The sequence below is a fragment of the Pinus tabuliformis genome, chromosome 8 (assembly GCF_031772625.1).
Source record: "Pinus tabuliformis cultivar Carrire ecotype Pingquan chromosome 8, CPIR1, whole genome shotgun sequence".
Classification (NCBI taxonomy): Eukaryota; Viridiplantae; Streptophyta; class Pinopsida; order Pinales; family Pinaceae; genus Pinus; species Pinus tabuliformis.
The window spans coordinates 601,248,210-601,320,298 of NC_142294.1; the positions used below are offsets into that span (position 1 = coordinate 601,248,210).

A 72,089-nucleotide genomic window follows, 5' to 3' on the forward strand; every position below is an offset into this window, starting at 1 on the left:
AGCGAGGGAGAGAGGAGAGAAGAAGGGAAGAGAAAGAGAAGGAGAGAGAGGGAGAGAAGGGGAAGAGAGAGGGGGGGAGAGGAAGAAGGAGGGAGAGAGATATAGATATATATGGAGAGAGTGTGTGTATTTTTTGGGGGTGAGATAAAGAGATAAAGAAGGAGAGATGGAGGGATATAGAGATATAGATGGAAGGGGGGAGAGGGAATAAGATAGAGTCAAAGAGAGGGAGTGAGGAAGGGAACGAGGGAGGGAGAGAAAGATATATAGAGAGAGGGCATGTGTGTTTGGGGGGTGAGATAGAGAGATAAAGAAAGAGAGATGGAGGGAGACATAGATATAGATGGTATGTGTGTGTGTGTGTGAGAGAGAGAGAGAGAGAGATGATGGAGAGAGGGAGGGGGAGAGAGAGATGGGGAAGATATAATGTTATTCATTGAAATAGATGGAATTATTTCAGTATAGATGTTGATTCCTAATCTTATTTGATAGATTACACTAGATGCATTGATTTTAGTGTAGTTGATTTCAAATCTTATTTTATTGCTTGCACTAGATTCATTGATTTTAGTATAGATGTTGGTTTATAACCCTATTTGATTGCTTGCACTAGATGCATTTATCTCAGTGTACATGTTGAATTCTAATTCTATTTGAATGCTTATGCTAGATGCATTTATTTCAATATAGATGTTGATTTTTTATTTGATGTAGCTAGATGTATGATGTACATTAATTTCAAAGTAATTAGACTAGTAGTGTGCATTGATTTCATTTTAAGTACAATTTGTTTTTTATCAATGACATGCATTGAGGGAAGAGGGAGAGGAGAGAGAGGGAGAGGAGGGGAAGAGAGGGGGGGGGAAGAAGAAAAGAGAGGCAGAGATAGATAGATAGATATGGAGAGAGTGTGTTTATATATGTGGAGTGAGATAGAAATACAAGGGATAGATGGAAGGAGATAGACATATAGATGGAGGGAGGAGAAAGGGAAGTAGAGAGAGAGACAAAGAGAGGAAGGGAGGAAGAGATAGATAGATATGGAGAGAGAGTATGTATATATTTGGGGGGTGAGATAGAGAGATAAAGAAGAAGATATGAAAGGAGATATAGATGGCGAGAGAGAGGGGGGGCATAAGGAGAGAGGGAAGGGGAGATACAATGTTATTCACTGGAATAGATGCATTAATTTCAGTGTAAATTTTGATTCCTAATCCTATTTGATTGATTACAGTGGATGTATTGATTTCAATGTAGTTGTTGATTTCCAATTTTATTTGAATTCTTGCAATAGATGCATTGATTTCAGGGTAGATGTTGATTTATAATCCTATTTGATTTCTTGCACTCAATGCATTGATTTTAATGTAGATGTTGATTTCAGATCTTATGTAGCTAGTTGCATGATGTACATTAATTTCAAAGTAATTAGATTAAATAGTGTGCATTGATTTCAATGTGAGTACAATTTGTTTTATTGATGACGTGCATTGATTTTTGTATTACAATAATTAATCATAAATAAAATAATTGAGTTTTCATATTAAATAAAATGTTCACTTACCTAAAATATTTTCTTCTTGAAATTGTAAACTATTTGTAATTGACTACATTCTTATTATTCCCATTTTCCATTATTCAACAATGTTAGTCACTTTGCATTCAAATGAGGTAATAGAAAAAAGCTACCATTAAAACTTATCTGAGGTTTAACACTCCATAGGCCATAATGATTGAATTTGGAGAAAGTTACTATTAATATTAGAAAGCAAGAGAGATAAGGTATGAAGTTTACTACAATAGATTGAATTAAATATTTGAATGGCCTACAATTTCAACAACCCTTTTTATATGACCCATACAAAAAGATGGAAAAACTAATAGGTTTGACAATAAGAACAATAGAAGAAAATAGTTTGAGGTTGATCACAATGAATACTATTTATGATTTACTACATTCTTGCTATTCACATTTTCTACCATCCAACATTGTTACATTGTAACTTCGCATTCAAAATTTCAATTTCATCATTCAAATTATTAACAATCTCTATAATCTCAACAAATTCAGGTAACTGGGAAAATTTAAAATTAAAATGACCATATTAATCTTAGACATATTTAGCATATTTAAAATGATCAAAATAATTAGATGTTCAACAAATTTTCCATGGCCGCACATGACTGAAACTATCCTACATCCATTTTAACATCAGATCTATCAAATCTCTTAAGGTGCAAACATGTCTTCATGTTTTGCGCTCAAAAAAGAGGTTTGCACCTTGAGATATTTGATCCTTCGCGATGCTTGATAGAACAAAGGTTAAAATGGATCTAGGCTAGTTTAGAAACAATAAACATATTAATGCTTATTAATAACAAAATGGTTAAATATATACTTTAAAAAAATATTTAAATAGTAAACCCAATTTTAAAATATACATTATCCTAATTAATTTTGACACATAAATTTATAGAGTGCGAAAGAATGTGAAAACACCCAACAAATAAATTTTGGAAAAAAGATATGAACAAAAAACGATATCTACCACCAATAAAGAAATTTTACAATGAAGAATGGGCATGGTCTACAGAGACTATAATTTCATAGGTACGGCGAAATTTTCAGTTGAAAAAAAAAAACTAAAAATATAGTTTTGTGAGTGTTTAAATCATTTTTTATGGTGGAAATAGATTCAACACCATCAAAAACCCCTAAGGCAACAAAAACACTGAAGCTTGACACTGGTAACCCGGATTTCCAAAAATTCATGTCCGATTTTTTCAAAATTGTACCGAATTTTTCATTATTTTTCGAACGAAATTGTAACCTTGTTAGAATACAACGAAGAAACGAACTAAGAAAAATATCCAAGTAGGTTATGAAACGTTGAAAAGATGTGCCTTTTGTCGTAGGCAGTACTAATAAAAAAAAAATATTTAGAAAGTAATCACTACCCCTATGCATTAGCGGAGTTATAGCTTTAGAAATATTGATAGCTAGGAAAGATGTCTTGGTATGTCATTTTCATTTTTAAATGAATCTTGAAAAGAGATTTTGATGAGACCTGAATATGGTTGGATGAATATGGAAAATAAGCATATAGTGAATATGTTCAAAAATGTAAGTAATTTTTAATAAATAATTTAATTGCAAAGAATGAGTATTTTTGTTTTTCTTAATATTTGTGGATAAATATATTTGATTAAAAGTTAGTAAAATAATATATTTAAGTTATTAAATTTATATAAATTAAGTATTTTAAATATATTTAGTATTTAAAAATATATTTTAAAAGAAAGGAAATATTACATAAATTTAATTACAATTTGAAATAAATAAATAAAATATAAATCCCAAGGGTTAGCTAAAGAACTTTAGAACCCGAGGTGAACTCTTTTTATATTGTTGCTACTTTTACTAATAATGATTATAATTTCTTCTATTTTCAACCCATAATTAGGGCCAGCGGTTTCATTCCATACTTTCATTCCAAGTGAAAAAAATATTAAAAAAAATACAATTAAATAGCACAGTGTCTTCTTTAGAAATGAAAAAGTTTGTAAGAACATGATGAACATTTTATGTTACATTTTTTTGTCCTTCACATGTGGCTTTATGTCCTTTCTTTTATATCACGTTTGTTTGTCGTTCAAATGTGGCTTTATGTCCTTTCTTTATTTGGATGGAAAAATAAGAGAATTATTTTTGGAATAGTCTAATTTTTTCAAAGTGGTTTTTATCCTCAACTCCTTCCTATCAAAATTTGAATCCAAAACTACAGTAAAACTCAATTCTATTCAAACTAACTAATCGATACAGCCTTATAGATCACTTCAAATACCTATACAATATTAAATATTTTTATTTTAATTATAAATTTTAAAAATATTAAAAAATCTAATAAAAGAGTAAACAAATAACTTCACTCTTATCTATCACATCTCAAAATATTCTCAAAACACAATGTAAAGTTAAATTCATAGCATATACAGTTAAGTTCAAAGCATTTCAAAATATTCTCAAAACACAATCTAAAGTTAAATTCTAATCTTATATAGTTAAGTTCAAAGCATGCAGAAGCGTATCAGATATCTATGATTCGAGTTGTGCAAACTCAGAGTACAGTCTGGCATCCAAAAAAAAAGAGTGTAACGCGAGAATCCACGACTCTTTGTTATAATTGGTTTTAAATTTGTTTGGAAAATTTTGATAAAAAATTGGTAGAATTTTTTGTAAATTAAGTTGCAGATGTCCAACTCTTCAAGATTTTAAGTGCACATTTTTTCTTAATAATGCTAAATCTATTTCCACCATTAAAAAAAAAAAAACTGTTAAGAAACCAGCTCACAAAAAGATAGAAAAGATAGATAAACGCCTTAGAAATAAGCCTCTTTGAGGGGGCAACCTCCTTTACATTACACAAATGAAAAATTATTTGGATGATACAAATGACAATACCTCCTTTCTATATGTAGGAGTCTAAGGGGTCATAATGTAATCAGATCCGACATAACAATAATAATGTAAGGGCACAACAATAACAATAGTGGGCTTCTATGGGGCATAATAATAACAATATGGGGACTACATGGGCACAACAATATAATAAGGGGGTTGCACTAATAACAATAAGGGGTTACACTAGTAGTATAGGGACCTAACATGCCCCTCTCCTTAAAAAAGTGTTGTCCTCAACACTTGAGTAGTTCTAGATGCTTACGTATAAAATTCACGTCCTCCCATCTGGAATCTTTAGTGGGTAAGTTCTTCCACTTGATGAGATACACTGATATTGATCGATTTCGTAGTTGTCGGGTTCTTGTTTCCGTGACCGCTTCAGCTTCCAATATGATTTTTCCTTCCTCGTCAAGTTCTGATAATATTGTTTGAATTGGGAGCTTGTCACTTATAAACTTCTTTAAGCATGAAACATGGAAAACTAGGGGCACTCAGAAGATGTAGGAAGCTCCAATTTGCATGACACTGATATTGATCAATTTCGTAGTTGTCGGGTTCTTGTTTACGTGACCGCTTCAGCTTCCAATATGATTTTTCCTTCCTCGTCAAGTTTCGACAATATTGTTTGAATTGGGAGCTTGTCACTTATAAACTTCTTTAAGCATGAAACATGGAAAACTAGGGGCACTCGGGAAGATGTAGGAAGCTCCAATTTGCATGCCATAGTACCAATATTTTGCAACGCCTTGTAAAGACCATAGTCCTTTGGTGATAATTTATTATCCTTCTTAGCTTGCTTGAGGGACCTTTGTTTGTATGGTTGTATTCATAAAAATACCCAAAACTTCTTTCGTTGTGATGTTGATTTTCCTGTTGTTTCATTCAATTCTTTGCGAAAGTGAGGTTATCCTTTAAGAGTTGGAGAACTTTTTGTTGTTGAATGTCTACCTTAACACCTTCATGAGATACAATATGACCCAAGTATTCCACCTCTTGTACTCCAAAGAAACATTTGGAGGTTTTTGCATATAATTGTTCATCCTCCAATAGTCTAAGCACTCTATCAACATGTTGAACATGATCCTTCCAAGACTTGTTGTAGATTAGTATATCATCAAAAAATACTAACACAAATTTTCTAAGGAAGGGTTTGAAAATGGAATTCATCAAACCTTGGAATGTAGGTGCATTGGTAAGGCCAAAAGGCATGACCAAAAATTCATAATGACCCTCATGAGTTCTAAATGTTGTTTTTGGAATGTCTTCAATATTCATTCTGACTTGATGATATCGTGCATGGAGGTCCAACTTGCTGAAGTAAATTTCTCCATGCAATTCATTAATGAGAGGAATGGGAAATTTACCTTTAATAGTGAGCTTGTTGAGCTCTCTATAATGCAGACACCTGCGCCATGATCCATCCTTCTTGTGCACCAATACTACTGGAGCAGAGAAAGAACTTTGACTAGGTTGAATTATACAAGCCTCTAACATTTCTGTAACCATACGTTCAATTTCACTCTTTTTTGCAAAGGAATATCTGTAAGGCCTGATGTTTGGAGGAACACTTCCTGGAAAATGAATAACATGATCATGATCACAAATAGGTGGAAGGCCTTTGGGAGTCTCAAACAACCTGGAATTATTGTACTAGACATTTTGGAGATCTGGAGAAATAGATGATTTCGACATGGGAACCTCTAGCGAACATAATTGTGCAATTACGCCTCTTTGTTCTTTCTTTAGAAGCTTTGTCATTCCGTTAGAGATGATTATCTTTCTCAGTTTCCCTGTGACACCCCTTAATTCAACTTCCTTTCCTTCTGAAGAAACTTTCATGAAAAGTTCTTAAAAATTAAAAGCTATTGTACCCAAGGATTGTAGCCATTGGACTTCTAGTACAACATCAGCACCACCCATTGGAATGGAAAGCATTGGGTTATTCAATACATATTCTCCCATGGATAGCTTGATATTATGGCACTTTCTAGAGAAATTTATGGTTCCTCCACTTGCAACCATCACTTGACACTCTGATGTTGGATATAGGAAACAATTCAATTCCTTGGCTATCTTACAATGAATAAAATTATGGGTACTGCTCGAATAAATCAACACTATTACTTTTTTCTTCTTGATATGTCCTTATATCTTGATAGTTTGAGGAGTGGTAATTCCGGCCAATGCATTACAAGATATTATTGGATTAATTTCTTGATGCTTGATGTGATCTTTTACTTCTTGAACCTTTTTCTTCTTGATATGTCCTTCTATCTTGAGAATTTGAGGAGTGGTAATTCTTTCTAATGCTTTACAAGTGATCTGAAAGTCACTCACGAGTGATCTCAATTAAATAAATAATGAATGAAGGTATTACAGACTCATGTGCTGGTGTGTGTCTATTTTATTTTAGGCAACGAATCAATCAGATTGAAAAATAAATAGACACTAGAAGATGGAAAACAGTAAGGGAAACACAGTAAGCAATTACAAGAACACAACACATTAATATTGAGTTCACCCTATTCTCTAGGGCTACGTCTCTGGTCCAGCTTTCAATGGTGGCCTTCTTTTATTGTGTCTTTAAAGAAAAGATTTACAATGAGGAGCTCAACTTGAGTCTCCTAAAATAGAGGATGCTTAGTAGGGTGGTTCTTGGATTCCCCAAGCCACTAGAGTGCGCAGACTCTTTCCTTACCAAGTCTTGACCTCTTTGATCTTTAATGGGATGAGTCCAATGGTGCTCAATTCCCGACAGATATCCTCACAGGGATGGCTTGAACCTCTCAAGCCTGGTTCTGTCTGCTCGATGCTGCCTTAGGTTAGTTTGGCTCTTTGTTTTCTGCTTCTTGCTTCACTTTCTCTTTCACCTTTTCTGTCACTATTTTTCTTCTTTGGTTCTTCCTTATCGTGCTCTCTTCTATTCTGTCTGTTTATGGCTTAAAGACAATTTGTCCTCGACTGTTTGCTTCATCTTCTGCCCTTTCGGATCGCGTGCTGTTGTTCACTTGGAGTTCCCTGCCTCTGCATCATCTCCAACGTCTCACAGGGAGGTGGCCACTTGTCTTCTCACGAACTGCGCCAACTCTTCCTCGACAGTTCGGTATTTCAGTTACACTATGGAATAATTCATCTGCCAACTCAGCGGTCAAATCGGACATCAGACTTTTATATGTCGTGACTTAATTCCCCTATCAAATCCGGTTCCTCTATCGAGCGCAATCTCCATCGTCAGATCTGGAGCCCCCAAATCCTATGGTGTTCTCTCATTTCGCGCAGTTGACTTGCTCGACCGTTAGCGTGCAATGAGAGGCATTTTTCTCTCTCATCGGTCGGACATGCATCGTGCGATGAATGGAATCGCTCGTTTTCTGCCAAATCTGCTTACCGCCCCAATATGCCTCCGATATTCTGCTAGTTTTTGGAGTGCGGGACCTGGCTTTCGCTTTAGCGCTTTCCCTACAGTTTCGCGGCTTCCCATGAGACCAAGCACTCAGAGCTTTTCCTTCTCGAGGGGTTTTTCCTAGTAAGTGCTAATCATTCATCAGAAATGGCCTCTGTTTCCCGATCCGGGCTTCCTAACTGCCAGTTTTTCCTCCTGTGTGGTCTCCATGGGCCTCGGTCAGCGTGCTTTGACCGAGGTCCTCGTCGCTCCTTGCTGGTTGCAATCTGCCATTGTCCAGAGGTCTTCCTGATAGCTCTTTGTTCATAAATTCGAACTCTGTCCTAATTTGATACAGTCATGGCACTTGATAATTTTTCATGGATCCAATTCGGATCACGGCCTTCCCACTGAAAAATATTTTGGACCACCGAAAGTTGGTTTTCAAGCATCGACTAAGTGAAGGTACAATTGTCTCACTTGTCCAATCTCTATCCACTTTGCACTGCTCGGTTTTGAACCCTTAAGCCCTACTCTGAGGTACTCAACATCTCCTCTGCACGTCGTCCTCACCTTCTTATCCATAACTGTGTCTTCCTACAATTCATTAAGATATTTAAGTAACAGGTCATCAATAGAAGGCAATTGACTCTGCTCTTCTGGATCCTCAATTAGTGAAGGTTCAAACAATCTCAAGCAATTTGCATTTACGACTAAGTAGATGTGCATGTAAGTTGGTAGATCATGGTGAAAAGCATTCTTACCAATCTTCTCAAGTATCTTGAAAGGTCCATACCTGATAGGCTTTAGATTTTTACCTTCACCTTGCATCCTGTCCTTGCTGATATACAGCCAGACCTGGTCACCAACTTGGAAACTAAGCTCCATCCAATGCTTTTCATGCCTTGCCTTGTATTTGGCTTGGCTCTTTTCCAGCTGTTACTGTACTGCCTGGTGGATCTCTTTGATTTGTTCAATGAACCTAGTTGCCCTGTCCACATCATTGTTTCCCTCAACTGTGGTGTCTTTACCAAAGACAAAATCCAAAGGAGACCTTGGTGTGAAACCAAAATAGGTCTCAAAAGGAGATCCCTGTGTAGAATAATGTTTTGCTCTGTTGTAAGCATGTTGCACATAACACAAATGTTCATCCCAAAGCTTAGGATGCTTACTGCAATATCCTCTGAGTAACTGGATCACTGTCCTGTTAACTACTTTTGTCTAGCCATCAGTTTTTGGATGAAAAGTTGTGCTTTTCTTCAGTTTGGTGTCCATCAATTCCCATAGACTTGACCAAAACTTCCCCACAAATTGGGTGTCTCGATCAGATACAATGGAAGTGGGTACCCCAAAATAAACCCATACATGTTCAAAGAATAGTTTTGTAGCTTGTTCAGTTGTAATCTGTTTATTACAAGGTATCTAAATACACATTTTGCTGAACCTATCCACAACAACATACAAATAATTGTGACCTTTCCTAGATTTAGGCAGTCCTCCAACAAAATCCATGGAAACACTTTCCCAAGGGTGAGAATGAACTGGTAATGGAGTGTACAAGCCTAGTTTTCTATTGTTGGGCTTGCTTTTAGCAAACATAGTACACCCTCTTACATATCTAGAAATTGTCTCGTTCATTTTTGGCCAATAACAAAATCTTTGCAGCTGTGCAACTGTTTTACTTACCCCAAAGTGACCTGATTTTAGAGAAGTGTGTAATTCTCGAATTATCTTTACTCTTTCAGTTTGTGGAATGCATAATTTCCCACAATGGTATGAGAGTCGGTCCTCTACATGATAATCCAATTCTTCTACTCGTTTGCGTTGACTTAAAGTTGCATATACATCTTTAAAGTCTATATCTTGAGCATATTGTTCAATGTAGCTCTCATGTAACACAGAATTATGCTTAAGTATAGTAGATGCATTTATAATGGGTCTAGATAACATATCTGCAACTTTATTGTGTATGCCCTTTTTATTTTTGATGACTGAATGAAACTATTGTAGAAAACCCATCCATCTATAGTGTCTTGATTGCTGCAACTTAGTTTAGGAGTGTAGATATTGAAGTGGTTGATGATCAGTATGTATTACTGTCTCTTTACCCATTAAGTAATGTTTCCACTTTTTCACACTCTGGACTAATGCATACAATTCTTTATCATATGTAGGATAGTTAACTACTGCATAATTAAATGTCTCATAATGATAACATATGGGTTTACCATGCTGTGTCAACACTGCTCCCATGGCATAGTCACTAGCATCCGTTTGGATCTCAAATGGTCTTTGAAGATCAGGCAATGCTAGTACAGGTGTTGTACTTATTTTTTCTTTCAAGGTGTCGAAGGCTTTCTGTTGTTTGCCTCCCCACTGAAACACCTTGTTCAATCTTGTTAAAGCATGTAAGGGAGCTGCAATTAAGGAAAAGTTAGAAATGAACTTCCTCCAATATTGTGCTGCTCCTAAGAAGCTTCTAACTTCTGTAGCAGATTTGGGTTTAGGCCAGTTTACAGTGACTTCCATCTTAGAGGGATCTATCTTCAATTCACCACCCCCTACTATATGACCCAAATAATTTAGAGATGTTTTTCCAAATTCACATTTTGAGAGTTTAACATAAAGTTTTTCTCTTTTCAAAACATCTAGTGTCTGCTTAACATGATTTAAGTGTTCTTCCCATGTTTTGCTAAATATCAGAATGTCATCCAGATACACAATAACAAAATCATCAAGAAAAGGTCTGAGTACATTATTCATTAATCTCATGAAAGTAGCAGGAGCATTAGTTAAGCCAAAAGGCATAACCAGCCACTCATACAATCCTTGCTTTTTTTTGAAAGCAGTCTTCCATGCATCTTGTTCTACAACTCTGACCTAATGGTATCCACTATGCAAGTCTAGCTTGGAGAAATAAATAGCTTCTTTCAATTGATCTAAAAGATCATCTATGTAAGGAAGGGGATAACTATTTTTTATTGTTATCTTATTCAGTGCTCGGTAGTCAATGCACATTCTCCACGAGCCATCTTTCTTTCTCACCAAAACGATCGGTGACCCACATGGTGATGTGCTAGGTCTAATGAACCCTTTCTCGAGCAACTCTTGCACCTACTTCTTGATTTCAACATTCTCTAAATCGGACAACATGTACATTCCAATGTTAGGCAATGGAGCATCCTGCTGCAAAATAATATCATGGACTATTTCCTTTTTGAGTGGCAGACCTTTAGGTTCTTGAAACAATATATCATACTCTGAAACAACCTTTTCTAAATCAGCTTGTTGTTTAGCATTACAACCCTCAAATACATTGGTTTTATCAGGTTTATTTTCCTTTACAACCATCAGTAAGAATTGTTTGCATGAATTTATAATTCGTTTCATCTGCCTTGAGTTTATGAGAGTATAATTATTCTTGAGCTTATGAGCTCTTACAAAGTATTTTATTCCATCTTTAACAAGTAGATACTTGTTCTTAGCTCTATAGAAAATAGCTTTTCTATCATACAAGTAAGGACTTCCTAAAACAATTCCACATATATCCAAAGGAATTATGTCTAACTCAACCTCATCTACAAATGTTGACCCAAAAGAAAACTTGAGTTTGCATTGTCTAGTCACTTGTAGTTGTGCTTTATCATTCAACCATCCTAATGGGTATGGTTTCTTGTGAGGTGTAGTTACTAATCCCAACTTCTTTACAATTGCTTCAGAAATCAATTTTACTTGTGAGCCACGATCAAACAAAGTATCAATCTTTTGATGTTTGGAAATAACTTGAATATGGAAAAGCTCATGTCTTTTTCTCTCATTTTCTTCATTAATAGTAGATTGTGCAGAATTACTAGTAGATGCTTCAGAATTCTTACCTATTATACCTATGGCTACAATGGTTGTTTCATCTCTTGAATCTAAGCCCAAATCTTTCTGAATAGCTGCAGCAATCTTCTTCTTCTTGCCCTCAAACTTCTTAGGTCTCAACTCTGGATGCAGAATCCAACGGTGCTCATCATCATGCCCATCCTTTTTATAGTGAGTGCATGAAGCCTTGCTTTTATGTGCAGTGTTAGCCTTCCTTGCTTTCCATTTCTTCTTTCTTTTCTCCTTATTCTTGCTTGCAGTGGGTTGGGAAGATCCCCCAACTTCTAGACTTCCATTCTTTCCTCTAGCTTCTAGATGAGTAGCTTGTACAGATACCTCATCTATACTAGTAGGATTAAACATGAGGATAGTGTGCCTCATGTAGCTGTGTAGACCACCAATGTACTTCAATAGAGTCTCAGGTGAGTCTAATGAGATTCCTAGAATCAATGCTCTCTTTCTAAATTCTTGAGTGTACCCTTGCACACTTTTCCCTTTCAACTGTCGAAGAGTTTGCCAACTCATCATGGCTTACTGCATATAGGCCAATGGATAGAACTACTTTTTGACTGCAGAAACAAATTCACTCCAGACAAAGATAGTCTTACCATGTCTTTTCATGTCAGCTTGGGTCCTGCCTTCCCACCAAACCAAGGCAGTGCCTCCAAGGTGTAGGCTTGCCAGTTGAATCTTGCTCTTGTCTGAATCGATATTCTGCACTCTGCAATAAACATCAATTTGTCTAATCCAACTGTCCAGCTTTTCTGCATTCAACTCTCCATCATATATAGGTAAATCAATTTTAACATCTATTTTGATCAAAGATGCTTTCTTTTTAGGGCTATTAGGAGGTGTGAGAAAGATTTCTTCTTTCCCTTTGCCTTTTGAGTGGTCATGGAAGTGAGACTTATCTTCTCCTTTGTCTTGTTTAGATCCTGATGAATCTTCATCCTTATGTTTTCTAAAGTCCCTATACATTTCTTCTACCATGGACTTTATGGCTAGGAAATTATCTATGAATTCAGGGTCTAGCCCCATAGAACCTTCTTCTAACATTGTCTTCCGAGGATAGACTCTCCCAGTTTTAGGATTAGTTTCGACCAACTCTCCTTCTCCTAATTTGAGCATTGATCTAGTTAGCATTCAACAGATAAACCAACACAAGCTTGTCTAACCTTAATAGCCTAGAGCTCTGATACCACTTGATCTTAAAATCACTCGTGAGTGATCTCAGTTAAATAAATAATGAATGAAGGTATTACAGACTCATGTGATGGTGTGTGTCTATTTTATTTTAGGCAATGGATCGATCAGATTACAAAATACACAAACACTGGAAGATGTAAAACAATAAGGGAAACACAGTAAGCAATTACAAGAACACAACACATTAATAAGGAGTTCACCCTATTCTCCAGGGCTACGTCTCTGGTCTAGCTTTCAGTGGTGGCCTTCTTTTATTGTGTCTTTAAATCAGAGATTTACAATGAGGAGTTCAACTTGACTCTTCTGAAATAGAGGATGCTTAGTAGGGTGGTTCTTGGATTCCCCAAGCCACTAGAGTGCACATACTCTTTCCTTACCAAGTATTGACCTCTATGGTCTTTAATGGAATGAGTCCAATGGTGCTCAATTCCCAACAAATATCCTCACAGGGATGGATTCAATCTCTCAAGCCTGGTTCTGTCTACTCGATGTTGCCTTAGGTCAGCTCGGCTCTCTATTTTCTACTTCTTGTTTCACTGTCTCTTTCACCTTTTCTGTCACTGTTTTTCTTCTTTAGTTCTTCCTTATCGTGCTCTCTTATGTTCTGTCTATTTGCAGCTTAAAGCCAATTTGTCCTTGACTGTTCGCTTCCTCTTCCGCCCCTTCAGATTGCCTGATGTTGTTCGCTTGGAGTTCCCTGTCTCTGTGTCATCGCCAACGTCTCACAGGGAGGTGGCCACTTGTCCTCTCACGAACTGTGCCAGCTCTTCCTCGATGGTTCGATATTTCAGTTACATTGTGGAATGATTCATCCACCAACTCAACAGTCAAATCGGACTTCAGACTTTAATATGTCGCGGCTTAATTCCCCTATCAAATTCGGTTCCTCTATCGGGCGCAATCTCCGTCGTCAGATCTGGAGCCCCCATATCCTATGGTGTTCGCTCATTTCACACGGTTGACTTGCTCGACCGTTAGCACGTGATGAGAGGTGGTTTTCTCTCTCATCTGCAGGACATGCGTCGTGCGATGAATGGAATCGCTCGTTTTCTGCCAAATCCGCTTACCGCCCCAATATGCCTTCGATATTTCGCCAATTTTTGGAGCGCGGGACCCACCTTTCGCCTTAGCGCTTTCCCTACGGTTTCTTGACTTCCCATGCAATTGAGTGCTTGGGATTTTTCCTTATCGAGAGGTTTTGTGCAGCAATGCGCGATTAGTGCTAATCGCGCATCAGAAATGGCCTCTGTTTCCCTATTTGAGCTTCCTAACTGCTAGTTTTGCCTCCTGCGCGGTCTCCATTGGCCTCGGTTAGCACGCTTTGACCAAGGTCCTCGTCATTCCTTGCTGGCTGCAATCTGCCATTGTCCAGAGGTCTTCCCGATAGCTCTTTGTTCATAAATTCGAAGTCTGTCCTGATTTGATACAGTCATGGCACTTGATAATTTTTCATGGATCCAATTCAGATCAACAAGACATGGTCAGATTCATTTCTTCTTTCTCTGGGGTTGGTTCCTGGTGTATATCCTCTTCTTTTGACATTTCTGGATCCTTTTCTTCCTCTTCACAATCAATGTAAAATAATTTATTCTTGACACACTTATGACCTTTAATATATTTGTTATCACAATTGTAGCAAATCCCTTTTGCTCTTTTTTCTTCCAATTTTTTTGGTGTTAACCTTGTAGGTTGTGGAAGGCTAGGAGAAAAAACACTTCCATATTTATAGTTGCGAGGGGTAGACATCCTTGTTTCCATAATTTTTCTTTCCACTTTTCTTTCCAACCTAAATTCCTTCTCCAATGAATCATGTTCCCAAAGACGAACGTCATGTTGAATGTTATCCTTTAAAGTCCCTATGGAGACATCAATCCTCTGCTTCTCTGAAATATCATTTTCACTTATATTCAATTTTTGAAAGTCCTCAATGTGCTCTTCCATTGACCACTTTTGTTTGAGATTTATCAATTAGCTAAAGAAGGTGTTTCTCTTTGTATCCTCATAATGTGCTATCATTTCCATCATGAAAATTAACCACATAACAAGTGGTTTACGAGAACAAAGCCCTTTATACCATAAAAATTGATCCGGTTCTAAATATGAAGATGCAATACGTACCTTTTGTAACAGTTGCACCTCATGTAGATCAAAATATTGCTCCATCTATAGTATCCAATTTACCAGATCCTTGCCATCAAACTTCCTCATATCACCTTTTCTTGATTTTAGAATCTCGATATTGAAATGACTGTAACTCTGTAATTTCAAATCTTCAAGTTCTAAAATTGTGTCCTGCAATATCCCTATGAGTCCACTTTCTTACCCTACAAGTCTGATCAAGATTGGATTCTACAAGAAAGAGTTATGTCAAATCTCCCACATGACCTGATTATAGACTAGTTCAGTAGAGCGAACTTGTACAAGGTGCCACGTGTCATTGTTTCAACCTTAGGACTTGAAACCAATATACAAAAAACTACAGTCCGTTTGATTTCTCTAGCTTCTTACGAAATTTCAATCTGATGCTTGCAGAGAAAGTTATTACTATTTTCCCAAGATCACCTTTTTGGAATGTAATTCGGGAGTCTGCAAAAACCCTCATTTCCTCAGATCATATCTCCGAAAATCTGGTACCTGAGGTTTAGAATGATTTCTTCTCAAATGGGTTTTTTTTAAGCTTCTGAAACTTCGTATTGAAAATGTTATAGCGAAAATTTCACGATGACCTGTTTGAGATGGAATTCTGGAGCTTACAACAACCCTAACTTCCTCAGATCATATCTCCGAAAATATAGCTAGATAAGATCTAAAATTCAAACTTGAGGTTTAGAGTAATTTCTTCTCAAATGGCTTTTTTTTAGCTTCTGAAACTTCATATCGAAAACTTTATAGCGAAAATTCCATGATGATCGGTTCCAAGCAGCGAAACCCTAGAATCCAAAGCTCTGATACCAAATGTTATGAAACTAGCTCACAAAAAGATAGAAAAGATAGATAAACGCCTTAGAAATAAGATTCTTCGAGGGGGAAACCTCCTTTACATTACACAAATTAACAATTCTTGGATGATACAAATGACAATACCTCCTTTCTATATATAGGAGTCTAAGGTGTCATAATGTAATGAGAGCCGACATAACAATAATAATGTAAGGGCACAACAATAACAATAGCGGGCTTCTATGGGGCATAATAATAACAATATGGGGACTACATGGGTACAAAAATATAATAAGGGGGTTGCACTAATAACAATAAGGGGTTACACTAGTAGTATAGGGACCGAACAAAAACACACTATTCACATATGGCTCTTTTTTCTTATCTGTGGGAGCTAAGTAGAATCACCCACATACATGTATATACCGCCTCATACATATATATACTATACTTGAATCTCACCCTCATCCTCCACAACTTTTATTCCCCTCATTAACCAAAACCATCCCATCCTACTTTGTGCTCTGCAGTCTATCACAACCAATACCTTCAATATCTTCAATGAATTTCCCTTTTCCAACACTCCGCATTGCACATTCGCATCAACCACCAATGTTGCAATATCCAGTCGACCACACCCAATAGCTATGGAAACGTATCATATCAATTCACAGCGCATGGGGAGATGTGGGATTTGAAGCAAGAGAGACAACATAACTTCGAAGAATGGAGGTTGGGCATAGAAACAAACACCCAGTGCTCATGGACCATTGTTGGCTCAGGGGGTCCTGACCCAGTTTTAGTTAGTTGCGCCAACCAACAAAATGCTACACGAATGTCCCTTTTAGCAAAAACCTGCGTAGTGCAAGCTGCAATCTCACCCAAAGCAGTATGGGGGGATGTTGGAACCAAGTTTCTGCATCCAGAGATTAATGTGATGTCTTTTAGCACCCCAGATTTTCCTTTGCGCAGATCTATGAGCCCCTAGGGCTCAGTATTGCAACTCTATTCAAACAATCTTCAGACCTTCGCAAAGGTCTACAATTGGCTTTTGCGGACTTTTATCAGTTGATTTATCTACTTACGTGCATTAGAGAACAATCCTAGGTTAGTGTTCGCGTAGATCTACTTAAGTTATTTAGAAAACATAACAGAATTCATCACAGTCTTCGTGAAATTACTTAACATGTATTGTGTTCATCTATTAAGACTTATTCAAGTGAATCGCGCATCATTAGACCAATAGTTCATAAACACACTATTCATCTGCATCATATATTGTAAACAAAAATAAACAAATATACATAGGAATTCTTTAATAATCTTCTTTATTGATCTTCAATTCAATTTTACATACCCAAAACTACCCTACGCACTCAACTGCAGGGGTCCATGCACTCAACTACAGACTCTACCTAGGACTCTATGCACTCAGCTGCAGAGCCTTTCTTTCCTATCTGACCCACTCTCTGCGCTATCACTTTTCTCTTACTAAACCATTACATCCAATATTATGCTTTAGACTCTCTAAGACACACCTATTTATAGCCTTTTACATACAATCCCATGGTTCGTGGACCATGGGTGGGTCTCCAAACCAACTCAAACTTTACATAAACAAGGGGCTAGAACCCCTTTGACTACTAACCAGCTACGCACTCCAAATCCACAAATTGTAGAGAATTTACATTAGTTACAAAATATACATCAAAACTTGGGTTATTTTAACCCCAAAACTGACCCAGGATTCCCCATCCCAACAACCATCCAACACAAAGATCGTGACTTTCCATCGAGTCACTCAGCTGGCACTGTGATCTTGCTATAAAGATACCCTAGCTCCACCTGAATGACAGCAACTTCGGCAGTGCTCTGAGTGGCTGCTTGCTTGACCTCCTCAACCAGCCTCTCTATAGCTGGTCCTTTTGCGGCCAACGTCATTGTCTGTTGCATCTGCTGCAAGCCCGTTAGCTTCTCATGAATATTGATCATGACCTGGTAAGCCTCCTTTAACCAAGGTTGCAGCCTGGCCTTAAGCAAGGCCTCCTTCTTCTATGCCACCTCTACCTACACAAGGAGCTGCTTCCCCTCCTGCAATTTGGCTAGGCGTTGTGCTGGTGAAATGGAGTGTGTTGTTGCCCTAACTTCATCATACTACCTCTGCAGCTCCCTAACCTCTGTATTCAGTGTCTGCAGGTTGGGGTCTTCCTGTAGAGTTGTCACCAACTCCATTGATTTCTCAAATAATGTCGAATAGTCAGTGACTGTGGCATCCAAGGTGGCCATTCCTTCTCTAATGGCGGCTCTGCGCTGCTCCTGGACCTCAGGTGGAGTTGTGGGCTACAATTTTAACTGCAACTCAGTTATTTTCATATTGAGTTCAAATTGAACTTGGTCAACCTCTACCTTTGCTTCGCGCACACCAGCGGCTAACTTCTTGATCTTTGATTTTGGTTGTGCATCTTTAGGAATATGAAGCTCAAGCATTGTTCTACATGCCTCTGCGACTGTTAACTCTAGTCATGAACTGTGCGCCTAGAGCGCTTCCTTCTCCTGCAAAACTTGTGTATTTTCAGAAAACAAATGCAGATTATTAACTTTGATCTCGGTGACAACACTGAGAGCTCATTGTTCCCTGATGCGAAGATCTTCCACGATTCCCTATAATAATGCATGCAATGACTCCAATTGCATCGCGGCAAGGTTCAAGCCCATATTTGGGATTTTGTCAAGGAGGGCGCATTGTTCCTCAGTGTTGAAGTGGACTAAACCTGGAGGCAAGGGGAAGACTCACACATCTTGTAGCCACATAATCATCTCCGCGCATGTACTTTGACCTCATGCCGAATTGCCTGTTGTGCCGCTCACTTTCTCGAAATATGCTTGGATCTTGGTTGCTTGGAGCTCCACCTCTTGAAGATCCTTCTGGACTCCTCCCAATGTTTGTATATATTATTGTTCCAACTGTTGTAGTACTTATGTTGCAACATCCATGACTTTATCACTGATCTCATCCAGATCGCTTTCTGTGAGCACCATGGGATCAACTTGTGTTTTCTGAGCTTTCTACTTCTTTCGCGATCCACCTTGTTGTTCCAACTCACATCTTTTTAGAATGAAGGGGTGTGATGTCGCTCCTCGCCTTTGTCGCCTTGTCGCATAAGCTCTTCTATTTTTTTTCCAGTGAAGGTGACTTGTCACCTTTCTGGGTCTCGCGCTGCTTGTGTTCTGCCTCCTCCTTAGCAGCATGTTCCTTCTCATCCCGAGCCTTCTCTGCAGCATCCTTCTTCTTCTGCATAGCCTGCTTAGATGTCTCCTTCCTTTTCTTCGCGGCCGCACTCTCCATACCTATGCTTGGCCCAGCATCTAGATCTGAAGGGGCACGCCACTCGGCTAGCCAGAGCGCCACTACCTCTTGCACATCAGTCTCTGTTACCAAATATGACAAGTCATTCCACTTCTGTGTTGGATGCTTCTGCACCTAGATGTACACCTTGTGAAAGTCACCCTTAAATGTTGCGTAGGTTGGCAACTGCGTGTACAAGTTTTGGGACAACCTTGGATGTTGGTTAATGGCCATGCAGAGACTCCCTTCCATCAGGACCCAAAAGAATTGTGTTTCTATATCCCACAAGGAGGTTAACAGTGCTGCCTCCGGTAATCCTTCTTCCAGTGGAGGAAACTGGCGATCCTTCGGAAGTTCCCATGCAACCAATATAATCGACAAAAGTAACCAAGCTTAATGAAACGGCTTGGTTTCATCATGGGCCTCATGCCAATATCTATGCGACCAATTGCACTATGGGGTCTAATATGGACAAAATGAAATACCCACACAACTTTTTCACTAGTTTGTAATCTTTTTTCATTCGCTCTGCAAGTTCCTTCTCTCTCGTCTTTCCACCAAACTCTTTGGTCGGATTCAGACCTTCATGTGGTGGGTGCATAATAATGTGAATGAGCATATCTGTGATGGGTATAGGCCCTCCTAGCCATAAACACCCATCATGCACCAAAGTGAGTAGTTGGCATATGCAAATTGTGTTAATGGGGGTGCGGTGGTAATGTGGCACCCATATCGAGTTGAGCAATCCTTATTGCTCAATGTCGCGGACCCATTACTTTGTTCCCAGCGTTGTCATACCTATTTCTTCATAGTAAACTCTCTTCATGTACTTGTCCGTTGCTAAGGGTGGGAAATTAACATGATTTGTGAGGTACCAATCCTCCATCTTCAATAATGGGACTCGCGCAAGTCACGTACCTTTCAAAGGCACCTACTCAAGTAGCAGGGGTGTGGAGATGGTAAATTTCTCTGAGTCTGGGTCTTTAGTGATCTTCACTTTTCTCTTTCTCGGAGGGATATACCTAGGGAGGTTTGTTATAGGTTATGTGCCTTCAACATCAATATCCTTCGTTCCCTGACCTTCTTCCACCTCCATGTCTACAACCTTTTGTTTATCCTTCGTTGTTTGCTTATCCTTCTTCTGGGCTGGCTTCGCGGTATGCTTCCTTGGGGAAGCGCACACCTCTACCAGCTTTTTCTGCTTCTCCTTTGCTCTTTTGCCATGGATTATTTTGGCCTTAGTGACCTCAGCGTGGTGGGCACCGCAAGTGTGGCTTCAACACTGGATACTTCAGGTCCTCGGGCATCAAATACAGTGGATTCCGAACTTAAAACTTCTAAAAGGTTGGTGGAAGTCATCCTCTCCATAAATAGATCATGGGCTTCCACAGAAACGTTTTTGTGTGCGAAGAATTCCTCCCAAAACGCTTGGCTCATGAGCGATAGACAACAAATTCAACAACAACTCTAAGGGCACAAAGTGTTCTCTGTCGGGCTGGCATGCAGAATTTATAGGGGATTTTGAATTCAAATCCGACCGTTCCCCCCAAATTATGAAAATTAATGTTGTTTTGGCAGTAGATCTTCAAAGATTTGGCCTTAAATGCCGCCAACCCTCTCCTTTTAATCATCTTCTAGCTGTCAAATCATGAACAGTGACTCCAACAGTCACTTTTCTATTGTGCTACATGACACCTCCCTCCATAGCGCAACTTCCTGCGCATAGCTTCATTGGTTGTATCTTCATCATCTTTCGCATAGCCCGCCTACTACATAGTCCTCTGACCCTAGCAGTGTAGTTTATAGTCCCACGCTCCTTTGCAACTGCCAGGAACACTAAGACTTTCCTATTGCCATATAGTCATTGCGCATGATCCCATGTATACATCTTCAATCAGCTTCCATTCACTCTTCCTGGAAAAGGTTCTACATTCAGCTTTGTGAGATGAATTGTGCCTCCATCTATAATTTCTTTGATAATATATGGCCCCAGCCAATGCATCTGAAATTTACCCAAAAATTTAGTGAACTTACTATCATATAACAAGACTAGATTGTTTACCATGAATGTGCAAATCTTGATGTGCCGATCGTGCCATGCTTTTTCACATTCCTTCTATACTTGCTGATAAAATCCAACCAAGAATTGATCCTCTTCAAGCTCCATCAATTGCGCCACCTGTTCTTCCAAGGCTTCACAATTCACCATACCTGTGAGAGATGTGATGCGCAGACTAGGCACAATATACTCCATCGGCATTACAGCTTCGACACCATATACCAATCTAAATGGAATTTGTCTTGTCATCTTCTTACAAGTAGACTTATACGCCTATAGTACTGCAGGTACATGCACATCCCAGTCATTTTTCTATGCGTTGCATATCTTCGTCAACGCGTTCTCCAAAATATTTTTGAAGGCCTCAACAGTTCCATTGGCCTATGGGTGATACAGCGTACTCTTCCGATGGTAGACTCGAAATTCTTCAGTTAATGCGCTAATTGTTTCATTCAGAAAGTGCATACCTTTGTCACTCATCAACACTTTCAGACAACCAAATCCGGTTAAGACATACTCAAACAAAAACTTCGCTATTGTAGCCCTTGTACTATCCTTAACCAGATGTGCCTCTGCCCATCTGGTTAGCTATTCCGTCACATTGATGATATATCGTGCACCAGTTCTCTTCCCTGGGGGCTAAATTGGCCCACCAAAGTCAATTGCCCATTTTTCAAATGGCTACAACAACACTTGAGGCTGTAGTGGAAACTCATCCCTCTGCGATGGTTAGCCCGTTCTCAAACACGCATCGCATGCTTTACAATACACCTTGGAATCCTTGTGCAGCATTGGCCACCAGAGACCTGTGTGCAAAATATTTTGCGCGATCACCTTTCTTTCATAATTTCCTCCCACAGACCCTCCATGACCTTCAGCGAGAATGTTATTTCTCTCAAAATCTCGCACATATCTTCGCAATATTTCATCAGCACCCATCTTATACAAATGTCCCACAATCACTGAAAAGTTCATCATGCGCACTACAAGTTCCTTGTTTTATTGACCTGTATACCCTTCTGGTGCCATCCCTGTGGTCAACAAGTGAATAATATCTACAAAATGATTGTCCAATAGGCACACCGCGAAGAGCTGCGCATCTAGTAACCCTTCCTCTAAATTGGTAGGATCCTCTCCTATTTTGATCCATGGCAGATGGTCAGGTCCTACGTTTAACCTTCATGGCTTCACAATTACTTCAAAGTCATACTTATATAATAGTACCAACCATCTGCAAATCTTCCCCCACAACACAAGCTTATTGACTAGGTATTTCAAGGCAGAATGATCTGTGTACATCTCGAAATGCCCTCCTAACAGATAATGCCTGAATTTTTGCAGCACGTACACAATGGCCAATCCTTCGCACTCAGTCGTTGAATAATTCTTCTCAACCTTCGACAATTTCTTAGTCGTGAAGGTGATAGGGTGGTCCATATCTCCTTCATGGCCTGCATTAACACTGCACCGAATGCAATGCAAGAGGCATCCACATGTACATGAAATTCCTTTTTCCAATCAGGGAATACCAATATCGGCATGGTGACCATATTTTCTTTCAATAGATCCAAGTTTTCCTTACATTCTTCATCCCAACATAATGTTGCATCCTTCTTCAGCAATTTCTCCATGGGCGTAATAATCTGAGGAGATGCTTTGATAAATTTTCTGTAATATCATGTATGTCCTAGAATCGCGTGCAACTGCTTAACGCTCTTCGGGGCCTCCAGATTCAATATCACCATGATTTTTGCAGGGTCCACCATCATCCCTTGCTTGCACACCACATGACCCAATAAGATTCCAAAGGGAACACAGAATAGGCATTTCTTCAAATTCAACACAATCTGATATCTACGACACATATCCAACATCAGGCGCAGACTTGCTACATGGTGCTTCAGTAAACCAAACATTGTCCAATCATCAAAGTATACTTACAAGAACTTATGGATAGACTCTTTAAATTCTTCTATAAATACATGATAGAATATCGTAGATGCATTCTTGAGTCCAAACAACATCACAATATACTGGAAACAACCCCATTCTGTTGAAAAGGTTGTTTTTCTCCTATCCTCTGGCGCGATCTTGATCTAATGATACTGTGAAAACCTGTCAATGAATGAGTAGGCCTCCTTCCCTCCAAAATCTTCTAATACTTCATCAATAAATGATGTTGGGAATGGATCATGGACACAGGGATCATTAAGCTTCCTCAGATCTATGCAAATCCTTATTTCACCCTTTTGTTTCTTCTCCTCAACCACCATCAATCTCACCCAATCAGATTCCTCCACAAGTTCTATGATGCTCGCCTCCTGCATCTTATCCAACTCCTGAAAAACATTTTCCTTGTATTTTGGATTAAGACGATACAACCTCTGCTTAATAGGCTTTGTGTACGGCTTCAGCGTAATCTTCATGACACCCAAGTCGCCTGTTATGCCCTTCAGGCCTGAAAACTTGGTAGGAAAAACATCTTGGTACCTTCAGAGTAGCTCAATAACTTTGTCCACAATACCATCATCCCAATAATCCCCAATATTTGCAAACTTCGATTCTGCTTCAGTACCAATTCTTACTTGCTTTATTTTCAATGGTGTGGTGATGTCTGGGTTTTCTATTTGTGGACCTTTGACTTCGCGATACCCTTCTACTACTGGGATATTAATATTCCTTGGATCGTCATCCTCCTCTTCAGCAATCACATTATAACATTCCAACACATGGCACAGCTGGATGCTCCAATCTGGATGGACCCACTCCAATGGTTCTTGTGACATTCTAAAGATAACTGCCTTAATTTCTTGTAGAGCTTCATCAATGCTTGCGAAGCCATCTTCAAAACTGAAGATCAATAACAATCCTTCCCTTAATATATTCCACTCTATGGTGCCATGGCAGAGCTCCGTTTCCAGATACCATTTCATGGGAATTGTATCCAAGGTATGGCAAAATAAGTGTACCCACTCCAATTGTGGCTCCTTCCCATAAGTTTTAGTCCATTTCGCTAGCTGATCATGTGAATCATCCTTCCCACTATATCTATGAACCAATCTAGTGTTAGGCCACCCAAACCATAACCTCATCATTCTTCTATAATCCCTCCATCCATCAAAGCTATCCTTGTGCATACCCCACCATCGTGCGGGCATAGCGCGTAGTGCCAAATCTAATGCTTGGAAGCGGTGATCTTCGGGGACTTCACACTCAAATGCATCCAAAAACTTATCTACGTTAGTTAAACCATCATAATAGGGTAAATTCCTTACCTCCTACGAAACACAACGCAACGTTTTCGTCATCATATTACAGCGCAGTGTAGATACTTCATGTAAATGATTATGCTAGTGTTCCAACTATTCATCTGAATCAAAGGTGGAGGAACTTTCCCGGTCCCATGTAATAAGTCCATCTGCCATCGGATTGATCCAGTCCTGGTCTCATGTTGTTATTTTATAGATGTGTTCCAGTTCATCCCCACTTTCTTCATAGTCGTGGACTGGTTCAGTGTAGCACGCCCCTTCTACAAGGTCCAACAACACTACAACCTGAAGAGATTTACTTTCAAATGACATTGTCCTCTTCTTCAAGTTGATGACCCCATTCATGTCAATTTCCTAGTCAATTCCCAGCAGTGTAGGGTATGGATTACTGTCATCAATGATCTCTACCACTTGAAAGTCAGCCATCACGCTCGCTCCTTCTATATCAACTATGACTCTTTATAATCATCCCATAGGGATGATCTTCTGCTGGTTCACCATTCTGAGTTGAATTGGAGACCATTGCAGCACAGGTCTCCCCATCCTTTCCCATGTTTGCTTTGGCAACATGTTCGCATCAGATACCTGATCCATTTCATAGTCTCCTATTTGTGTGGTGAGCATCATCTCACGCCTTGTTCGTGCCTTGTGTTTACCAAATTTTCTAACTACGCGGTGTCCATCAAGGGCATTCTCTTTGCTAGCGCATTTGTTTACTAACTCCTACAGGCATTTCACAGCTTTTATATCACGCAGCAGTTTCATGCAAGTCTCCAAGAACATGGTTAGGACAGAGGGATCCACCTCTTTAGGCGCGCTAGTTCCTTGTGCTTTGCTTTGGCTTCCCGAGGTGGAGGCCTCAGCAAAGCTCTTCTTGGCTTCCATAAAATTTTCTTTAGCGCTCTCCAGATCAAAAACAACTTCCTTTTTTGGGTCCTTGCAGACCCATCCATCCTATTCAGGCTATTTTCCCTTATCATCACTAGTCATTATTCCACTCCTTAACACTATATTCATGCTCTGATCCTCTTCGCAGGGCTCGAATCTCATCATTTGTAAGTTCTGTGTCAGCTGTTGAGGTTGTGCCTTCTTTTTCTGCATCTTAGCTATCAACACCGGGCATTCTTCTATAGTATGGTCAAACTAACTGCAGTATTGTTATAGACATTTTTGTGCCTTACAGATCTAAGCATGAAATGTCCATAAACCAAGGGCTCCTAAGTCCCTAAAAGTGTTGTTCTAACTCCTAAAGGAACAAGGTCAACAAATTACAGCTTCTCCCAGAAGTTCTCCACCAGAAACTGCTCAGAATAAGTCAAAACAGGATCATTTCAGCTGCTCCACTAGCCAAGTGCGTTGCATAGCATCTAAGTCCACTAGCTAGGTGCGTTGCAACGCACCTAAATGCACAACCAGGGTGCATTGAGCGGGAAATGACAAGTGGCAGTGTCATTCCACGAGGTGGAGAGACAATGGAAGCTTCCAGAATCTTCTCCAATGACACTTGCCTCACTGAATTGGACCAAGGATGAGTAAGAGGCTTTCAGTCTCCAAGTGGAAGCAAGAACTGACAGAGAGAAGCCACTAATCAAATCATGAGCTGACTCATCCTCCTTGCATACATCTATATATGGATCCCTCATCCCAGAGATCCAGAGGCTGGAATTTTGCACATTGTAAGGAATTGTTGTTGGTTTTGAGATACATATCAGAGAATTGGGTGATCTATGCTTTGTTGGGGGTGAAGAAGGGACTTCTTTGCTGGGAGTTTGATGCTGGGTCAGGAATCATCGGTTGTAACTCCTCCTAGATCTTCTTGAATATCAATAAAACTATTTGAGTTTCTTCTCCATGCTTGTGTTTCATTGCTGCTTGTTACATTTGTATGGTTAACTTAAATCTGATCCTAAGTAATTTATGAATATAAACCCATGTCTTTGTATAGTTTCCTTCTTCTGTGATCTTACAGGTACTTGGTGAAGCTGGGCAAGTAAGGGAGCAGGTAGCTGGAAGCTGTCAAAGAGGAGAGAGATTGGATCGAAGGACTAGCGCAAGACACAGGTTGGTTCATCCTATTCCTCTTTGTTTATAGTTCATAAAGAAGAATACAAAAGTAGTTTTCTCTGCTTGTTTCTAAGGTAGCTGTCACACCTTAGTGGGATAGAGTAGTTCTAAATAGACACTTTTCCCAATAACAAAATGGCGACTCCACTGGGGATCGAACCCAGAATCTATTTAGTACTGTCGGATGGCGAGCAGTGGGGTGCTATTGGTAAAATCTCTGACCATATTGCTGTTTACTGTTTATAATGTCCTTGTGCTTTATTCTATCAAGACTCTGATCAAACTCATGTGTACATGCAGATGTTGGTCCTGTTTGTCCAGTAGTTCGCCTGAGAGTACCAGCTGTTGCCCCAGCAGGAGAGGCCGCCGGAAGTTCATGCCAGCATATGGATACTCAGAATAAACCATCTCCTGACGATCAAACCACCTGAAGAAGATATCAGAAAATGAAATCTGAGACTGACCAGCATGCCTAGACATATGGTCAACCCATCTCTGCATACGTGGTTCAGTAGGAGAAGGTAAATCGAGTGCAATATACTGCGGCTGCATCAGTGGTATCTTCTCCAAGGCAAAGGCGGTCAAAATAGAACCATACCCAAAGTTCTTCAACCTCCCGTTCTTTATCTTGGTCAACTGTTATTTCATCACAAGAAGTACTGCGTCGCACCAGTTGAACACCTTCGGTTGGAGGCATTCCAAGGCATGCTACATATAGGATCTGTTGGCTACATGAAGAGACGCACTACCGGCCATCCTACCAAAAGTAAACAGGATAGTCCTAAGGGACCTGTCAGTGACATCACGGATGATGATCTTTCCGTCTTTACTCGGCTGAGATCCTTCTCTGCAATATCGGCGGACATAATCTCTCACAGAATCGCCTCCTCGGGCCGAACCTGACAAAGAGATGGGGGCACCCCGCCTCGACAAGCCAGTCAAGAAATAGATGTCTACTGCAGTCAAGGGGATAGATTTGCCCCTAATCTGGAAAACCTGATTGATAGGATCCCAAGCATCGAGCAAATACTGCAGTAAGTTGATCTGCTGTCTCATGCTAGAAATGCGGAAGAACTTCAGCAAGCCACAATTCCGCAGTGTGTTCACTGTAACTGGATCATGTAGGGCAATCATGTCCTCTTCTTCATGCTCACGTTCTCGCCATGTAAGGGTCATCTTACTCCAAAGATCTCTGAAAAACAAACAAGAGAGGAGTTAAGTCCTGATTTTGGTGAGAAACAGGCAAAAATTCCATCAAAAATTGTGCAACAAATTCCCTTTCTGCGCCCAACGCACCTGCAGCAGTGTTCTAGGTGCGTTGAAAGCCAGATTGCCTTCAGACAGGCCAGCATTCAACGCAGGTTTCGATACACTGGGGGTGCATTGATGGCAGAACGAGTCCCTCAAACCCCAGGGGCTTAGAAAAGCAGGGAATCAGGCTCAAAATGCAAAATGGAAACCATGAAATGAAAGAGCTCAGGTTTAGCTCCTACCTGGTCCAAACGGCGCCGAGAATCGTCCACAAAATCTCCCGAAATCAACTGATGAAAATCGAGGGGGAAACTGTAGGAATTTACAAGGTAAGTTCCTCAGAAAGAACACCAAAAGGACACCGCTCACAACTAGACCTCAAATCAATACACCAGTATTTTTGACGTGGTTAAAACCCTCAAAGAGGGAAACAGTCCACGGCCTGAGCCAACGTGACCACTTCAGGCAATTTATTAATCAAAGAATGAAAATTTACATAAGCTTTCTCTCATGCACGGATTACTCGAACAATGACCCTCCATGCGCTTTAAATAGAACTCATGGACCAATCGGGTGTCAAGCCACGGATCAAGTGTCGGTAATACCGAGGAGAGAGTGAACCGTCGGATCACTACATATCGTGACCGTCGGATTGTAAGTTACAAAATGTACAACGATAAAGAAACACACTTTACCTAACTCTATACCTAACTCTATACTAGACCAAGTTGAACTTAACTATTTCCTATGTGTCGGAATATCCTAACATCCCCCCTTAAGAACAACTTGGGATAGGATTGAAGGATTTACAAATATGACACAATAGGAGAAGGAAGGAGGCACTAGAGCCTATCCCCCCTTAGTGACAACTTCCTGAACTCCAAGCATATATCGAAGTTTAGTGAACTTCGCCTCTGTGAGAGCCTTTATGAAGATGTCTGCAACCTGATCATCTGTTGAACAATATTGCACTTCAAGAACATGGTCATGAATGAGCTTTCTGATGAAGTGCATGTGTAGTTCAATGTGTTTGCTGCGCTGATGCTGGACTGGATCTTTGCATAGCTGAATGGCACTTTGATTGTCACACCAAAGTGTGGTTGGATGCTGCTGCTCAAAGCCAAACTCTAATAGGATCTGACGAAGCCACAAGGCTTCCTTACTAGCTTCCACGGCACCACGATACTCTGCTTCTGCTGACGAAAGAGAAATGGCAGCCTATTTCTTACAAGCCCATGTAATAGGTCCTGAACCAAGAGTGAAGACATAACCGGCAGTAGACTTCCGATCATCAGGGTCACCAGCCCAATCAGAATCAGTGAAACCAACTAATAGAGGAGCTGCTTTGGCACTGTAATGAATCCCAAACTGTACTGTACCTCGAACATAACGAAGTATTCTTTTAGCTGCTTTCCAATGACTTTCACGGGGGTTTTGCATAAAACGAGCAACAAGGCTAACAGCAAAGGAAAGGTCAGGATGAGTATGGGTTAAATACAAGAGTTTTCCTACAAGTTGACGGTATAAGGTAGCATCAACTTCAGGAGAAGTACAAGAGACTGAAAGTTTGACTCCAGATTGAAAGGGAGAAGGGGCTGGCAAGTGTCCTAAGTCTGTCATTTCAAATTTCTTTTTAAGGCTGGACTTCATATGGTTTATAAGGTTGGGATCACTACCAGTAAGAATAAGATCATCAACATAAAGAACAAGGATGATAAGAGAGTTGCCCACTTTCTTGGTGTAGACAGTATTGTCAGAATAACACCTAGAAAAGCCAGATTCTAAAAGAAAGCTATCCATTTTGGCATACCAAGCCCGAGGAGCTTGCTTGAGACCATAAAGAGATTTCTTAAGTCGACATACAAGGCTGGAGTCTGTTTGGATGAAGCCAATGGGTTGTTCCGTATAGATTTCTTCATGCAAGTCCCCATGCAAGAAGGCAGATTTAACATCCATCTGATGGACTTCCCATTTTAAAGAGGCAGCACAGGAAAGAACAAGGCGAATAGAGTTGATTTTGGCAACAGGGGAGAAGGTTTCAGTGTAGTCAATGCCTTCAACCTGTGAAAAGCCCTTAGCAACAAGACGAGCTTTATGTTTATCAACTTTCCCATCTGGTCCATACTTGGTTCTGTAAACCCATTTACATCTAACAAGTTTGCGTCCCTTTGGTAGAGGAACAAGATCCCATGTATCATTTGCCAACAATGAATGATATTCTTCATTCATAGCTGCTTCCCAATGTGGATGGCCTGAAGCTTTTGCAAAAGTGTCAGGATCATGATTTACTGGAGCTTGAGCCGGTAAAGAAGAGGCTCTTTCAAACTGAGAACGTGTACGTCGCTGATCTGTAGGATCACTGGCAAGATCACCTGCTGCATCCCGAGTAGCACGGACCCATCTTGGAAGTTGAGGATCCTGAGAAGGTGGGGGAGGATTGTCATCCTCACTTTCATCATCTGAAGAAGAAATGTTTTCAAAAGTAGAAGAGATAGGAAGAGGTGGCACATCCGCCGGACTAGGCTCGCAGGCCGATTTGTTTTCATCAAATTTTACATCTCTTCTAATGATAACATTTTTGGACTTAAATGGAATAAGTCTATAACATTTTACATCTTCAGCAACAAAAGTACATTTCTCACTCTTAGGTTCTAAAGCTTTATGCTTTTCATCTGGAATATGGGCCCATGCTTCACTTCCAAAAACATGAAAGTGACTTACATCTGGTTTAATGGAACTCCAAGCTTCTTCTGGAGTGATATTCTTTAGAACCTTAGTAGGAGTGCGATTTATTATATAATTTGCACAATTAATTGCTTCGGCCCAAAAACTAAGACTGAGTCCTTTAGATTGCAGCATACAATTAGCCATTTCCTTTAAGGTGCGATTTTTCCTTTCAGCTACACCATTTTGTTGTGGAGTGTATGGAACAGTATGTTGCATTTGAATTCCATTTTCGGTGCAAAAGTTGATGAATGTGTTTTTAACATATTCTCCACCATTATCAGTTCTTAGCTTAAGAATTTGATGTCCAGATTGTTTTTCAACAAAGGCTTTGAAGGCCAAAAAAGTGTTAAATACTTCGCTCTTGAGTTTTAAGAAGTATACCCAAGTGCGTCTGGAGAAATCATCAATGAAAGTTAAGAAATACTTGCAGCCAGAGAATGAAGCAACAGGAAGTGGACCACATAAATCATTGTGCACAAGCTGTAAAGGGGCTGAGGCGTGCCAAGAGGCACGTTTTTCAAAACTGTCCCGATGATGTTTTCCGAGTACACATCCGGAACAAACACCATCTCTGCAAGATACCATAGGAAGACCTGTCACCATATTTTCTTTACATAGATGCTGAAGGGAGCGATAGTTTAAGTGACCAAATCGCTCATGCCAAAGTTTGCTCACTTCATCATTATGAGCAACAAATACTGAGGGAAGATTTGATGACCCAAAGTTGTGAAACTTATACAACCTTGTGGAATCATCAGCAATACCAGTAACTAGAATATGTTTAGGATCTCTTAGATCCTTGATTACAACATCATGAGGTGAAAATTCAACAATTTTACCTTCACCTGAATGAGTTATCTGATATACAGATAGAAGGTTGCAGGATAAGGTTGGAACACATAATACATCATTAAACTGACCATTGTCTAGATGAATAGTTCCAGTCCCTACAACATTAAGAGATCTATCATCACCAACATATATATTTTTGGTGTTACAATCATTTAAAGAAGAAAACATGGCTTTGTTTTTGGCCATGTGATAAGAGGCTCCAGAATCAATGAGCCACTCATGAGAATGAGAAGAAGAAGATACATTTAATGCATAACCAAACTGAGATGATTGACAACGACATGCAGAAAGTGCCATTCCTAAAGATGAAGTTGAAGTTGAAGTTGAAGAATGCTCCACATGGATGTTATGTTTCTTCATTGCGGCTTCCAAGGCTTCCATCTTCTTAAAGCATTTAGATTCTAAGTGGCCATCTCGATTACAAAAGTTACAATGTCTATCAGTCTTCTTCCATTTGTTTTTATTGGTCTTATCATTTTGCTGAAATGATCTTTCATTTTGAGGGTGAGTTTGCTTAGGACCCTTGTTTGGTTTAGGACCATTCTTTTTAGGATATGACTTCTTAGGATTCTTTGAATTTGGTTGCTGCTGGGCGGCTAACGCTTTCTTGGAAGAGTTTCCAAGATTAAGAAGACCAAGGTGTAAGAGTTTTTCTTGTTCTCTTATTAAAGAATCACAAAAAGAGTCAAAGGAAGGGGCCTTGTAGTCTTTTCCTTGACAAATGAAAGCTTCCCTTGTAGAATGGAAGGTGGAAACAAATACAGAGTAGGCTGGTCCCAACTTAGTAAGGATGGAATAAATAAGGTTACTATCTTCTTTCTTAACCTTAACACCTTCCAAGAGATATCTAAGGGTCTTGAATTTGGACAAGAAATCTTCAATGCAAGAAAAATTATTAGGATCCAATGTAAGCAACTCATTTTCAAGTTGATGGGCTCTAATTTCATTTTTAATCCCAAAAACTTTAGTGATTTGTTCCACTGCTTCATGAGGAGTATCAAGTTCTGCAATATGGAATCTAAGATCAGGAGAAATAGACATCCCTATCAAACCACGTGCTTGATCTTGTCTATTTTCCCATTTTGCAGCCTTGTCTTCATCTTTTGGTTTCTTCTCTTGGCCTGTGGCTATTCTGTAGAGACCTTTACTTCTAAGTAAATCTTCCATGTAGGATATCCATTGGAAGTAGTTAGTGCTGTCAAGAATGACTTGGCATGGACTTTCCATTTTTTTTTAAAAACTGAAGCTGAAGATGCTGAAAGTAAGTGTTCCAATGGATAGATCTCGAAAAATTAGGCTGTTTTAAAAAAAAACGGCTCTGAAAAAGGCTTCCGGATGAAGAAGTTATGGCTTTTTGAAAAAAAATTGTTGAAGTTGCCGGCAAAGTGCGCGAATGTGCAGAAATGAAAAAGTCCGCCCCCACAAAATGGAGACTTGAACCCAAGACCTCTACTCTCTTAAAATAGCTTTGAACCAATTGATCTATACAAAAAATTTGAGAGAGAGAGAGAGAGGGGGGGGGGGGGGGCTTGTGTTGCGTGCTTGCCTTGAGAAAGCTCTTTTTCCCTACAAAACACAAAACACAAAACCCAACACGGACATGCAAAGAAAACGAACCTTACAGCTCGAAGTTAGCTTTACCCAAAAAACTAAATATTTTCAAAAATGAACCTTGCGGCTCAAAGTTAGCTTTAGCCGAAAAACTAAATATTTTTCTCAATGTTTCTGATTTTCCGAGATCACACTAAGGTGCAAGGAAAAGAGCATACGCATGAGAAAAATCCTTCCTTTCTGTTTCTGATTTGCCCAGATCGCACAGAGTCGCAGGGCAAAGAGCATACGCAGAAATGAAAGGTATAGATCCGGTTAAAAAAAAGCTAAATAAACCGAAACCGAAATAAGCAGAGAGAAAATAACAGTAAACTACAAATAAAGACTGTATACCTCCAGATCTTAAAAATGACGCAGCTAGGGCTACCAGAAACCTTTTCGCGTGAAACGAAAGGGGTTCCTCACTAGAACAGATGCTCCGAACACAACAGAGCAGTCCTCTCGGCCCGAAAGCAGTCAGAAATAGCAAATCTAGGACACGGCAGTCGGATGCAGTTCTACCAGCTTCAGATTTGGATCACCAACGGACGCGGCCCTCAAATAGCTCTGATACCATGTAGGAATTTACAGGGTAAGTTCCTCAGAAAGAACACCAAAAGGACACCGCTCACAACCAGATCTCAAATCAATACACCAGTATTTTTGACGTGGTTAAAACCCTCAAAGAGGGAAACAGTCCACGGCCTGAGCCAACGTGGCCACTTCAGGCAATTTATTAATCAAAGAATGAAAATTTACATAAGCTTTCTCTCATGCACGGATTACCCGAACAATGACCCTCCATGCGCTTTAAATAGAACTCATGGACCAATCGGGTGTCAAGCCATGGATCAAGTGTCGGTAATACCGAGGAGAGAGTGAACCGTCAGATCACTACATATCGTGACCGTCGGATTGTAAGTTACAAAATGTACAACGGTAAAGAAACACACTTTACCTAACTCTATACTAGACCAAGTTGAACTTAACTATTTCCTATGTGTCGGAATATCCCAACAGAAACCACCTCCAAAGCTCCAACAAACCAAGTTCAAATGAAATGGTAAAATGAGAGGTAAAAAACACTTTTTAATTACTTTTCCGTAGTTCAAAGTAAAATATTAGCGTTTTAATCTCGTTTTCAAGCAAATATTGTTAATTTCTGACTAGTTTGATGAAGCAGTTGAAAATACAGTACGATCTTTGGAAGGACAAAGTTATTTATGGTAAAAAATCAAAACAAGACCATCTGATCGAGCAGTGTTTACCGTGAGGTTCAAGCTCATTAAAAAATAAACCCGGATCGAGCAGTGTTTACCGCGAGGTTCAAGCTCGTTAAAAAATAAACCCGGATCGAGCAGTGTTTACCGCGAGGTTCAAGCTCGTTAAAAAATAAACCCGGACCGAGCAAATGTTTCCACCCTCGTTTAAGCTCATTAAAAAATGAACTATCCCCTGGTAAATAACCACCGTGAATGTAGCATTTCAGCCATTAAAGCCTTGGTCGTGTTTGCACAGTCACCTCCAATTTTCCATTGGCCAATCATTCACCTCCATTTGTTTGTTTACCCATTTTGAGGAACAGATGCGAAGAGTGATTTCACTAGCCATCCTTGTGACACTGCCGTGATTGGAAAATTCCAAACCTTACCTGGAATCAGCTGCTAGCCATTTTATCACTCGTTCCTCAAAAGACGAGTCTTCTTTAAGCTCTTTTCAACTGACTCGTAAAATATGAAAAGATTGTCGAGTCCTTGGCCTTCCAGCTCATTAAAGGGACAGGAAGTGCTATCCCTCCTCTAGATTTTAATCTTTTTGGACCTGAGGGATTATTGCACAAAAAGATCGAGCGCTTGTTTTGTTTGGCTCATTAAAACAATCGAAAATTCATCCCTTCTGTATTGTTTTATACTTTTTCGGACTTAAGGGATTAGATGACGAAAAAGGAATTTTGGAGTTACCTTTACGTACCTTTTCAGACTCTCTAAAAATGAAAAGGACCGAGTTATCTTTGTTGTTAGACTCGTTAAAAAGATTAATAGCGACAAACTTGTCTTTAGACGAGAACGAGTTTCACTATCGCTAGGCTCGTTAAAACATAGCGATGGGTTTGCCCGAAGGGCAAATTATAGAACAAGCATATGTTATCCTCCTCAAGCTTGACAAAAATAAAGAGGTACTGGTTAGGAATGACTGGGGAAAATTGGGAAGAAAACTCAAAGAATCTTTATTGGTAGCAAGTCGCTCTTGAACATGACACTTCCACTTCGTGCCCGAGTCGGGTTGGGTTGTTTCATTCACCAGTCACATCGCCATGGTCTCGCCATAGCATCCACATTTGGGGTTAATGCTACCAATCCATCACATAAGTGTCGCCGACATGTTCAAGAGAAGTCATCCAGAAAGGCCACCTGTGTCCTGCCCACTACCATACATTGTACTCCATTCTTTCATGACCGCCACCCTGAACCATATATCATCAGATCGTTTTCACCTCCATCAAAATCATTTGCTCCGTTCCGTGTCATTGATGTGGAATTCATTAAGGCCCTCCTATGACGGATCACTCCTTGTCGACATCAGCTCATTATCCAAGAAGTTGATCTAGGAACACCCCATTCAGTACTTTGAAGCTTGCATGCCTCAATGGCAAGTTTCTCACTTCCGACAACAGGTTTACATCAATGACCTTCGACCGAAAGATTTTGCGTGGTGTTCGATGCCAAGTCCTTTATTCACACCACGTGAATTGTACTGCAGTACCTTGAGGGTCATTATCATTATCAGTGATTCCTCTCGCGCTTGTTAACAGTTTACATCATTGACTGGTAATCAAGCGATGTCTTTCCATGTTCGACTTCAAAACATTTCTCACATGGATCGACTTGTACTTCGAGTGAAGATCGGACGAGATTGAAGACCCCGGATCTAGTTTCATCCATCCGGGCTGCGATATATATTCAGGAAAATAAAGACATTGAAATGTACAGCATTGCAGCACAGATAATCATCCTACCAAAAGGATGATGGCTCTATCAGAATCATCAGTCTACCATCAGACAATTGTCTGTCCTATGTACATGAAAATGAATTTATAAAGCTGAGCATGGGAATGCCCGCCTCAGCTAGATCATGAAAACAGTATGAAGATAATGTATTGTATTGTATCTTATTACAGGTCTCCTCCCAGCATTGAAAGAACTTCGGATCCTCCTAATAAAGCATTTCACCCGATAAACGACCTCATACTTTAGGGGGCAACTATTATAGACATTTTTGTGCCTTACAGCTCTAAGCATGAAATGTCCATAAACCAAGGGCTCCTAAGTCCCTAAAAGTGTTGTTCTAGCTCCTAAAGGAACAAGGTCAACAAATTACAGCTTCTCCCAGAAGTTCTCCACCAGAAACTGCTCAGAATAAGTCAAAACAGGATCATTTCAGTTGCTCCACTAGCCAAGTGCGTTGCATAGCACCTAAGTCCACTAGCTAGGTGCGTTGCAACGCACCTAAATGCACTACCAGGGTGCGTTGAGCGGGAAATGACAAGTGGCAGTGTCATTCCACGAGGTGGAGAGACAATGGAAGCTTCCAAAATCTTCTCCAATGACACTTGCCTCACTGAATTGGACCAAGGATGAGTAAGAGGCTTTCAGTCTCCAAGTGGAAGCAAGAACTGACAGAGAGAAGCCACTAATCAAATCATGAGCTGACTCATCCTCCTTGCATACATCTATATATGGATCCCTCATCCCAGAGATCCAGAGGCTGGAATTTTGCACATTGTAAGGAATTGTTGTTGGTTTTGAGATACATATCAGAGAATTGGGTGATCTATGCTTTGTTGGGGGTGAAGAAGGGACTTCTTTGCTGGGAGGTTGATGCTGGGTCAGGAATCATCGGTTGTAACTCCTCCTAGATCTTCTTGAATATCAATAAAACTATTTGAGTTTCTTCTCCATGCTTGTGTTTCATTGATGCTTGTTACATTTGTATGGTTAACTTAAATCTGATCCTAAGTTATTTATGAATATAAACCCATGTCTTTGTATAGTTTCCTATTTCTGTGATCTTACAGGTACTTGGTGAAGCTGGGCAAGTAAGGGAGCAGGTAGCTGGAAGCTGTCAAAGAGGAGAGAGATTGGATCGAAGGACTAGCGCAAGACACAGGTTGGTTCATCCTATTCCTCTTTGTTTATAGTTCATAAAGAAGAATACAAAAGTAGTTTTCTCTGTTTGTTTCTAAGGTAGCTGTCACACCTTAGTGGGATAGAGTAGTTCTAAATAGACACTTTTCCCGATAACAAGTATTGACATGACAAGCATGTCTGATTCTGGCACTCCCACACATAGTGCCCTAGTGTCCCACAGTTGTAGCAGATAACCTATCCGCAACCTCTGCGAGGTCCTCCTCCTCTGCGGCCTCATCCTCTTCCCTGATAACCTCTGTGTGCTCCTCTAGTTCTCTACTCTGGGGGCCAAGTTTCTACTTGCATCCGGTATGTAGGTGTTATTTCCATCATTAGCTCATAGCTGCGACAGTGGTGCTCATCATGGCCCACAGATTTAGAGAAGTCATATCACAACTGTTGGGGTCTCTGAACGAACTTTTGAAGCAAATGACAATTATCCATTGTCATTTTTTCAGCAACCTGACAAATAGTGCACCATAGCGCAGCCCCCATGCTCAGCCCTGCTAGGGCTTCCGCTTTAGGGGAATTGGTCCCCCTCCTGTAATATAATTCACGAATACAGGACAATGGTTTTTATCATGCCCTTGGCTCTTACACTTCATACACCAAACTTTCGCGCGCACCTCTGGTTTAGTCTCCTTATCTCTCTTCAAGCTTTACAATTCTAAACATAGGCTCTGTAACTAGGAGTGAATCTGTTGTACCCCCAAGGTCGGATCTTGAATGGGAATTGCATGAAACCTCATCACGATTTCTAAGGCTTCTGCCTGAGTTCCTATCTTCTGTTGCGATAGAGCAATTCTCAGGTGGGGTAGAAGTGAAGCTATAAACCATTCATGATGCTGACCATCCATGAGCTGCATGTTAGCTTCTCGAATCACACATTTCAACCTTTGATCTAATTCTCAAGGTATCTCATCAACCCTCATCGTGATTTCCTTAAGTCCAACTAAACTCTTTGTTTAAAGCATCCTTAGTATCTTCTAGCGATGCCAGAGGATTATCATAACAGTACTTAATGTACCAAGTCAGTGTGCGATCCTGCAAAGCGGTAACCAACTATGTCTTCTTTATATTGTCATCAATGATATGTTGCGATGTCCACACAACATTTGCAACAAACCATAACTGCTCTGTATCTTCACTCCCAATGCCTTTGAAGATCGAAAGCTTCATCGTATTCGCCATGGCGGATGGTGATGGTGGAAGTGTGGGAAAAGGTGTATGTGGTGGGGGTGGAGGTGGAGGTGGACTATATGGTTGAAGTGTTTGCGGAAAAACATGTGTTATCAGCTGAACAACGCTTCACAAGGAGTTTGTTCTACCCCTTCGTTATCATTCAACAGAGGTCCAATCAATGGATTATACTCCAACCCTGATCCTTCACGATTTCTAAAGAGTATTCCACTTCGCGTAGCTCAGATAATCAAGGCAATGGCATAACCCATTTTTCACATAACAACATTTTAATCCAAGTATTCAAATATCTTAAATACTTACCTCACGATCCTTTGAAAAACCTTCACTTCACTTCGTTGTAGCTGACTGATGTATCAACCGCGAACTCTGTTACAAATCCTCCTATAATTCGATTGAACCAGTGATCAACAGCCTGCATGATCTTGTCTTCAGAGGCTTATAATCGTCGTACCAGTTCTGGAGTCCACAATATTGGTCCGTCAAGCTTCCACCTCCCTTGACCGTCTGCCAACTTATCTAACCACTCATATAATTTGATCAGGAAGGTGTAGAATAAAATTTCATGTATCTCCATATACAAATACCTATCCAACCACTACTCCTTTGATAGGCACAGATTCCTGTTTTCCTGCACCGCGAATTCGTGAATTTTTCTATCGAGCCACTTTTCAATTTCTTTCTTCGTCGGGTTCTAGTGATGTGACATCACACATCTCCTTCAAGTAGATCCCGGTCCTGGAAACAGAACCATTTGTTGTTTTAGGGGGTCCTGACCTAGGTTCAGAGTTAGTTGCGCCAACCAACAAAACCCTACACTACTGGTGCTTTTGGCAACAACCTACGTAGTGCAAGCTACAGTCTCACCCGAAGCAATATGGGGGGATGCTGGAACCAAGTTTCCACATATAGAGATCAATGTGATGTCTTTTGGCTCCCTAGATCTTCCTTCACGTAGATCTATAAGCCCCTAGGGCTCGGTATTGCAACTCTATTCAAATAGTCTTCAGACCTTCGCAAAGGTCTACAATTGGCTTTCGCAGACTTTTATTAGTTGATTTATCTACTTACGTGCATTAGAGAACAATCCTAGGTTAATGTTCGTGCAGATCTACTTAAGTTATTTAGAAACATAATAGAATTCATCACAGTATTCGTGAAAGTACTTAACATGTATTGCGTTCATCTATTAAGCCTTATTCAAGTGAATCGTGCAGCATTAGATCAATAGTTCATAAACACATTATTCATCCACAGCATATATCATAAATAAAAGTAAATAGAAATAAGCATATATACAAGGACTTCTTCAATAAACTTCTTTATTGATCTTCAGTTCAGTTGTACATACTCAAAACTACCCTACGTACTCAGCTACAGGGGTCCACGCACTCAGATGCAGACACTACCTAGGCCTCTACGCACTCAGCTATAGAGCCTTTCTTTCCTATCTGACCCACTCTTTGCGCTATCACTTTTCTCTTACTGACCCATTACATCCAAGATTATTCTTTAGACTCTTTAAGACACACCTATTTATAGCTTTTTACATACAATCCCATGGTCCGCGGACCATGGGTGGGTCTCAAAACTTACTCAAACTTTACATAAACAAGGGGCTAGAACCCCTTTGACTCCTAACCATGTACACGCTCCACATCCACAAATCATGGATACTTTACATTAGTTACAAAATATACATCAAAACTTGTGTTATTTTAACCCCAAAACTAACCCAAGGGACCCCATCCTAATAGGTCCCCAAAACAAAGATCATCCTGGCAACAGAACCATTTGTTGGCTTAGGGGGTCCTAACCCAGGTTTAAAGTTAGTTGCACTAACCAACAAAACCCTACACTACTGTCCCTTTCTGCAACAACCCACGCAGCGCAGACTTCAGTCTCACCTAAAGCAGTATGGGGGGTGGTGGAACCAAGTTTCTACATCCAGGGATCAGTGTGATGTCTTTTAGCGCCCTACATCTTCCTTCGCATAGATCTATAAGCCCCTAGGGCTTGGTACTACAACTCTATTCAAACGGTATTCAAACCTTCGCGAAGGTCTACAATTGGCTTTCGTGGACTTTTATCAGTTGATTTATCCACTTACACGCATTAGAGAACAATCCTAGGTTAGTGTTCGCGCAGATCTACTTAAGTTATTTAGAAAACATAACAGAATTCATCACAGTCTTCATGAAAGTACTTAACACTTATTATGTTCATCTATTAAGACTTATTCAAGTGAATCAAGCATCATTAGATCAATAGTTCATAAACACATTATTCATTCACAACATATATCGTAAACAGAAGTAAACATAAATAAACAAATACACACATGAATTCTTCAATAATCTTCTTTATTGATCTTCAGTTCAGTTTTACAGACTCAAAACTACCATGTGTACTCAGCTGCAGGGGCCCGCACACTTAGCTGTGGACTCTACCTAGGTCTTTGTGCACTCAGCTGCAGAGCCTTTCTTTCCTATCTAACCCACTCTCTGCGCTATCACTTTTCTCTTACTAAGCCATTACATCCAAGATTATACCTTAGACTCTCTAAGACACACCTATTTATAGCCTTTTACATACAATCCCATGGTCCATAGACCATGTGTGGGTCTCAAAACCGACTCAACCCTTACATAAACAAGGGGCTAGAACCCCTTTGACTCATAACCATCTATCCACTACGCATCCACAAATCGAGGAGACTTTACATTAGTTACAAAATATACATCATTTTAACCCCAAAACTAACCCAGGGGACCCCATCCCAACAACCATGATGCCTCCTGAATTCGTGGAATCCATGAAAAGCTACATGGTTGGGAGTGGAAGGAAATATGTTATGGACTCACAAATGATGGCCAAAGAATCCATGGCTGATGTTAATTCTCTCACACTCTTAGGTGATGGGAAGGATGCGAGGGTTTTCAACGTGGATGAGACACTGCTCTCAAGCCTACCCTTTTTCGAAGGGAATTAGTATGGGTAAGATGAACTAATATGTACCTCCTTATAGATCACTTCAAATACCTTTCCAATATTAAATATTTTTTATTTTGATTTTAAATTTTAAAAATAATTGAAACCCTAATTAAAAAAACTAAACAAAGAACTTATTTACTCTTATTTATCACATTTCAAAATATTCTCAAAACACAATATAAATTTAAGTTCAAATATCTAGAGTTAAGTTCAAAGCACGTAGGAGCATCTCGAATATCTATGCTTGGAATTGTGTTAATCTTGGAGTACACTCTGGCATCACACACAAAAAAAGACTTAGTCGTAACGCGAGAATCCACTCTCTTTCTTTTTTAATTAGCATGAATGCTAAGAAGAATCATCCACAACCATATATATATTGCCTCATATATGCATAGTAGTCTACCCAGGAAGAAGAATTGCCTGGGAATGTCAAAATTTTGTATCAGCCATGACGATCAGGTTCCATATAGCAAGATCAAGGATTCACCTCAGATTAGATGTGACGTTTCTCTCCATCGATCGGATGCTCATTAATCGAGTGAGTGGCGGGTATGTGAAGGAAAAAAAACCATTCGCGCACATGCTAACAAATAGATTCTCCATTCTTCATTTGAATTTGCAAGTCGAGCTTGCTGAATAGAATTTTTACATTGAGATTTCTAGTGGACCAAACTGATTCTCCATTGTCCCTTCTTATTGAACTCCTGGAAAGAACATACAAAAGCACCTCACCAATATCACAACATCACTATGAGTTGTGAAGCGCCTTTGTGGGCTGCCCGTCTGCATTGAATGAGTGAGTTGTCTTTTCCCCTCTCAATCTATAATAGCATAACAACACATTACCATATTCTCTTATGTGCAAAAAAGTTGCTTCATTCTCTCTCTGTTCTATGTTGTGCTTCTATTCGAGGGTTTTGTTTAGATTTGATTTTGGTTTTTTATTGCTGGTGTTCCTAAGTCCTATAAGGTTGGCATTGAATCATTTCCTTGAATGGTGCATAGTACTTTGATGCAACTTTGTGCTTTGATGGAGAATGAATTGACTTCTTCAGGTTGTTACCGAATTCAACTAGAAATCACAATTCACAAGGGTTGCTTCTTATGTGTATATGCCTTTGGGAGCTTGGGATTTTTCCGGCAGGGCTGGTACTTGTGACTTGATCCTTAGACATCTTTGTCTCTTACAGTATTGTTGATGCTTTGATTTTCCTTTTCTTTTACATATAATCGCCATGTCTAGACCAAGCGGATTGGATCCAAGGTGGAAACAGGGAAATATGGTGAAGGGATTTCACACTAACCCTAAACAGCCCAACCCTATGAGGGATCATTCAAGAGTAGCACATCAAATCCCAAAAAGAATTCTGGAGCACCACCTGTTAATCCATCTACAAGACCAAGTAGTTCTCTTTCGGCTAAATATCCCAAGTCCCTGCTTGCCTCTATGCTCCAAAAGAACTAGGTATATCTTCATTTCTATTTTTTTTCTTCAATTGGTTTTAACATTGACTATGGTGGTTTATTTTGTTTTGAACAATGTTCACTACCCTTGAATTGTTTTAGGTGAAATCCAACGAGGTTAATCATTTATTGGTTACAATAAATATATTTGGGCAGCGCTAGTCCATTAACACTTTTGGTAAGAGAAGATGATATTGTGCATAAAGTAATTGAAATTTCTATGAAATTGTATGCCCAAGAAGGTTGTGTGCTAGTTCTAGGCTACAATGCTAAACAATTCAAGCTCTAGGGTGCTAACAGTGGAACGAAAGGTAATGTTATACCATATGTTTAATTTGTAACCATCTATAGAGGTTTTCCTTAATTTAGATCATTAGTGTTTTCTTTGTATTCTCTATCTTTATATGCTTCTTTATCTGCATACCTATTAAAGCATTTAAATATAAGATATTAATCATGCAAAAAAATCATTGCTGCAATTAGAAGCTAACAAGTAAAAACTTAATAAAACTGTCACAAATATTAGTTAAAGTTGAAAATTAGAATCTTATTAGTGTACTGAATTTATCATTTATACTGAATTTGTACATAATTAATGTGATATATAAGTGCTTTGTCATTATTTTTATTTGTAGCTGTGAAATACTCTGAAATTGTTGGAGTTCTAGGAACAAGGAATTTCCTGTTGTGAAAGAAATATTATAGCAAATTTGAATGAGGAGAAAGTTATGAACAATCCTCCTACTCAGCAGCAACAAGATCATTTGAAGGGAAACCTTTGGAAAAGTCGGTGGAAAAACTTTGGTATTTCTTCTCATTGAATGAACCTCTATACCAATAGTCTTTTGCCTCATGCAACGAGGCTAGTTATAAATTTCATGGCTATCTTCTCTACCTTTATAGAGTCATGCTATAGATTTATTGGCTTATTCATTGTTGAAGAACATTTGAACATGTTATCACATGGAAAACATTAATGTGAATTGTGGAATGCATTTGAATATCGAATTAACCATTTATTGTTACAATCTTCATGGATCTAAATATAATTTTTTGAATTTAGAGTCATCTCGATACAAGTTTGTATATTTATAACTAATTAATAGTCGTTTTGAAAATTCCAATGGCATGCATGTTACAGTTCAGATTTCCTTAATCAATCACTTTTCTTTGACAAGAATGAAGTAAATATTGATGTTTCTAACTTGACTTTCTTGCCTCTTGCAATGTGAAACTTTTATAGGTTTATGCTCTCTATTATTTATTGGTTTCAATTTTTATTTTTGATTAATTGAATTAACTTTCATTTTTTTTTTACAAAATTTTCATTGTTTTATATTTTTATTAGTTAAATTAATATTTTATATAACTATTTGATATGGTTTTACAAGATATTTAACACCTAATATAGGTGAGATATATTTGTAAAATTTTAAGTTTCAAATTAAGAGCTAGCTCTTACTATATATGATTATTGTATATCAAACTCAATTAACGTCGAATATATTTGAGATGCATTTGTAGTATTTTAAGTTTTAAATTAATAACTAGTTCTGATTATATATGATTATTGTATATCAAACACAATTAAATATTTCGTTGTATTTGAATATGTAATAATGCTATAAATGGAAGAAAGACGAAGGTTTCATTGTCTTTGAAGATTTCATTGTTATTGATTCAAAACTTTTTGTGCAAATAACAATGGATTACATAAAAGGAAACAAAAAAGTGGATGAGAATCATTCATATAAAAAACAACAAATTAAGTAGGCAATAAGATTACTATTAGTAGCATGAATATGCATTTTCATGTTTCTATTTTAAACAATATTAGAATGCATGTTTACAATACATGTTTACATCATTAAATGTGTTTCATCATTGATGAGATATGTCATTATGCCTACAAGTCAACAATGCCTTATTGATGTCCGATCTTGCCTGACCTGCAACAAGATTGATGGCTGGAGTGTGCAAAAAAACATTAACTTATTCTCACTTTCGAATTATATTTTCTATTGACAAAATCTCCAACAAATTACTAACATATATTTTTATTTCTTATGAATTGCAAAACTGAGTACATACATTCATAGATAATCATATATCTAATTTCTCTTCTATGATTACTAAAATTATAAAAAATTGGATGAGTTGGAAGTTTTCATAAAGGAATCCAAGCTCCCTTTTTTTTCTCCTAAAATTCTTAGGTTTCTTCATATTTTTCCTCCTAGAAATCTAGTCTATTTTCTAAACTTAATTAAAAAACTACCTCCATCTATATCCACAAAAGTGGATAAGATTTCTTATTTTTCCTAACATCATTCCTATCCAAACTTTCTGATCTGTAAACTAAAACAAAACTAATTTGCTAATAAAATAAAGGATTATAATTCCTTCTAGATTTCAATTGTTCTTTTCCAATTTCAAGAGTAAGATTCTCTTGCATCAGATTCACGGGAAGGGAATTGTCCATGATCTCTTGAACATTTGTGCAATTCTTGGATATCTCCGTTACAGTGATCCAAGTAGCATCCTCCCATGGTTGATTTCTCCACTTCACCAAATACTGAAAGTACTCTTTTCCTCTAGTTTTATTCACCAATTTTCAATCTAATAGCTCTCACTTACCTCAAGGACATTCATTGGAATATGCCATTTAATGATTTCCTTCACTTTATCTCGATCCATCTTCAATCCTTCTTCCGAAATCTCAAAGCCTAGGTATACCAACTCATTCTTCATGAAGCTACATCACTTTAAATTTATCAACAACTTCTCTTATTGCAAGGTGGTCAAAACTAATTTGAGATGCTTGAGATGCTCTTCATTTGTTTGGCTATATACTAAAATGTCATCTAGATAAACAATAACAAATTTACCTATAAATTCTTTCAAAACTTCATTCATTAATCTCATAAACATGTTAGGTGCATTGGTAAGGCCAAAAGGCATTACCAACCACTCATACGATCCATTGTTTGTTTTGAAAGTTGTTTTCCATTCATCCTCTTCTCTAATTCTAATATGGTGATAGCCACTCTTCAGATCAATTTTAGAAAAATACTTAGCACCACTCAAATAATTAATCGGATCTTCAAAGTGAGGAAGTGGAAATTTGTACCTAATTGTAATTTTATTGATGACCCTTGAATTAATGAACATTCTCCATCCACTGTCTTTCTTTGGGCTGATATTGGTGGGAATAACACATGGACTTAAGCTCTCCTTTATTAATCCTTTTTCCAACAACTCCTGCACATGTTTCTTTATCTCTTCATTTTCTTGTGGAGTCATGCAATATGTTGCTTTATTTGAAAGACTTGCCCCCAGAATTAGATCTATATGATGACTAATGCTTTGAAAAGGAGGTAACTTACTTGGCAACTCATCAACAATTATATCTGCAAACTCATCCAACATAACCTTCACTTCTTCAAGAAAATCATTTAAACTTATGCTAGTAATAATTACCTTTGGTTTACTAATCAAAGAAAAATGAATTTCTTCTTTCTTTTTGAGCTCTTGCAACAATTCCTTCTCGTCCATAAGTAGCACACTAGGACCAGCTTCCTCTTTCGGATCCTTATCCTCCAAAGGTACTAGCAGATGTTTTTGGCCATTTTTCTCAAGAGTGTAGGTGTTTTGCCTGCCATCATGAATGGATTTCCTATCATACTACCATGGTCTTCCCAACAACACATGGCACACATCCATTGGCATTATATCACATAATACCTCATCCTTGTAATTACCAATTTGGAACTCCACTTTACACTACTCATTCACCAATATCTGATGGCCTTTTTGCAGCCAAGACACCTTGTAAGGTGTGGGATGTGTTATTCTCTACAGTCCCAATTTCTCTACCATTTCTGTGGAGACCAAGTTATCTGTGCTACCACTGTCAATCACCACTTTGCAACACTTACCTCCTGATTTTCATGTGGTTCTAAATAAGATTTTTCTTTGTGCTAGTTCCTTAACTTATTTTTTAGACTTAATCAAGATTCTCTTCATCAATAATGATTCTCCTACCTCTGGTGTTGGATAAATGTAGCTACATTTTCTTCTTGCGCTTCTGATATATTTTCTCCTCTTTGGCTTGTAGGATAATTTTTTGGATAATCCCATGACATATGTCCCAATTTCCCACATTTGTAACATTGAACTTGGTAGCCTCTGCCTTAACCATGTCCTCTTGAGAAATTCCTTCTTCCTCTTGATTCACTGCCTCTTGATGGTTGACTTCTTGAACCACTTTCGCCTTCCTTTGGAGGTTTAGTTCTCTCCCAATAGTTGGTTTTTCCTCTTCCCCTTACAGGACTCCTCCCTCTATTCCTTTAGCTTTTCTTTTTAGCTAATTTTTCATTTTCTTTCAAGGCAAATTGGTAAGCATCTTCTACAATTTTGGGTGAAAATAGGCTAAACTCATGTTGAATCTTGAATCACAACCCATTGATATATCTGGCAACCATTTTAAGTGTTTATTCGATGTATCCTTATCTAATATTCGCCTTGTAAAATTATTTAGTATACTCTTTAACAATCAATGACCTTTGTTTTAAATTTTGCATTTTCCTAAATAAAGACAACTAGTAATCTTTGGGAAAAAAATTACCTTTCAGCTTCGCCACCATTCTGCTCCAGCTTTTGATCTTGGCTTTGTTCTTTCTTCTCCTTTCTTCTTGGACTCCATCCCACCAAAGAGTTGTGTGTCCTTTCAATCTAGTAACAACAAACTTCACCTATTTGTCTTCAGCTACCTCCTCGTACTCAAAATGCTTATCTAAAGCATTGATCCAATCTATTAATTCTTCCGGTTCCAAGCTACCACTGTAGGTACGTAGCTTTGTTTTAGGCCTCGAAATAGCCCCAGTTATTTACCTCATCAATTTAATTTATGCAAGCTCTCCAACATGTTCTTCATCTTTAGTTGGAGACTCTTCCTCAGATTCACTAATGTCTCTAGTCTCTGGATCTCGTTGCCTATTCATATCTAAGGCTTCTAACTTTTCTTGGCCATGTCTCATGTCCTTCCTATCTCCAACATCAATTGTTGGTATGTCCCTTCAACCTCGTCTTCACCATCAAGCGTGACATTTCATTTCACACTTTTTTTCTATGTGTTGTAGCTCTAATACCAAAAATTGATGCCAGACCCTGCTTGACGTGCAACAAGGTTGATGGCTAGAGTGTTAAAGAAAAATATTAACTCATTATCACTTTCGAATTAACAATTTCTATTTGACCATCTATTGAGGTTGATAACTAGTGCTATGATCAACTTTTGTTCCTTCCAACTTTATCAATTCTTGCCAAAAGGTGCTAATGAATATGTGATCCCTGTCACTTACAATCCTATTAGACACACCATTAAGTTTGAATACCTGTTAAAAAAATAGACCAAAAACTTATGAATATTTACATTCAAAAGGCAGCAACGTGAAATGAGAATATTTCATATTTAGTATGTATTGCCGCTACAACAAAAATACAGTCCTTACCATTTACCTTTGGCAGTCTTGTGGTAAAATATGTCAATATTTGTTCCCACTTTTGGTTGGGAAATAAGAAGTGGTTCTAGTAACCCTACAAGGAAGGAAACTCCAACCTTGTTTAGTTGGCATTTGAAGCATTCCCTCACATGATTGAGAACATCATCCTTCATACCCTTCCATGAGAACCCTTCACGAACTCTAATCCTCCATTGCTTCTCTTCTCCTCATTAACCACAACCATCTCAACATCCTTTGTGCTCTGTTGTCCACCCCGGACAATATCGTCAAGATATTCAATGACTTTCTGTTAGGTCCCTATACTACTAGTATAACCCCTTATTGTTATTAGTACAACCCCCTTATTATATTGTTGCACCCATGTAGTCCCCATATTGTTATTATTGTGCCATTACATTATTATTGTTATGTCAGCTCTAATTATATTATGACCCCTTAGACTACTATATATAGAAAGGAGGTCTTGTCATTTGTATCATCCAAGAATTGTCCATATATGTAATGCAAAGGAGGTTGCCCCCTTGAAGAGGCTGAATTCTTAGGCATTTATCTCTCTTTTCTATCTTTTTGTGATCTTCTTCCATAACATTTGGTATCAGAGCTTTGGATTCTAGGGTTTCGCTGCTCCAAACAGGTCATTGTGGAACTTTCACTATAACTTTTTTTCTGTGATGTTTCAAAAGCTAAAAAAATAAACCCATTTGATATGAAATCTCGTTGAACCTCAGGCCCAAATTTCAGATCTTGTCTCGCTATATTTTCAGAGATATGATCTGAGCCAGAAAGGGTTTTTGCAAGCTCCAGAATTTCATCTCAAATAGGTCTTTTTGGAATTTTCGCTATAATTTGTTGTAAACGAAGGTTCAAGCTCTGAAATTAAAGCCCATTTGAGAGGAAATCGTGGGGAAGCTTGGGCCCTAATTTCAAATCTCGTTTTGCTATATTTTCGGAGATACAGTCCAAGACATTTAGGGTTTCTGCAGGCTCCTGAATTACATACCAAACAATTGACCTGGGGAAAATCGTCATAACTATCTCTAAGCATAAGATTGAAATTTCGTAAGAAGTTACAGAAAGAGGATGGACTATAGTTTTCTTTTTGTCGTTTTCAAATATGAAGGTTGAAACAGTGACACATGGCACTTCATACAAGTGCACTCTTTTGAAAAGGTATATAATTAGGTCATCTTGGGAGATTGTGCACAACTCTTTCATGGAGAATCCAATTTCGATCACGCTGGTGGCATTGGAAAGAGGACGTAGAGGGCTACTACAGGTCATGATTTTGGAACTGGAAGATCCGAAATTACAAAGTTACAATCGTTTCAATATCGAGCTCCTAAAATCAAGAAAATGCGATATGAGGAAGTTTGATTGCAAGGATCTAGTAAATTGGATACTATAGATGGAGCAATATTTTGATCTACATGAGGTGCACCTGTTACAAAATGTACATATTGCATCTTCATATTTAGAACCAAATCAATTTTTATGGTATAAAGGGATTTGTTCTCGTAAACCACTTGTTACATGGTCAATTTTCATAGAGGAAATGATAACACAATATGAGGATACAAAGAGAAACACCTTCTTTAGCCAATTGATAAATCTCAAACAAAAGTGTTCAATGGCAGAGAACATTGAGGACTTTTAAAAATTGAATATAAGGGAAAATGATAGTCCAGAGAATCAAAGGATTGATGTCTCCATAGGGACTTTAAAGGATAACATTCAACATGAGGTTCGTCTTTGGGAACCTGATTCATTGGAGAAGTCATTCAGGTTGGCAAGAAAAGTGGAAAGAAAAATTATGGCAACAAGGAAGTCTACCCCTCACAACTATAAATATGGAAGTGTTGTTGCTTCTAGTTTTCCACAAGCTACAACGTTGACACCACAACAATTGGAAGAAAAAAGAGAAAAGGGACATTGTTACAATTGTGATAACAAATACATTAAAGGTCATAAGTGTGCTGAGAAGAAATTATTTTACACTGATTGTGAAGAGGAACAAGAAAATGATCAAGAAACATCAAAAGAAGAGGACATACACCAAGAACCTACCCCAGAGAAAGAAGAAATAAATTCGACCATATCTTGTAAAGCATTGGCAACAATTACCACTCCTTAAACTCTCAAGATAGAAGGACATATCAAGAAGAAAAATGTTCAAGAAGTGAAAGATCACATTGAGCATCAAGAAATGAATCCGACCATATCTTGTAATGCATTGGTAGAAATTACCACTCCTCAAACTCTCAAGATAGAAGGACATATTAAGAAGAAAAAGGTTCAAGCAATGAAAGATCACATCGAGCATCAACACCAAGTTCTCCAACTTTTAAAGGATAACGCCACTTTGGTGCAGAATCAAATGAAACAACATGTAGATCAACATCACAGTGAAAGAAGTTTTGATGTAGGCAATTGGGTATTTTTACGGCTACATCCATACAAACGAATGTCCCTCAAGAAAGTTATTTATGAGAAGGAAATGTTGACAATACTACATGCACTTAAGAAATGGCGACTTTACCTAATGAGAAGACACTTCAAGGTAAAAACGGATCATGATAGTCTTAAATACTTTTTAGAACAAAGATTATCTTCAAAAGAACAGAAAAAATGGGTCACAAATATGTTGGGTTATGACTTTGAAATCATCTACAAAAAAGGGAAGAAAAATGTTGTTGCAGATGCACTCTCAAGAAAGGATGAGGATGTGGAAGCATTGTTTTGTGTTATTTCTATTATCCAACCAGATTGGATAAACGAAGCAAGGGATGAATGGAAGAAGGACGAAGAAGTGTGGCCACTCATTCAAAAGTTGCAGAAGATCCCAGTTCAAACAATATTGCCAGAACTTGACGAGGAAGGAAAAATCATATTGGAACCTGGAGTAGTCACAGAAACAAGAACTCAACAACTACAAAATCGATCAATTTCAGAGTATCTCATCAAGTGGAAGAACTTACCCACTGAAAATTCCACATGGGAGGATAGGAATTTTATACAGAAGCATCAAGAACTACTCAAGTGTTGAGGACAACAATTTTTGAAGGAGAGGGGCATGTTAGGTCCCTATACTACTAGTGTAACCCTTATTGTTATTAGTACAACCCCCTTATTATATTGTTGTGCCCATGTAGTCCCCATAGTGTTAGTATTGTGCCCCATAGAAGCCCATTATTGTTATTATTGTGCCCTTACATTATTATTGTTATGTCCGCTCTGATTATATTATGACCCCTTAGACTCCTATATATAGAAAGGAGGTCTTGTCATTTGTATCATCCAAGAATTGTTCATTTTTGTAATGTAAAGGAGGTTGCCCCCTCGAAGAGGCTAAATTATTAGGCGTTTATCTCTCTTTTCTATCTTTTTGTGAGCTGGTTCCCTAACAATTTCCCTCTTCCAGGGCTCTGTTACTGCATACTCGCTTTAACCACCAATGTCCCAATATGTGGTCCACCACACCCAAGAGCTATGGTGAGGTATCAGAGAAATTCACAGTGCATGGGGAGACGTGGGATATGAAGCAAGAGAGCCATCATAACTTCAAAGCATGGAGGTTGGGTGTAGAAATAAACACCCTACGCTCATGGACCCACAGGGATCCACTCAGTGAACCTCTGACCTATCACGTTTGTTCATGGAATATTAAACAATACCCTTAAAATGACTACATATTGGAAAATACCCCTAAAAATCATATTATTTAACCCCCTACCAATACGAATGCAATACACCTTCCCAATTTAAAAAACCTCTACTTCCACTAGATATTGTAGGTATCCATTTTTTCATTAACATTTTCAATACCACTTTATATTTTTTCATTAACTTTGAGCTCCAGTTTTTATACATGCCAATATAAAAACCCTTTTCCCCTTATATATCCCACAATATATTATGCCAATTTTTCTTCAATATATATCCCCCAATATGAACCCATGTGGTGTGGTATTTATCCCCTAGTAAAGCCCCCGTGCATGGACCGTGGTGCCTCCTGAATTCGTGAAAAATGTGAAAAGGTACATGGTCAGAAGTGGAAATCAATATGTGAGGGACTTGCACATGGTGGCCAAAGATGTTAATTAATCCTTCGAGATTGTTATTGTACAATTTGTAATTAGTTTCATATTCTATTTTTACAGTTAATAAGTTACTGAGACACAACTGTCTCGTACCTAGATTGCACATGTAGAATTTTTTTGTAGATTCAAACTGCAAAATATGCTAAAACAATTGACTTGAAACAATAATTGATCAATGAAATCACGAAGCAAAAAAATGAATAATTTCAATCACATATAACACAATAACTTAATGGAGAAATCCATAGCTAAAAACCTCAACTATCTGTATATTGCATTAATCAGAAGACTTGAGAAGAAAATACAATTCTTGTTCAACCTGAACAATCTTTGCACAAGTACAATCTATCTCACTACTTCACAAGCCAGCTCAAGCCAATAATTAGCCAAATTTGCTACCAGCCAAGCTCATATTTCCTTGCGCAGTTTCCTAGGGAATTAGCCCATATTTACCTAGGAAATTCCTCATCCATCACTGCACAATCCATCATAGGCTTCCCTCTAATTGCATGCATCCCCTGTTTAATTTAGATGGTTTTACAACTAATAGTACATTGTCCCTGAAATATAATCTCAATTGGGTCTTTCTCTTATCTGACATGCATGAGTTAATTATGAGTGAATCTTTAGTTTACTGGTTGAGCAGTGTTGGTTACATCCCACTACTGGATCTCCCACTAATTTCTCCATCAGTTGGAACTAGTTTAACTCAATTTAACTCAATTAAACTGAATCAAATAATTACAACTCAATAATAACTCAACACGGGCCCCTAAAATTTAGGGATCAATCTACATCACTCTAGATAGACTCCCAACTCAAATTTACTAAGCCAACTAAGTCAACTTAACTTAGTTAAATGTTACAAATTTCTATGAAAATTAGAATTACAATTTAATTCAAGGACAAATTAAATTATGATTTTTCTTATTGCATTTTTTCAACACTCCCTCTCAACAAGAAAGGGATTATCTGCTACCCCGATCTTGTCTCTGTGAAACTCAAATTTGCATCTTGACAATGCCTTTGAAAAAATATCTGCATCCTTCTCCTCTATACGAATGTACTCCAACAACATGATTCTCCTCTATATGAATGTACTCCAACAACATGATTCTTCTCTACACATAATCTCGTAGATGGTGATACCATATGTCAATGTGCTTGGACTGATCATGAAAAACTAGATTCTCAGAGAGTTTGATACAACTTTGGTTATCACAATAAGTCACTGTAGGATCCATCTGCTGACCAAACAACCCAGCAATGATCTTCCTCATCTAGATAGCCTCACAGGTTGCTTGAATAGCACCCATGTACTCTACTTCTGCTGAACTGAGTGCAATTGATATATGCTTCCTGTTGTACCAAGAAATTGTTGTTGACCCAATACTAGAGATCCCCCCTAATGTGCTCTTCCTGTTGGATGGATTCCCTGCCCAATTTGCATCTGTGAAGCCTTGAAAATTCACTCCCTCTTTCCATATGTACCAAAGACCAAACTAAGTGGTGCCTCTGAGGTATCTCAACACATGTTTAGTTACCCTCCAATAAAGTTTGGTTGGATTAACCATGGCTTGACTAAGCTAGTTAACTGAAAAACACATGTTCGGTCATGTGTTCACCAAATACATAAGTCAACCCATAAGCGGTCTATAAATAGTAGCCTCCACTACTTCTCTTGAGGTAGCATCCTCCTTCCTCCAGTTACCTACTAGAGGAGTCTCCATGGGTTTGCTTCTCTCCATGTGGAACTTCTTTAGTATCTCGTTGGCATACTTTCCCTAAGAGACAAACAGACATCATCTCCTTGCCATACTTCCATACCAAGAAAGTAATCCATGAGCCCTAGCTCCTTCATCCTAAATTCTCTTGCAAGATCCTCTTTACAAGATTTTATCATTGTCTCACCACCTATCAGAATCACATCATCAACATATAATACTACAATAAACAATTTACCTTCAACCACAATATAGTAAAGGTTCACATCTGCTTCACTTTTGGTGAAGCCCAACTCTGTGAAATAACTATAAATCCTAGTGTACCAAACAATGCTCGCTTGAGTCTGCACACATGCAACTCCCTATTGAAGGTCTCAAATCCTTGCGACTACTCAATAAACACCTTTTCCTCAATCATACTATTGAGGAATGTTGTCTTTACATCAATATAATGTATCTTCAATCCCATCTGCGTTAACATTGCTAGAATAGATCTGATTGATGAGTACCTTACTACAGGAGAAAAGGTCTCATCGTAATCAATTCCCTCCACCCAAGAGAACCCTTTGGCCACAAATCTAGCCTTGCATTTCACCACACTCCCATATGCTGCTTGCTTTACTTTGTAAAGCCATCTGGAACTCGTCACTGACTTATCTGTTGGTCTTGGGACCACCTCCCAAACAATTTTTCTGATAATGGATTCATACTCCTCAACCATGGCATCAACTCATATTGGTTGCTACACTGCATCCTCGAAATTTGAGGATGGATCAATCTCTACACTCTTTCTCATCAAAGCCATGTAGCCAGTGTACCAATTTGGTGACCTCCTCTGCCTGCATTGTGATGTGGGTGCTCCCACATTCTCTCTAGCATCATGCATCAATTTTTCAGCCTTTCTAGTGTACTTTATTCCATCTCTAGAAGTCTCTGCAAAAGTGGGTGTTTCCACTCTTTCCTCCTTTACATGTGGTTGCTCCACATCATCCCAAGGTTCCTCCTTTAGAGTTACAAGCTCCTCATCTACATGTAACTGAAGCTCCCTCTCAAGGGAACATCTCATGCACTTCTCTTCATCAAATTTCACATCTCTACGAACCATTGTCATCTTGTTGGATGGCAGGTACACCCAATATTTGTGAGGTGTATAAGTGTACCCCACAAATATGCCCAAATCATCTTTTGGCTCTAGCTTTTTCTATGCATCCTTGGTAACATGACAGTAGACTGATGAACCAAAGATCCTTAATTGTGCCACATCTAGTTTCTTATCTGAAAAACTTCCTCTGGTGTACTCATCCCAAGAATTCAATGAGGGCTTCTATTCTGCAAATAAATAATTGTGTTGCATGCTTCATCCCACAAGTGCAATGGTAGGCCCTGATCATGTAACATCGCCCATGCCACTCCCACAATACTTATGTTCTTCCTTTCAGCCACCCCATTATGTTGTGGGTTATGAGGTGCTATTAATTCCCGTCGAATGCATTTTGAAACACATAATTTATTGAATTCATTCGACACATATTCTCCATTGTTATCGCTTCTGAGAGCTTCAACTTTCCTGCTAGTATCTTTCTTGACAAGTGCTTTAAATTCACAAAATTTAGGGAATGTTTGATCTTTCTTCTACATGAAGAAACTCTAGCACTTACGAGAAAAATCATCAACAAATATTACATAATACTTGTGCTTAGTCATGGATGTTGTAGAGAACAGTCCACACACATCTGAGTGAACTCTATCAAGGAATGTTTGTGCTCGGCTGTCTTTATCATGAAAGGAATATTTGGTGTACTTCCCTAATGTACACCCTTTGCATGAGTCTTTCTACTCTAGTGCACCCTTGAGAAGTCCTATAGAAATTCGTTGCATGACCTTCAAAGCTCCGTGGTACAAGTGACCCAATCTTCTATGCCACAATTCACCAATGTCTTGGCTCTGCACCTTCTATGCTTTAGTGCTCAAAGCAGCACAATCTTCTACATCCAATTTGTATAGGTTCTTCACCTCATCCGCTTCACCTGCCCTGACGCTATATGATGAAGGAAAGCCTTTCCCTTACTAAATATCACATCATAGCCATGGTCCTCCAACATGGAAACAAAAACCAAGTTCTTCTTCAAACCCGGAACATCCATGACATCTTTTAAAGTGAGGGAAGAACTAGAATCCCTCTGAAAGGTAAAAATACCAATGTCGGTCGTGCTATACCCCCCATCATCTCACATCTCGATGTGCATCTAGGGGTCCTTCTCCTCCAAGTCATTGAAGAACTCTTTGTTATCGATCATATGGAATGAGGATCCACTACCTAGGTACCACACACTACCATCACTGATGTCACCATGCAAGCGATGAGGGTGAAATCTAGTTTGAATTGTAAAGCAAGAGCTTCACTTGCCACTCCTATTGAGGGCTTCTTACCAGCCTTCTTATGTGGACACTTTGTGGCATAGTGTCCCAGCTCATGACAGTGAAAAAATTTAATCTTCGACATGTCCTTCTTCTTGTCACCCTGACTGGAATCTAATTTCGAATGGGATGAATTCCCCTTCCCTTTCTTCACCTTTTTAGCTAAGGCATAGTTCTCCTAATCATCATGCTTGTATGAGGATCCACCTCTGGTGTTCTGTCGAATCTCTTCTTGTACCAAGTTGAACCATAATCGCTCCCACTCTAGTAGCTTCTTCCTCCCAATAATTGAGTCTTGGTAGTTGTGCAACCTCTTGGGAAGACCAAGAAGTGTTAGGCTCAATAGATCTTCTTCAGCAATGGTAACACCAACACTTTCAAGCTTCTCCATCTTGATATTTTTGAGCTTGTCCTTCAGTGCCAACTTCCTATGGTCACTATTGTTTTGAAACAGGTCTGTCAAGGCTTTCCACATTGCAAAAGGAGTTTCCTTACTATGGAGGTTCGAGACAATATGATCTCGAACTCCTTCTAAGATAATCCTTCTCACCTTTGCCACACACTTTGTCCACTCTTCCTGATCTTTAGCATAAGATGTTGGAGGCTTCGGGACATCATGATCTATGATTTTTAAGATTAAGTCGTTGAAGAAGCAATCGAATGAACAATTTTAAGCAGTCGATTTTGAAGTTGTTGAGTAAGCAGATGGAAACAACTGTTCTAGCAAGAGATTAAGAAGATTAAGCATGTCGTAACAGGATTAGTTGACTTATAATAATAATAGAAGTTATTAGCCTCTGGCCTAGCTCTCGTATCTCACCTAGCATGGCTAGATCTATACTCTCTGGCCTGGCTACACTATACTTCTCGATGAATGATCTCTCTCTTCTTTTTCAAACAAATGGAATACGTATGTCAGTGCATCATCATGTTGCACATATTCTAAAGTATCCTTATTCGAAAGTGCTTCCATAACTTGATTATGTATGTCTGTACCCTAGCATCCATGCGTAGCCTAGTCCAATTTTTTCCTTCAAATCTCATTGACATCCCTTCACCACTATTCCTTCTTCCTAGACTCTATTCCAGCGTCAATCCTCTCTCTCTCAACCAACCCGTTGTCTTCCAACACCTCCTCCATCCTGTCCTTCCAAGCATAAGCTCAAACTACCCTCAAGGGAATATTCGAGTCTCAATCCATAGAACAACATCTTGCTGGCTCTGAAGTACGATACTGCAAATTTGATTTCTCCTAAAAAACAAACTCATGTTCTCCTCTTCTATAGTTTTTTCATCTATGATACCATGTAGAATTTTCTAGTAGATTCAAACTGCAGATTGTAATATGCTAAAGCAATTGACTTGAATCTACTCTACTCATCGCAGAAACAATAATTGACCGATGAAATTACGAAGCAGAAAAAGGAAAAATTTCAATCACACATAACACTATAATTTTTTGGGCAAATCCACAGCTAAAAACCTATGAAATCTATATATTTCATTAATCATAAGTGAGAATAAAATACAATGCGTGTTCAACCCAAAAAATCTTTGCACAAGTACAATCTATCTCACTACTTCACAAACCAGCTCAAGCCAATACTTAGCCAAATTTTTTGCCTACTAAGCTCCTATTTCCTTACGCAGTTTCCTAGGGAATTAACCAATATTTAATTGGGAAATTCCTCATCCATAACTGCGCAATCCATCATAGGCCTTCCTCTGATTGCATGCATCACCTGTTTAATTTAGATGATTTTACAACTGATAGTACACTGTCTTGGAACTCTAATCTCAACTTGGTCTTTCTCTAATCTGACATGCATGAGTTAATTATGAGTGAATCTTCAGTTTACTGGATCTTGCACTAATTCCTCCATCACTAGGAACTAGTTTAATTGAATTTAACTCAGTTAAATTGAATTAAATAATTACAACTCAATAATAACTCAACCTAGGCCCCTGAAATTTAGGGTCACTCTGTATGACTCTAGATGGACTCCTAGCTCGAATTTACTGAGCCAACTAAGTCAACTTAACTTAGTTAATTGTTACAAGTTTCTATGAGAATTATAATTACAATTTAATTCCTAACTTAATTCAAGGACAAATTAAATTAGGATTTTTCTTGTTGCATTTTTTCAACAACACGTATAAATAAGTGATTTTATCATTAATATGATGCTCTTTCATTGTGCTTGTACATTGTGGATTTTATTTGGGCTTGTACAGTGGTATCAGAGCCCCGGTTAAGTTGTTTATAAACTCCATGCCTACTGAGTTTTTTCTTGAGGCGTTGGTTTAAAGTTTATGGAGAGAAAAATGTACAAGTTTCATAAAATGTATTTTGAGGAGCGCATTCCTTGTGAAGGCATGAAATAAAGACCGCAAGAGTACTGGAAACCAAGTTAAAAGCAACCAAGGTAAAAGTGATTACCCACCAATAACTCTTATTGTTGGCACAATCAACAGTGAATAAATCACATTGAATATTAGGGAAGCTTTGAATCTTTTTTTTTTGGAAGTAAATTATTAATTATTTTTAGTGGAATATTTTTTCTTCCATATTTGGCATTTGAATTAATCTACATATTACTGGAAAGTAGAGAATGCTTCAAAGTTCATGAAAGTGAAAGTAAAAAAATATTTATAGAATTTTTTGATAAGGATTTGTAAAAAATAAATGAATATGGAGACATTTCCAGAATATGAGACCACGAGTAAAGTGAATACATTTTCTATATATTTTATATTACTTCCAAAAACAACATATTTGTATGGAAGTAGGCAGAGCTAGAACGATCAAACTGAACAGAGAAATAGGCAAAGCCAAAAAGGTGAAAGTGAACAAAGAAAGAATCAGAGAAAGGTGAAAGCCAATAGGAGAAAAAGTTGGAGTATCAAGTGAATGGAAACTATATCAAATTGTGATTAAAGAAAATATTTCTCATTTCTTTTATCAATTATATTTAAGAAAAAGAAAATGGTTAAAGAAAGGTGAAATGAGAAAGTAAAAGTAAAAGTGGCTAATTCAAAATTAATTAACTTGGAGTTAAAAGTGGTGGAAATATTCCATGACAAATTTGTTTTGATTTGATTTGAAATTAAAACAATGAGATTTGAACTTAGTTCTCTACTAGATGTTTTTTGGAGCCCACCATCAAATCACTAAGCCAACTTTTGTTTAAAACAAAAGGAGAAAGGGATTTATATTTTCTTTTTAGAGGACTACTCCACATATTTGAAAAATTGAAAATGATTTGTTTGGAGAATTTATTAGGCTACAAAACAATTATGACTTCAATAGTTTCCATAATTGGATTTGTCCTTCGTGGAAAGGAGAATTATCAAGAGTGGTTTAGAAATCTCAAAAGTGCCCTTGTTTTTAACGATTTGTGGGAAGTTTTTCAAGGCAAGAAGGATAGTGATGGAAAAGAAATTGCACTAGAGCCTTCTGATAATGAGAAGCAGTGTGCAATTTGGGAGACAAAGGACAACAAGGCATGTGCATTAATAAATGCATCGGTGAAAAAAGAGGTATGTCAATATATCATTTCTTGTGATACTGCATTTGCAGCATTAAAGAAGTTGAAATAACTATATGATTCACACTCAAAACTTGAAATAATTCAGTTTTTGTTGAAGTTGTTCAATTTGGAGATGAAAGATAATGATCCATTGAAGAGTGCCTTTGAAATAAAAATCCATTTTTCATGATATAAAAGTCACTGGAATTGAAGTCAATTTACATCTTACAACTTTTATAAAATTCCTTCACCTTGTCTATTCATACTATTAGGAATCTCTCCAAGCTAGTGGGTAGTTAAAAGACATTACATTTTATAAACTAGTAAACAAAATCGCTGAGGGAGAAAAGACATTTGGAAAGAAAGAGGTTCCACCTAACTCTAATGTAGAAACTTTGTGCCTTGCACAAAAGGATCAAAAGTCTCATGATGAAACTTCTAGAGGTGATAAAAGTAGAGGGCATGGTAGGAGAAATTATAGAGGTAGGGGGAGGGGGAATAATTAGGAAGACAAACAACAAAGGAATTTTAATGATAGACCAACTATAAAATGTTTTATATGTGGTAAAATTAGTCATATTGTTGCTAACTTTAAAATCCCCTCAAAGAAAGTCAGTGAAAGGAGAGAACAATGGAATGAAAAGAAAGATTATCCACCACCAGATAAGTTAAAATCATCAGAGTCTACACATTAAATTGTTGCCCATTGTAATTTTAATATTAATGATGTTTTCAGCACTGCATTTTCTCCATGGCGAGATAGTTGGATTTTGGATTTTGGAGCCACTTGTCATATGACATTTAGGTGAGATTTTTTTGAAACTTTTAGTGATGATATTGATGGTGTTATTTATTTTGCTAAAAAATCTAAAATTAAACCATCTGGCATTGGGTCTATTCGTTTGAAGATATTGAATCTTGCAGATTATGTTATATAAGATGTACTTTATATTCCACAATTTTAGCAGAATTTGATGTCTCTTATCCATATTCGACAACAGAGGAATTCTATTCATATATTTGATGGGATCATTGAGATAAGAAGAGCATATGATCATGCAATTATTATGATCAATGTGGAAGAAGGTACACTTTTAAAATTAAATGGTACTTCATCTTCTAATTCTCGTGAAAGTTTTTCTCTTTTGGCACAACAAAGTGATATCATGTCTCCCAGCTTGTTTTTGCATGCTCAATTTGGTCACATCAATTATGGCAGCATCAGAATTATGAAAAAGAAATGTATTAAAGGTCTTCCTATAGTTCAAAGAAAGATTACAGCTTGTGATGCTTGTGTTTTGGGAAAATGTTATAAACAACCTTTTCCTAGTTATTCTTTTAGAGCTTCATGAAATTTTGGTCTTATACATTCAAATTTATGTGGACCTATGCATGTTTCAACTCCCAATGGAAATAAATATGTGCTGACATTTATTGATGATTACTCGAGAATATGTTGGGTGTATTTGTTAAAAGATAAGTCACAAGTGTTTGAAGTTTTTAAAACTTTTCATTTGATGATTAAAAATGAAACTCAACATAATATAGGCATTCTCAGAACTGATAATGGTGGCGAGTATACTTCTCATGCTTTTGAACAATATTTGAAGGACAATGGAATCAAACATCAAACTACCATATCTTATAATCCACAACAAAATGACGTAGCAGAACGAATGAATAAAACTTTGCTTAATATGATTAGATCTATGATGTTTTTTAATAATGTGAAATTGATGTTTTGGAACGAAGCAATTCATTGTGCAATCGTTGTCCTTCTTATGTTATTAACAATAGGACTCCTTATGAGATTTGGTATGATCGACTCCCAATTGTTCAACATTTCAGAGTTTTTGGATCAAAATGCTATGCTTTGATTCCTAAGTAAGAACGAAATAAATTAGGTGCAAGAAGTCAAAATGTATATTTTTTGGTTATTCTAATACTTCTAAAGCATACATGTTATTTGATGAATAAAATAAGAAGTTCATTCTTTCCAGGGATGTTAATTTTCTTGAATAAGATAAAGATAATTCCACTGTTGATAGGCAACTGGCTCATTTGGAGAAATTTTCATCTAACAAGTTCTATTTTGAATATGATAATGATGTTCCACATGTTGAAGGGGGGGAGGGGGTCCCATTTTGGATAAGTTTGTGGTTTTTCCATCTTTGACTCATGATAATGATGAGGATGTTATTGCTGAAGAATAATTGGAGGATAGTGTTGTTTTTGTAGGGTCAAAATGTGTTCAGGAAGAACTTGTACTTCAAGATGAGCAACCGTCACAGCCACTTCAACAACCTTTATGAAGATCCACATGTGCTCGAAAAGTTCCAAGAAAATATGACAATTTTGAAGTAGGAAGTTCTTCTAAAGGTGATTCAAGTGATATTTCTCATGACTGTGAATTTAGTCATTCTATAATTAGTGACCTAGCTGTTTTGAAGAAGCTGTTAATTATGATGAATGTAATGATGCAATGAAAAAGGATTATGATGCACTTATTAAGAATGGAACTTGGAGGTTAGTGGATCCTCCTGCAGGTGTCAAACCTATTGGTTGCAAATGGGTGTATACGATCAAATACAAGGCAGATGGTTTTCTTTATAAATATAAGGCCAGACTTGTAGAAGAAGGATACTCTCAAAAGGAAGGTGTTTACTACACAAAGACAATTGCTCCTACAACAAAATGGGGCACAATTAGAACTTTGTTTTCTCTTTCAGCTTATAATAGCTGGAAGATACACCATGTGGATGTTAAAATAACTTTTCTGAATGGTGATTTGAAGGAGTATGTTTATATGTTTCAGCCAGAAGGTTTTGTTGTCAAAGGCAAAGATAAAAAGGTATGTAAGTTGGTTAAGGCTTTGTATGGACTGAAACAAGCATCTCGTGCATGGTATGAAAAATTAACTGAACACCTTCTCAAGTTGAATTATAAGTTATTTGATCTAGATGATGCAATTCTTTTTGTTAAGAAGATTGGAAAGTCAGTTATTTATCTGGTTGTGTATGTAGATGATTTGATGATTACATGAAATAATGATCACTATATAGCATCTGTCAAAAGAGAGTTGATGAAATTTTTTGACATGATAGATTCGAGTTTATTACATTATTATGTAGGGATTGAAGTTGATCAGAAACCCAAATACATTTTCATTTCTCAGAAAGGGTATATTGGACAAATTTAGGATGCAGGATGTAGGATTGTAATCCCGTCGCTACTCCAATGGAGAAAAATTTGAATCTTACTTCCACTAAAGGAAATATGTTTGAAGATCCAACAAAGTACATACAACTTGTTGGAAGTTTGAATTTTCTAACTACTACTCGACCTAACATAGCTTTTGTTGTAGGGATACTTTCCAGGTTCATGAATCAGCCATGTGAAGGTCATCGAAATGCATCAAAGCGAGTGCTCAAGTATTTGAAAGGCACTCGAACATATGGCATCAAATATTCCAAAGTTGTAGATTTCCATTTTACTGGCTATTCAGATTCTGATTTTGATGGAGATAAGGAGAATGAAGTCTCTACTTCTTGTGATTTGATGAGTCTTGGATCAACAACCATCAATTGGAGATAATGCAAGGAATATGTCCTACTGATTCTACCACCGAACACAAATATGTTGCAGCAACTCTGTTGTGGCCAGCAACAACCCCCCTTTTATTTAGTTTTAGTAATAAAGCTAAATAAATGGGGACCCTTCTAAAAAATAAAAAACTAGCACTTATGTTTCCCTTTGAATAAAACATGCTATCATAAACTTAGGAAAACACCCGCTAAACCTAAAAAATTTAAGTTTTATGATAAGTCCAAATAAAATTGTTCTCTTAAAAATAAAACATCACATCGCAAAGGATAAATGAAGGACATCATATAAACAAATTTCTGAAATTGAGAAAAAGCGATGAGAGGTCACGCGCCTTAAAGACCCATCGTGCATCGCAGATGTCATATGGCGCAAGTATCACCTAAGGTAAGATATCCAGATCCAGCGACATGTGATAAGGCATCTCGCAAATCGCATCTCGCAGACACATAAGGTGATAAATTATTGTTGACAAAAAAAATTAGCGATATTGCGATCTACGATATTGCAAAGAAAATTGCAAAATCGCTTTATCGCAGATCTGCAGGACTCATAGTTCAATAAAGTATTTCTCGTAATCCGATACCGAGTTATGGGCATTAATGTTAATTTAATGGTTAGTTGATGGTCATTTATGAGATAAGATTTAAATATAATCGAAAGGTTATTTCACGTAGGGTGGTATATTGGATATGATTTCAGAATTAAAGAACTTTCCCATCACTTTATCTCATTCCTTACTTGTAAATTCGTAGGAGTGGCAAGCAGAGTAACATATACAGCAATGTGTAGAACGTAATGGGAAAGAAGGGAAAATCTCCGGTTGCAGAGGACAAAGATATGACGCCCTTATACACAGACACCACCTGTAACAAAGATGCAAGCATAACTACTCGGGAAGGCATGTACAGTCTGCTCGAAGAAGAAAAGATGAGAGTTATGGAGGTTAAAGCAACAACAGACTCACGCAGGTCGTCTAAGGCATCAATCACTGAACTTGCATGTTAATTCTTGCATCGAATAGCGGCAAGACCGAAGATTCTTCCATACATAAACATGGTCAAGTGGGTACTAGATAGTGTCAGTATAACAGATAGACAATTCAAGACTCTAGGCCAAGACCTCATTGGGTCATTCACTGCACAATATTTAAGGCTTATGTATCATCTACCAAAGCCGCGGGAAACCTACAACAAGCAGTTCATGGAGAATTTTGCCAAAAAAAATGAAGATTTGGCAGAGTGCACCAAGAGCTGGTCAACAAGGGAAGAACCATTAAAAAGGGACAAACACGGTATGTACAGTACTGGTTCCCTCTCTTCCCCATATTGCTTTGTTGCTGCTATGCTATGTAGACTATATGGAAAGCCCAACGTCAACAAGTTTTCACCTAAGTGGCTACCCCTATTAGATGCAGCCACTGATGCCATTATTATCGATTGGGCTCAGATATTGTTTGATAATTTAGCTACCGCTATTTGGAACTACCAGTCCAAAAGAACTGCCACTGAGAGGATTTATCCTCCTTTCTATTTAGCTGCTTATGTTATGGATGGAATCTGTTATGTTTCCAAATTTCCTTTAATGGGTTGGAAGTGGACTATACAGAATCCCTTGCCCATTCACATGTATGATAAGGAATTGTCGGATTCCAAGTTTATTCCGTATTTTTACAGAATTTTCCATGGAATTATTTTGCCTCTATATAGAATGTTGTATGATAGGGATGCCCCAAGATTTTCCCCCGAAGCAGAAATTGACATTCTCCCTATCACAAGATGGTTTAGGGAAGAGCTTTTCACCTATGTCAGAGTATTTGGAAGCATTGTCTCCCCTCATGTCCTACCCTTATATGTTCCTGATAAGTTATTGGCTCGAGAAATTGCCTATCAGACCTGCGAGATGGGAGGAATAAGCAAAGAGTTGAAAGATAAGAAGAAGGCCATTTGGCCACAATTTCCTGTGGCCTCTGGGCCTTTTCATTGTTTGATTTAGGTCATAAATTCAAAGAAGTAGACAATATGTTGTGTTTACAACTGTTCAAGTTTCCAGGAAGACAATTTGACCCTTTTGATGTCATTAAGAATTTCACTACTGTTGTCAAGATAAAAGTATTTTCCAAAGAAGATGATCTTTTTTATGATGTCTTCCAATAGAAAAGCACACTGAAAGAAGTTTTGCATATGGCTCAAATTCAATTTCCCCAACAGAATTCCAAGAATTCAAATTGTACAGAGAAAGGAGATTAGCTAACATCCCCTTGGATAAGTTACGCTTGGAACCAATAAGGGAGCCAACTCCCAGTATCAATTTAAGTGGAAGCTCAGGTACAGACAAGTCCAGGTCTAAGTCTGGAAAATAATTGCCAGAACACTCTAAATGATCTGAGAGAAATCATAATAAAAGTGAAGGGTCAGTTAGAGACATTGCCCAATCTAAAGAGCACCCGGAGCAACAGGTCTTGACTACACCACAGGTAAAAGTTCCCCCTCCCATCATCCAACCACCAAAGCCAGTAAGAACTGAGCTAGATAAAGAGTGGGAAACATTCAATGAATTGATTAATACTGAGGAGCAGAGCACAAAGACACCTGAGACTACAGTACAGACAGTGACAGATATGATCGTGGAAACAGTCAGCAATGCTCTAGAAATAGAGCATATTCCCATTACCCCATCATCTGAAATCATGCTCAAGATAGAGGAAATTCCTCCTCTAGATGTATTCTATAACCAGCAGCATAAGGCGGTGGTACGAAGGTAAATAAAGAAAAGGAAACTCGACAGCATGCTCTCACCTGACGCAGAGCAGCTAGACATCCTTTGGCAAGATCCTACCACTGACCCTATTGAAAACCTCACTAAGTTATCTCAAATCGTAGGAGCCTATGCTTCTGCTACCATTGACAAAGCATCCAAGGTACAGTAATTACTGAAGGAAAGGGAGGAATAAATACAAGTTTTGCAGCAACAACTACAACGAGCCAGTGCTAATCGCAAAGCAGAGGAAAAGTTAAAAAGTTACAACAAGATTTTCGACAAATGCAACTAGGTTACCAAAACAATTTGGCCAAAAAAGAAAATCAGTTGCAAGCTATGCTAGAGATGCATAGAGATGATCCCAAGCTTACAGAGTTTGTCGTAGAAGCCCTTGCCTTAAACGACCAACTCTTGCAACAACAAGAAGCATTATGCCAAAGAATATCGCAATGGAGTTCCCATTGCGAGATGAGCAACAAAATTACCAATCAAGTCGTGGACTTGCGACATGATTATGATTTAATTGACAAAATAATTTATGATTATTTGGCTTGGTAGGAATCAGAAGAAGGAAAGAAGGCAGACACACTCAAAGTTAATGAAGCACATAAAGAAATGTTTTTCCATAAATTGGACACACATATTAGAAAGGAAAAATAGGCAGTTGAAGAAGCAGCTACAGCAACAAACAACGTCATTAACTGTGTCAGTGAAAACTTACACAGAGAAAACCTCATATTAGAGGCCGCTCCCGGATTTCTCCCAAAGGCATAGCAACTACAGACAAGCTAGAGACAGAAAGCTGAGGAAAGAGCAGAGTCCATCAAGACGTTAACCAAGTTAAATTGGGAAACTTACTGGCAGTACTTGATTAAACCACACAGTCAATGCATGACTCTCAAATGCCTTACAAACTCTACCGAGAAGATAGTGCCAACACTTGCCGATTCTGTTTTCGCAGGGCAACTAAAATCAGAGGTTAGCCAACCGACGCTCCTCAAGCATATGCTAAATGCTTGCTACCATAGAGAATAGATACATATATAGTTAATTCCAGATTCAGTTTTAGTTTTAGTTTTGATTTATTTTTGCCTTAGATGAGGACGGTCATTTAAACCTCCTCCTATATTTTTGTAATAAACTATTTTTAGTATTTAGGAAGTAGTATTTTAACCCCTCTCATGCATTTAGAGAGAGGTCCTGAAATTTGTCAAAAACATTTCCTCAAAACATGCACTTCTAGACCCTCAGAGGAGGTTTTGATGAATGAACGGAACAAGATTTATTGATATCTGTATTTAACATCTGCTACTGAAATGCACTTTTATACTCTTAGTAGATGTTGAATTAGGAAGACATAATCTATATTGTTGAAACTCATGAGTAGGACTTGTTATCAATGGTACTTTTATCTCTTAATGATTTATGCTTATGTGTCCAAGTAATATTTTACACTCAATTATTTATATATGAAAGCTTGAATGTTTGAGTTATCATTTGGCACTTTTGTACGGTGATGACTATTCTGTTTATGCTCAATATATAAATGACTTATTATGCGATATGCTTCTCACAATTGTCTCGGCTAACTTTTTATACGAAACAATTCATTTTTATCGAATTCTTTTCTTGTAGCGATTGAATGATCTTTATTACCAATTGTTGTTCGAAATTATTTTAGATCGCATAAGTCAAAAGTTGAATCCCGGGTTAGTTTTATCCTTAAATATTTTTGTTCATTAGAATACAATTGCATTTTTAAATTAGACTTAGATTAAAAGCATTTTACTTAAAAATCTTTAGAAAAACAAAAATATTAATCAACACACACAAATTGGGAAACTGGTCCCATTATCCCCAGTCGGACCCACCATCCCAAACGGAAAAGGAGCTGCTTACAATTTTCGGACTGGGTGGGTATCCCCCTTGTTGTAGACCCGATTTTCGAGGCTTCAACATATTTGGTGCTAGAAGGAGGGCCCCGAAGTATGAATGGCTAGTAAATCCAAATCTAAATACCATTATGAGAGTAAATCACCCTCAACATCTCCCCCGATTTCTCCATCGCATTCAAAATCTTTAAATCCTAAGCGAGAAGTTGAGAAAACGACAACCACTACCACAAACCCAAACATTTCAAAGAAATCTACTATTCAACCTCCTGAAGTTGAATCTTTGAATCATAAACTTCAAGGATTTTCCATATCACCGCAAAAGTCTGAAATATCTCAAGGTAGTGTGACTTCACAATACAATCCTTCTCATCCTCTAACCAGATTGCAGAGTGAAAAGTTTGGTATCGAACCAACCGAATTACCTCTACCTAAAAGGAAAAGAACAAGGAAATCACCTTAAGGGTCTGATAGTGAGACTCTTTCATCATCAACATCCATTCCAACTTCTCCATTGCAAAGTCAACCATCCACCCCTCCACTTCAAATTTTTGTCCATCAAAGTACTGGGAATTTAACATCCTCATCCCTTCCACAACTGACCTCGTCTGTACTTTCCTATGTTGGTAGTTCAACGATGGACCAAACCCCATGGAATAACCCAGGGGCAATCTTAATGCCTGCGCCCTTGAGTCAAATACCGGCCCATCCTGACAAATGGTTGCCTAAGTTTAATCCTGAAGCAGGCATGTTAGCAGAAGAACACATAAACAACTTTATGTTATCGATAAATTTAAATGGTGTTACTAATGAAGATGTTGTTGTTCGGATTTTCCCTTACACTTTACAAGGAGTAGCCGGATCCTAGTATTTTTCATTACCATCAGGATCCATCACTAGTTGGGACATTTTCCAAGAGCAATTCTTGACTAAGTTTGGCGATGATAGATCTACAGTAACATTGATCAATGATCTATCAAATCTAAAGGCTGAATCAAGAGAACCTATCAAAGATTTTAACTCGCGTCTCAACAAGCTTTTGAATAAAATTCCAACTGCTTCTAAGCCTAGCGAAGAAGTTCGAAGCGAATGGTACATATATATGTTACCATCAAACATAGCGATCTTCGTTGATAGGGCTGCTAAGACAACATTGGCTGAAAACATGAAGGAAGTGATAGCAGTAGAGAAACGTATCTTAGCTTTAGAAAGGAAAAACGTTGTCGATGAAAGAAAATATAAGAAGGTTACTTTTAGAGATGATCCTAAGAAAAATCAATCCAAAGACCCATTTGATTTAGAAGGATTACAAAAAGTCTTAAAAACCATGTCTAACGAAATGGTTGACATTAAGAAACAATTAGCAGAGACTTCTTCGAAAATGCCCTACAAGCCTTATAGAAAAAATCCCTCATCTAATTCAAAGCCTCCCAATACTATAACAAACGCAGAATCAGAAGAAAAAGAAGAGGAAGTTTCTAACGAAGAACCTATTGATGAAGACGAAGTTGTAGAAGTACAGGGAATGTGGGACTTCATTCTTCTAGACGAAGAGGATCAAGAGCTATTACTAGTTAGTACAAGAAGTAAAAATCAACTCGATCCTCCACAACCTAGTCCTAAACAGAAGAGCGCAAGCTTGACATCTAAAGATAGAGTCGCAGGTAAGAAATCATCACCAAAAGTGACTCAAACAAGCCCAGTCCAATCCGATCCCTCAAATCCATCAAAAACAAAGATTGTTTCCGATGAGATGGAGTATAATATCGTTGAAGACATGAAGAAGACTAGGGCTAACATTACTTTTCATGAATTGAGCAAATTGAAACATCAACAAAATATACTTTTGAAATAGTTACATGCAGTACCCATTGCACCTCTTCCTACTGTTGTAATCTCGCATGCTTCTCATGAGATGGGAAAACCTCCAACTAATATGGAAAATAAAGTTGATCCGAATGATATTGCTAAAATTGGAGGTAGGTCAAAATCCCATACTCCCCCATTCCTTCTTACTTACGAAATTTTCAATAAAAACTTGCATAATTGTCTGATAGATTCAGGAGCTTCATCTAATATCTTACCTAAAACAATATGTGCAAAGTTAAATGTCCAACCTCAAAAATCTGCAATATGCATAGTTCAACTCGACCGATCGCAGGTTGAAGGAATCAGTGAACTAAATCAAGTTACCATAAGGTTGTCATCTAATCCAAAGGTATGTCAAGTTATTGATATTCTAGTTGCAAACATTACCAAATTTTATGGTTTAATTCTTAGTAAGGATTGGTCTGAAAAGCTTCATGGATACTTTGCGACCGATTGGTCACATATGTGGCTCCCTTACAATGGTAAACCAAATCAGATAAAGATTGAGCGAGAAAGATGCCAAAAATACATAGTGACGGAATTGGAAGGAGAAAATGAACCTGTAGCATACAGCAACAATATAATTGGCAACTATTTTGTTGACTCTTTCTTAGGAAATTTTAATGCTCATACTTCGCCTTACCTAGAACATTTTGTTTTGTCTCAAGTGGAAAATTTTTCTCAAACAGATAGTTCTAAATGTGTTAATTTTATAGATAGTCCTGTAAATAAATCTTTATTTTGGAAATTATTTTTTGATGGTTCTAAGTCTAATGATGGAGCAGGAGCAGGATGTGTATTAGTTAGTCCAGAGGGAAACAAAACTATGTTAACATGTAGACTCAAGTTTGATTGCACAAACAACACTGCAGAATACGAAGCTCTAGTCCAAGGACTGTACAAGGCAATCGGATTAGATATCAAGTGCCTACAAGTCTTCGGAGACTCTGAGATTGTTATTAAACAGGTACGAAATACTATACATTGTGTATCAGGTCATTTGAAGCATTATCAATCTCTAGTGCAAGATCTAACTGAGCATTTTATAGCATTTAATATTTCACCTATTCCCAGACTCCAAAATGCTAGTGTTGACCTCCTAGCTAATGTAGCTTCCAAGCTCATTCCATCATAAGACTATAGCCCATAGAGATTCTCAATCGAATTGATCTTTAGGCCCTCCATCTCTGATAATGTTACAAACTAGAGAATTTTCAATGATGATCCTGATATTATGAGTTTCCTAACATCGGAAGGATCTTACACTAATCAGATAATTGATGAGGACCAACATGACCAGCAGTTACAACAAGAAAGCACTAATAATGCTATACCAAAATCTGTAGTCAAGTTGGAAGACCTATATGATTTGAAAGACCATTTTAAAAGATCTACCAATTCAAAACTTCAGAGTTCAACTCTAAACTATGAATTAGTAAATCTAGGAACGGATACCAAGCCATAGAATATCAACCTAGGTCTTGGCCTAGCCCCAGAAGAAAAATTAGCCTATGTTTGGCTCCTGAAACAATACAAAAACGTCTTTGCCTAGAACTACGATGACCTTAAGACTTACGACACTTCGATTATTTAGCATACTATCCCAATGATAGCTGATGAAAAACTTGTCTAGCAAAAGCTGAGAAAAATCCATCCTAATCTCGAAAGTCAGATTAAGTCCGAGCTTAATAAATTATTGAAAGCCAAAATTATTTTTCCCGTTCGACATTCTAGGTGGGTTTCCAATATGGTCCCAGTTAGAAAGAAAAACGGAGATATTAGGATTTGTATTGACTTTCGAAATCTTAACA

At 38.1% G+C, this 72,089-nt stretch overlaps 1 pseudogene; it reads left to right on the forward strand.

Annotated features, from left to right (window-relative positions):
• Positions 1 to 16,339: 16,339 nt before the first annotated feature.
• LOC149236917 (uncharacterized) lies at positions 16,340 to 41,394 on the forward strand (annotated as a pseudogene).
• Positions 41,395 to 72,089: the final 30,695 nt, after the last annotated feature.